At 39.7% G+C, this 71,647-nt stretch overlaps 3 protein-coding genes across 5 annotated transcripts; 1 reads left to right on the top strand and 2 right to left on the bottom strand.

Moving 5' to 3' along the window:
• Positions 1-18,189: 18,189 nt before the first annotated feature.
• On the bottom strand, positions 18,190-22,928 carry CRIPT (CXXC repeat containing interactor of PDZ3 domain). The gene is made up of 5 exons (XM_009091301.4): positions 22,836-22,928; positions 21,926-21,991; positions 21,474-21,528; positions 20,716-20,819; positions 18,190-18,656 (listed from the first exon to the last, which is right to left on the bottom strand). The coding sequence occupies exons 1-5, from the start codon at positions 22,849-22,851 to the stop codon at positions 18,592-18,594; spliced, it is 306 nt and encodes a 101-aa protein (XP_009089549.1). The 5' UTR covers positions 22,852-22,928; the 3' UTR covers positions 18,190-18,591.
• On the top strand, positions 22,911-43,046 carry PIGF (phosphatidylinositol glycan anchor biosynthesis class F). 2 transcript variants are annotated; one of them, XM_050972711.1, is made up of 6 exons: positions 22,911-22,956; positions 23,141-23,387; positions 25,026-25,117; positions 25,980-26,096; positions 30,617-30,725; positions 41,388-41,903. In XM_050972711.1, exons 2-6 carry the CDS (start codon positions 23,160-23,162, stop codon positions 41,499-41,501), a joined length of 660 nt encoding a protein of 219 aa, XP_050828668.1. In that variant the 5' UTR covers positions 22,911-22,956; positions 23,141-23,159; the 3' UTR covers positions 41,502-41,903. The 2 variants fall into 2 exon arrangements, with proteins under 2 accessions (XP_050828668.1, XP_009089530.3); XM_009091282.4 differs by lacking the exon at positions 22,911-22,956 and adding an exon at positions 42,851-43,046 and having other exon boundaries at positions 22,963-23,387; positions 41,388-41,521.
• On the bottom strand, positions 41,583-59,208 carry RHOQ (ras homolog family member Q). Of its 2 annotated transcripts, none has more exons than XM_030235947.2 (5): positions 58,989-59,208; positions 58,774-58,832; positions 43,654-43,818; positions 42,819-42,914; positions 41,583-42,100 (listed from the first exon to the last, which is right to left on the bottom strand). In XM_030235947.2, exons 1-5 carry the CDS (start codon positions 59,128-59,130, stop codon positions 42,068-42,070), a joined length of 495 nt encoding a protein of 164 aa, XP_030091807.1. In that variant the 5' UTR covers positions 59,131-59,208; the 3' UTR covers positions 41,583-42,067. The 2 variants fall into 2 exon arrangements, with proteins under 2 accessions (XP_030091807.1, XP_030091806.1); XM_030235946.2 differs by having other exon boundaries at positions 41,583-42,104; positions 58,989-59,203.
• Positions 59,209-71,647: the final 12,439 nt, after the last annotated feature.

The following is a 71,647-nucleotide window of genomic DNA, read 5'->3' as shown; positions in this document are numbered from 1 at the left end:
CAGATCATTAAAATGGCCCTGGGTGTCAGAACTGTCTTTCCTAACTTTGCTTCCCAACTTAAACTGCTTATGTGATACCATGCCAGAGCTTTCTCTTCCACAAATGTGAGTTTTACACACATGTTCACCTAAGAAACTCTGTTTATGCACCTAATATTAGGAGTTAAGCTCAGGCTAAGAAGCTAAGGAATAAAGAAATACTTAACCAGATCACTGTCCATTTACCAGTTTATAGCCATTAAAAATTTTATATGCTATTCATATCTGAATTTTTCAACTGAAAAACCCAAGTCTTAGTATTTCCACGCTTCACAGTGAAGTCACAAGGTCTAAGCCATGAAACTCCAAAGTGTGATGAGGTCCTCAGCTAGAAGATAGCTAGAAGAACAGTAAGATTTATTTGAAAGTACAGAAAATGATCTGAACAATGAATATGAGGGAAATAGACTCTGTTTCACTCTATTAGGATGAATGGCATTTTGCCTGGAATATGAGTAATGAAAAACATTATATTCTGAGTGTAAGATATGGCTAGGCAAGAAGGAAGGGGGAATAGTAATCTGGAGGATAAATTTCAGGAAGAAATAACCAAGAATACACTGAGATGTATATTAATGCATGAATAACTACTGTAAGATTAAAAGCTCAGCTGCATCTTATCACTTTGAAAGTCATTCAAGTTAAAAGACTCCAGAATTCTGCTGAGAGAATTAATCACATCTCAAAGCCTATCAATACAGCATGTGAGAGCATAGCACAATGCATTCTCAGTCTGGGACACATGCCTCTGGAAAGAATTTTCAGTACAGGTTTGATGAATCGCAGTTAGAGCTTTATTGAGTCATTGCAAAACTTTCATTAACAGTTTCAGACCCTAACTGAAACTCACAGCTCTCCCACAGAACAACAAAGGTTCAGCAGACACAGCCTGGTCCAACACAAAGCTTTGAAGAAAGTGAAATGTGAGAAAAGCTAGAGACTCAAAACTGAAACATAATTCATTGTTTTTACAATGAATCCCCCAGAATTACTGATGGCATATTAATCTTCTTTGGTCACATGTAGACATTTTATTGGTACTTAGACAAGTACTTTAGCAAAATGACAGTAGCAATGCTTGCGCCTACAACCACACTCAGAAGTCTCAGATTATGGTGGCAGCAGTTTCTGTTTTCTCTCTTTTTTTTGTGGACAGGGGTTACTGAACCTTCTCTGGTACCCTAGGGTATTGCTATTGTCAGCAGTGGCTGTTCAAAAGGAAGGACACCAGAAACACAAAAGCATGTCAGGGCTGAGATGGGGAAAGCTGTGGGCATATCTTAGTGACAGTAGGAAAAAGCAGACAAATTTCCAGAGCACAATGACTACATTTTACCTGAACTGCTTGCCAAATGTAGTCCTATGCACTGTCATGAACAAAATCCAGTCTTAATAAATGTCATTTGGGTAGAGTTTTGCAGGCCCTGATTTAATACATCTATTACTGACAACAAACAAGTCCTGCTTTGAGGAATTTTTTGATTAAATGTGTTGATACAGACTGCATCCAAAGCTATTTCCAGAGGACTTCTGGAAAAATATTACTTGCAGCAATAACCTGGACAAAAGATGCATCTAGTCTGTTTTACACATTATATACCTAAAAAATACATTGGATAATTTGGTTTGCTGCTATAGTTGAATCTACTCACTCATGCTATCAGCATAAAAGCAACTCACACACACACTTAGATGCACTCTGCCTAGTTTTTTTGTATTACTGTGCACGTGGCCTCTGAATTTTGGGTTGGCAATGAATGAAGCTTATTGCCTAGAACATATTTTTAAGGCTATCAGTTGTATTTAATTATATTCAGATTTTAAATGTATGGCTTTGATTTTTCTGTCTTGATTCAATGCCCAGTGAAGTCAGTGGAAAGTTCTTATTGAGCTAAAAGGAAGTTGTTTGAGGCACTTTTGTGTGGCTGGTTTGATTTGACATTAAAGTTGTTCTTTAAAAATGTTCCCCATATTTAAAATGGGTTTGGAACTGTCACAAAGTACTGAACTGTTTTCTGAATGCAGAGAAATGACTAAAGAGCACAGCTTGTGAGAGCCTGCCCCATCTCTCACTGAAATCAGCAGGAGCTGTTTCATTTACTGCAGGGGAAGCTGAGCTAGAGCTGAAGATCAGAATGACATTTATTCCAGGATTTCTTCCAGAAAGTGAAAACCTAACATAAAAACCAGATGGTTTTGCCCTTTTTGGGTCTTTATTAAGTTGGAGAGAAGGTAGGATCCCAATGCTGGCCACAATTGAATGAATTAAATTAAATTAAATCCAAAGATTTAAATTTCCAGTGTTCTGTGAAACTCTCCACTTTCATCTTTAAAAAAAAATAAAAAGAAGAAAAGGAAAAAAAGTAAAGTAACTGCTTTTAGAACTACAGAGAAAGGTGGAAAACCATAAATCCTAAGAACTCAGAAATAAGAAGGCCAAGTCCCTCCTCACAGAATGATATGTGGTAAAATGTTCTGACTTTTAAATCAGCTTCATAGTTTGGAGGACTGATTCACTTTGAAAGGCTTAGTGTCATTAATGCCTCTGTCTCACTATGCTGGATAATTACTCTCTGGGCCATGACATTTCTCTCAACAGAATCAGCACTCCAGTAATACCAGAGGCCATCGAGAAAGTCAAATTTCAAAAGGTAAAAGTCATGCAAGCATGTCATCAAAATTAGTTTCATCATGAACCCATATGCAAATGTATTAAATATGGTGTTAAAGCTACAACATTATAGTCTGCCTTGTTCCTTGAATAAAATCAAAGTGGAAGAGAGATTAGAAGACCTTCCTCAAAACCATGTAAGAATGCACCAGATCATGGGTTTTTTCTGGAGGGAAGCCTGTGTCATATACAGGATACCAAAAATCTTTAGGAAACAGATGCTGTTTGGAATTCCAAGGCTCTATCACTGATCCAAGAATGATTACTGACAACCCTAACTCTAGATGTGATCTGCTGCTCATCTGCTGTACCCAGATTTCTTCAACACAGAAACTATTGGGAGAGCAGCTATATCACACACTGCTCATAAAATAACTGAGCACTTTTTCAGCTCTGCACACCTTGTTATGCTACTCTGCTGTTCACATGGAAAATGCTTGCTGTTTTCTCAGCTGTGAACATCTTCAGGATCTTCTCCCCCCACTGTCTCCTGCAGTACACGAAATATGCCCTGCAGACCTGAGCTGTAAGATTTTAACATGCACTTGCTAAGGCTGGGAAAATCAGACATTCCTAATACGAAGGATGCAGCCAGTGCCTGGCTGCTTTCCTCTTTTCTTAAAGCACCATATCACCACTTCTTGAGAAATCATTTTTACTTAAGGAGGGATCCTCTTGCTAAAATGGCCTATTAAACCTCACGAGTCTGCCATATCAGACTTATAAAGAATTTTTAATGGAAAAAAATAATTCTTTTTTAAAAGGCCCTGCTTCTAAAAGCCAAAGGGGTTTTATAATTTTATGAATCACCAAGCTTTTATTTTCTTTTCTCCATTTTTACTAACATGGATGATAAAAAAATCTAAATTTTAATCCCAAAGATTACATTTGTAAACTTTAAAATCTTAATTTTTCTTTGAAAACCCGCTGCACACATTACTTCTATCACTGCCACTGCTGGGCATTTTAAATTCTGGATATTCACATAGCAGCTGGTTAGAAAATTCTCATTTTATTTCTTTTGTTGAAAGTATGTCAAGGATAAGCCTTTTAGTAGGGACCTTTATGAGTCAGTATTTAAAGTCCAATTAAAAAAACTATCCCCATGCAAAGAGAAAAATCAGCAAATAGTTACTAGCACATTGGTCATGAGTGAAATGAAAATAAGATTTTGTTTATCATCTGAGAATCTGTTCCAGAGCCACCTTTTAAGAGGCTTCCCTTTCAATTGTATATAACAATTTGATACCATAAGCAAAGGCCAGATCTTGAAAGTGTTCACATGTAGGTATTACCTCTGTTCTGGAATTTGCCTGGGCTAAGATGATTAAAGTGATGGTGGTCCCGAGGTGTTCACCAAACCAGGTCATACAGCAGGTCAGAAGGAACTCACAGACAGTGACCCTAAGACCAAAAAACATCTAGGAGTAGTCTAAAAGAAATGAACATTTAAAGTGTGATGAGAAGAGAGATTTGCAGAGCTCATCCTTCTTACTTAGTCTGACTGTGCTTTCCCTTCCTTTTGCTAAGGCCTTCTGGGATTCATCTCTATTGTTGCCCTGGCAAGCTGCTCATTTCTTTGGCTAGTTTGAGGCTATGAAAATACTGTTGCTTTGTTAATAATTGGTAAAAGCATTTTTAGGGATTACTGCAGCAACGACTTAAGGACTTGAATGAAGAAAATGGAAGATGGTGCAAGGAAGAAGTATGCACAAAAGAAAGGTACTTTAAGAAAAGTGTGAAAAATGCTTTACTCAAAAAAATCTCCCTCAATAAATTGCATCTTCTGCTGACTTTCTCTAATACTGGAAAATTACCTTCTTTTTTATCACTGCTTTCTGGGCTGAACTCTTTTATTTGTGAAAAGAAAGAATTATTTATCCAATGCTTTTGCTGTGACTCATATTTCATTTGGGGATCACAGCTTCTATGTGTCAACTTGATGTTGCTCCCATTGTAATTCAAATGTTTGTGAAGATGTTCCTCTACTGCTGCAGTGCATGGGAGACCTATTTTCTCATCCCCTCACCACAATCACTACTTCTAAACTTGGGGTTCTAGTTTGATTTTTCAGAGTTTATTTGATTTTTTTTTTCTGCATAATAAATGCATGTAATTTTTTCTTTTTTTTGAAAATATTCTAAGACTTCACATTTAGAAGGGCCTCTCACTCTGCCTTGATTTGCATTCAGTAAAACAGTTAAAAAAATAAAGTTTAACCCTAGAAATTTATCACATTGTGACTGGGACAGAAATTGGCCAGAACTCAAATTTTGTGAACTCTCAGCAACATTCAGATCCAGGTGAAAGGTTGAAGACTGTAAATGTACCTGAGTCACAGATTTGCACCCAGAGGAGAATTCTCACTTTCTTGAATGGAGGGAAAAAGGAAAGAGCAGGTCTGGATGCAAATCCCCAGCTCCTTTTAGCACAACTGTGTTCCTCAGAGTAACTGCACAAATTAACTGCAGGTTTTTTCACTAAAGCTGTTTTCAAAGCCTGGATGGACACCTGTATTTCCCATTTGGGCTCTATGGGTCATTTGCAGCATTACAACCATCAACCCTTTGGAGCAGAGTTTTCTGCTCTAAAGTCAGGTATTTCCTTTCCTGTAAAAGCTCATCTGTGCTTTCATGTTCACTTGGTGATGCTGTCTTGATAAAGGTCTCGATGAGATGATGACCATTAAGGATACTGACAGGCTGTCCCTATGGAAGTACCACTCACTACCCTTCATTATTTACTGTCCAGCTCCTTATGGAAAAATTTGTTTTTCAGAGTCTTGGATGCTGTGTTGAATAAAAGGAAATCAAGAGGGAAATAATAGTGAAGATAATAAAAAGAGGAAAAAATTGTTGTGAGTTCTTACTAACCAGGGAGGTAACCCAGAAAATAAAACACTTATCCATAAAGGCATATGTTAAACTGTAGCTTCTTAAAAAGATGGTTTGGGGAGTGTGAAATGTGAAACTTGTTGTATCTGTGGCATGAAGCAGTCCAGGGCTGGTCAGTGTAGATATCCTTCAAGGAAGAGTTACTAGTTAGAGATTTATTTCTGTAGCTAAATAGCTGAAAGCTGATGGCCTAGGAAGGGGTAAAGCTGCTGCTCTCCTTCATAAGCCCCACTGAAATTAATGACAACAGGGCAAGTATTGCCCATGCAAACACTATGCAAACTACACCAAGGATCTCTATCTGAAGTTAGAAAAGATTAATCCAAATTTTACATTCACTGGCTTGATCTTCAGATCCTTCCACAACTGAAATGCCTTCTGCATTTACTTGCTAGAATGCCATTTAAACTAATTTCTTTTTTTTCCTAACCAGTAGAACTTCCTTTTTCTTCACCTTCAGCCATATACTTTTTCTATGTACACACTGCTAAGCTACATCATGGCTCCAGTATTTATTTCTTATGAATCTTTGGCAGCTTGAATGACCTGGAATATGCAAAAAATATACCTACCTGCCTTAGCAAAAATCCTGCTTCTATCCAGGCTCACATAAACTGTGCCTCAAAATAAATTAATAGTTTGCATCATTGTTTTAATTATAACTTAATACAGCAAATGGAAATTCCTGACTTGGATCATTTATTGTTTTCAATTTCCATGGTTTTTTTACCTCACAGAAAGAGTTGGATTCTCATTGATTAGTAATGTAGTGTCCATTTGCAGCAGAACATAGCCCTCCTATTACATTGGGGCTTCTTTTTGCTAATCAGTAAGACACCTTCTTTTCATACACAATCATTTAACATGGCATGTATTTATTCAGATTTCTAATGCCTGTATTTTATTCTAGAAAAAAGTAGCTGCTATTAAGAGTCAATTTATTTTTGATTCCTGATTAGTGTTAAGCTACGCTTACACGCCAATTGGAATTCAAATTTATTAAAAACATTAAGAATATTAAAGTAGTGCTTTACTAGCTGAATAAAATCAGCTTGAATACCCAGCTATAGGAATAAAAAGGCTTTTCAAAATAAAATTCCCATTTAAAATGTCACCTTATCTTCTTGAGCTGGATGATTGATTGTTCCTGGGCATTCCATCCTTCACAATGTTACGAAGGTAATGTTATTCTGAAACTGGAGGGAATTAAGTTTTTCAGCTCCCTAGCATCTCAGCTGTAAAATACCTCTACATGCGCCCTGTTTACAGCTTCTAGGCTCTGTTTCAGTTGCAGGAGTGAATCTTCTATTGGTATTGCTGGGAAGACATGCAAGCTTCAAGACCACAGTTTAGGAGCTCAGCGTTTGCAGTTTCTGATTTACAGCTATACTGCTGTGGTCAGAGGCCACCCCACAGATTTAGTTGGCACAGAAATCCTGTCTGCTCATTACTTTGTTTAAACATCACCTTTCCTCCTAGGATCACTCCTAGTAGTTATTCAGCACTTAGCCACTTTCTTTTTGCAGGTGCCTCCTTTTGAGTCATGACAAAACTGGCAGATAAAAAGCTCTGCAGTGGCTCCTAACCTGACAAAGAAAGATGACCTTCAGGGAGCAGCTGCAAGGTACACAGGTGAAACTCCACCTCCACCTCAACTTCTGAGAATATTTTCCCCTTCTTATCCCAGGCAAGGTTCTTTCACAGACAATAGGAATGGTGCCAGTGACAGACTGTGATTTGTTTAGACCAGTAACAAAGATTATCTCAGAAATTTTGTTTGTCGGAAATTACAGTTTACATAATAAGATTTTATTAAAATTTATATGGTTAATTGCAGCTTTTTACTGGCAGGGCTGTTTCATGCCACAGAAATGCTATCTTTTGTGACAGCATTTCTCAATCAGACTTCTTGAAAGCTTGCACACAAAACACTTGCCATCATCTACAAGCAGAAAGATTGGCAGGAGGGTGTTCTGTGTGAGAGGTGCTTAATTGAGGAGTTGGCACCTCACCCTGAACTGAAATAGCTTCAAGAGCATGCTGCAAATATTTTCCTATTGCCCAGACCTCTCAGTGGGCAGGGACTTGGCAGGAAGCTGAGGCCTGTATGAAGGGTAGGCTCTGTGGTCTGCCTAGTTAAGATCAAACCACCATATGTACATATTTCACTGGCAGCTGCTGATGGCCCTGCTGGGCATCTGCTAGGTTTGCCAGATGACTTTTGCAAACAAACCAAGGACACCTGTAACCTCCAGACTAGTGCTTTTCTGGGTAGAAAAAAAAGATTTCTCACAATGAAGAAGCTCTGTTTCTGTTGAAGGGACTGATGCTATCAAATAATGAACATACTCCCTGCACTTGAAAAAATGGTCCATGTACCCCAGACCCAAAAGCAGCACTTGCCAGAGACCCTGCTGTCTCTGGCAAGTGCTGCCTTTGGATCTGGGGTACATGGACCATTTTTACTGTAACTGCAATGAATGGACTGTGATATTGGAGATTGCTTTATGACTATGATAGCAAGGCTGATGATGCATTGGAAATAGGTTACACTGGTAAAATAAGATATTTGTCGTGCCCGACAGATGCCTTACAGAAAAAAAGTAAGGTTTTCATATGTTGACATTAGAAGATTGTAAAATTTATTAATGCTTAAAATATGTATTAAAATAAGTGGGTGCTGGTTTAATTCTGGCCGCACAGACTTGGCCAGAGAGGAGTAGCAAATAGTTTTAACCATAGCTGAGCTGCAGAAAGTGAGCCATGTATTTCATTGGCTTATACAAATAGGACTGGGAGCCCCTAATGCCTTCTTTGAATGCACCCCAGAACTGCCACAGCAGTCACATAATCCAAACTCTAACAGCAGCTGAGTATTAAAAAAAAAAAAATATTTTGAGAGATAATTCTACAAAGAATATAGCAATGGTAACTAGTACATAGGACATTATGAATAGGCCCAAATGCCTTTTTTGTCAGATTAGATATGGTGGTGTACAATCATTTATATTCCCAGCCCAGTACTACTCACTAGTACTACACTTACTGGCTTTTCAAAGCATTAAACAAATGCTTTTAGCACAACAGCTCACTTCATTACTTGGTGTTCAATGTGATGGCATGTGCCCAGAGCACAGCAGGACCATCTCCATGCTACTTCACAAACACAAGCTGCCAAAGCTGATCTTGGACCCAGATCCCATGACCATGGTGAAGTCACTTGCAGCAAGCTCCACTGAGGAGACAGAGGTGCTCCAGTGCTTCATTTTAGGCTAATTCACATGCAATAGGATATTCAGCCTTGAGATGGGCACTGCTGCTTACCTGCACAAAAGTGCATTTCAGAGCTGTTCTCAAAAGTTAAAAATGATACTGCTGTGAATATTTAGCCAGACATAATATTCTAGAATATTAAACTCAGATTGAAGATTTAACAAATTACTGTATGGATGCAGATGCATTGTATTGCTCAGTGCTGACAAACAGCAGGACAGTCACCAGCATCATCAAGGGCAAATGGCCTGAAGTTGTGCCAAGGGAAGCTCAGGATGGATATTAAGAATTCTGTCTTCACTGAAAGTATTTTTAAGCATTGTAACAGCCTCTCCAGGGAAGTTATGGAGTCACACTCCCTGGAAGTATTCAAAAAACAAGCAGACCTAGTGCTTTGTTATATGGTTTAGTGGGCAAGGTGTTATTTGGTCAAAGTTTGGACTTGAAGATCTTGAGGATTTTTCCATCCCTAATTGTTCTATGATTATTTTGCATTCTTGAAAGAAGATTCCAAATCCAAGGAAGAAATTTGTCATGCTGATCAAGAATTAAAGGGAAACAGACTCCAACAGTTTGACAGCACCAACAGTAGAAACAATTGCCAGACACTGGAGCTACCATATGTGGTGTTTGTGTTATGTTTGGAGAAACTCTGTCAGAGAAACAGCTACTTCACAGCTTTGTTCTCACTTTCTGTTAGCACCTTGCAGTCTCCTAAAATTCTTGCTAGAGAATAAAAGTATTTAATTCATAGCTCCCCAACAAAAACAGATGAGGTATTCTCTCAATGTTCACAGCATAATGCCACTGTAACATTTTACTGTCAGAATCTAAAACCATCTACTCATTCCCACACAAGAAATCAAAACCAAACCAATTCATCCCACATATTAACAAAGCCTACAGAAGAAAAACTTAACTGCATATTCCCAAAGACACACAGGCATTAACCAGATGTCATGGAGAACTGGATGACCAAACATCCTTGAGGACTTAGAACACTAAGCCCTGCTCTTGAGGATTCAGCCCTACTTCAAAGGGCTCTATGGGTTGTTTGCTAAAAGATGCCTTGATTAAAAAATGTGTTTATGCTGTCCCCAGACAGCATCCTGCCTAGGAACAGCCAGAAAATACAGAATTGATGTAATCTGCTTCTCCACTGTCTTGTATCCTATCTGCCTGGCAGATTTAGGGCACCATCTAAAATTCCCAGCTGACATGCTGGTTAGACAAACATGCCACAAGCTTCAGAAACAGCTGCCTGTTAAACTGCCCTTTGGAATTCATGGCCCACCAGAAAAACAGCAAGGCAATTATGTGCCCATACCTAAAAGTCATTAGCTGGAATTTGGTTAAGTGGACTACAATGAAATATGCATATGTGATTATGGAGAGCTATTCTCCTCCAGAACTGCCCCTTTCCTCCACAGAAATGTTTCTATATCCTGAAAGTAAGACTCTCAAATACATAGAAATGTTATGGGGCCTTCTGCAGAATCCAAAGAAGGGGACAAACATATATTTTTTCAGCCCTCAAAAATTGTTTTTAATCCTTTTCCTTAACCTAAAGCAATTTTCTAGAACAACTTGGAGAAGGGTAGAATGATGCACTGTATCATACAATGAACTACCATGCAATGGAAATAATTACTGCAAATTCAGCCTGTTTTACTTATCAAAAAAGTTCAATCAGGAGTTAACAGGTTGCCTCATTCTTCCAGTGAAGTCAATTTATTTACTACTAGCTAGAAACTGCAGCTCAGAAGCAGTTTCCCACTTTTTGAAGGGAATACAAAACCAACAAGGTAATACAAAAAATCAGCTTCTATTGTATCACTATATACCCACTAATGGCAAACTGAATTTTTATTAAAATTTTTCTGGAAAGGAACCTGCAGTAACAGTAAATCAGATGGTGACAGTATATAAAAAAATACCACTTGTTCTGATATGCCACATTTTGTACCTTACACTGTGCAGTACCTTATTGCACCCATTCTCAATGAAATAAATTTAATGCGAATTAAGTCCCTAATTACCCTTAGATATTTTCACCTCTAAACCAAATGAGGAGCAACACGTGGGAGAAAGAGATACTACATTGCATCAAGAAGTGTGTCAAAATCTGACTGTTAATTTGAATTTAAATCAAAATTTTATCTTCTATAGATTTGGGGTTTTTTTCCCCTATCAGATTATTGATTTATTCAGTATTCCTAGTTTTACCAGTTTTACAACTGGTAAAACTAGGAATACTGAATAAATCAATATTCAGGAATACTGAATAAATTTTTTTCAAATGCAAATGTACTTTCAGATATAGTTGTTCTTCAAAGCACTGTAATCCTCTTGACCCATCTTCTTGACAAATGCCCTACAACAAGCTGGATATGCCTTTATCTTTGGCAGAACTGGGATAACATACCATAGCCCATACATGTTCAAGTAAGAACAAATTGTAAGGGAAAATGAATGCTTACTGAGTGCTCAGTGACAGAAGTGTGCAGTGTTCCACACACTTTTACTGGTCCTCGTCCTACCATTCTCTCCCTCAGTCCAAATGGTGACATTTTCATTATGAATATAAAGGCAGGAATGAAGCCAGAGCATATGGCACTTCATGGAACAGTGTTTATAGAATTGCATTTCACAGCTAGCATATGACAAGAACACCTGCCAAAACCTGGCTAACCTATATATTCACCCCTAATGAATCTTCATGACCTTGCCATATACAGTTTTATACTGGAAAGGATTTGAAACTTTTAATTATTTGCTTAAGTAAGCTTAAACTTTAAAAAGAATGTCCCTGGCCCCCAGATGTTTCTGAAAAAAACTAAACCAAAACACAACACAATCTTCAGAATTATTTCATAGAATAAAAAAGCATGGAGATTGCAAGCTGGTTTATAACCTTAATATTTGCAAGAACATTTGTTTTTAATTCAGCTAAGATAAATAATTTCAAATGTATTCTCTTTTATAATGAATGTGACAGTCTTTAATTTTTTTTTTCTTTTTAATTTATGCGTCATAATACCTGGTCATCTATTTTTGCCTCAGTGCAACTATCTGTACTGCACTTAAAGTTCACCAGCAATAAATGCCTGTCTGTTACCCTGCAAATCTGTATTTAAAAAAAAAAAAAAAAGGATGGGGGGGAGGGTTGTTAATATTAGCAGCAACTTGAGGAATAAATTGCATTTGCTGCTCTCTACAGTTTTCCTAGAAGCTTCAAAGATTCACTCACACAGTTCACTGTAATGTTTTAGAATCTGCCACAGAAATTACATTTGAATACTTTGACTTCTAGAACCTGTATTCTGCTGCCCTCACTGGTTTAGCTACTGCCAGGAGTTTCTCTGCCCAGTGCCTCCACAACAGCACTGCAGGATGCCACATGACTGTGTACATGATGCCCCCTTCTTCATCTCCAGGGCAGCCCTACCAAATTTATGTAAATCCATACTGATCTACTTACCTGGCAACTATTTCTAAGCTAGGCTGGGAAATGTGCCAGTTTGGTGAGTCTCTGAATTTATATTTCACATACTCTGATGATAAGGCAGCAATTACTGTTGCTAATACCTCTCTATTCAAACAAGGATCTATTTTAAAGTAGAATGACTCAGTCACAGCTTCAGGCTCACTTCAAACTCAGGCTGACACCACTGCATAAACAAAATATACCTGATCTTTCAAGGATTTCTTTGGAACTCTAATAACAAACCAAACCAAACCAATCTGAAAATCAGTAGAATAACTTTCCCTTATATCAGTTTGTTGGGTTTTTTTTGTTTTTTTTTTTTTTTTACTTCCCATCCTTTAGGAAACAATGCTTTTGAAAGCCATAAAATGAAGGCTATTCATCACTGAAATGCCATGTCATTACTTTTTCAAAAGCCTCCCACTGTCAGAGTAAAGTCTTTGCTTCATCCAGTTAGCATTTAAATATTTTAATCAATAAAATATGACAATGAGACTGGGCTAGAATCCAGCTCCCTGAGAGCCACACCTTTTGTCACACATAGTATTATTTGCACTTCTGTGTTACTGAACAGTAGTAAACATATCAGAACAGTAAATATCCATGACACAATTTGGGAGCTCTATTAACATAAAATCTTTACCTTCTATGGCAGCAAAAGGAGCAACCAAAAATCAACTGCAAGTAATGATTTCCTGGAGACTGGGCTGGTTATGATATATTTAAGATGCATATGACCCATTAGCCAGTAGAAAATGGCAAATGGGAGTTCTATGTGTTTGCATGTGACCTGAAACAGTTAACAATACTGATATCGAATCATCAGCTCTGTGATGACACAGAAAACAAACCCTCCTCAACATTTGTTTTCCCAATGGCACTTGGCAGATGAGCATACAGCAAGTGCATTTGCTGGAAGTGCTGATGCCTAATGAGTCACTAACATTGCTAAGTTCAGTTTGCATCTTTTAGTGCAAAGAGACACAAAGGAAGGAATAGTTTTGAGAAGTTTTCTACTAGAAGCCAGTCTGAAAATGGCTGCCTAATTAGACAGTCATTTGGTCATTGAGTCACCAGTGCCTGAAAAATCTACTTGCTGTTTATCACAAATGGCATCAAGGCAAAAAATCAAATGTCAGTAGTGCCTTCCTGACCCATGTGACAAAGTAACCTTTGACTAGCAATACCCACATGGAGAATACTTCACCCATCTTTTTCTTCAGTTGCTTGGCAAGATTTCAGATTCTTCCAGGTTCCTTGAACACAGATTTTTCTGTTGCCCTTAAGTGCAAGAAGTAAGCACTCCCTGTCAACAGAGCACTTGCATTTTCTGCATTAGCCAGACACAATGAACACACGTTCTGCAAAGTCAACTATGGCCCCTCCCATAAAGTTGATAAAAAACCAGTTCCTGATGAATTTCAGATGACAACTTCATCCTCCATAAAAGCCCACATCTGGGAGGAAGACAAGCAGTACAAAACGAACTGCTCTTCATATGAGGCAGAGCTATAAACCGCACAAAAAGAAAAAGAAACACTTGGGTCTGTTATTTGTAAGGGCTGCCTGCCATCAGGCTTTCTCATAGTGTCCAACCAGTTGTGCTGACTGGGAGAGCAAAAATACTTTAGGTTAATAGCAAACCTTGCTGTGATGCAGAAAGGTTTTCATTCTCTCATAATATTCATGGAGAGTTTTCCTTTCACCACTATTCCCTTTTGCACCTGACTAAATTTATTTTCTAAACCGGTGATCTAGTGAGAAACTCATAAGCAAAGGAGGTGATGATCATCATCATCATCAGCATGATGTTCCCATGCTGAACCAGTGCTCACTGAATAGACAGTTCTATTAAGCAACTGGTAAGTCAGTGCCAAAAACCACTCTTGGATTCTTCAACAGCCAAAGCAAATGACAGAAAAAGGCACATCTTTAGGCCATATATACTTACATGAAATCAGGAAGCCCAGTTCCCATCCAAGAAAAGCAATGATTTGTCAAGGGGAATTCTAAAGACTTTGGTAGCACCAGAATTTTATTCACAGCATAGAGGCCCTATCATAAACTAAAATTTGTCATTATAAATGTAAAGAGCTTGTCTCTTGGCTATCATCTTCCAATGAATAATGAATCTCTCATGCTGGAGAACCTTGCGTATTTAGGAAACTTACAGCTTTGTATTGGGAAAATAAAGCAACATAGTTCATTGCACCACTTTGAGCTGTGTTTCAACTTTTGCCTATAGCTTTAATGACCACTGATGACACAAAGGCACCAGCCATTCTTGCCCAGGACTGTGGAGAGACTGGCAGAGGGTCACAGCCAAAGCATCACTGGGTGGAGCAGAACTGGAAGATTTGTACAATCTGAGGCACTGCAGAGAGATGGGCTGATGACAGGAGTGATGCCAGAACAAGCAGGTGGAGGTGCAGCAGACTTACCTTTTGAAACCTGAACATCTCTGACTTTGCCAAAAAAACCAGTTTTGCAAGTCTGGGCCATTTTCAAGAAAAAATGAATGCAAAGGGGACAGTGACGTCCTTGTACAGAAGACTAAGTCTTTCTGGTTATTATTCTGCTGATGAAGGAACAGAATGAACCAAAGAGGGAAAAAGCACTTCTACAAGAAAACAATTAAAACAGTCTTAATGCTTTGGAACAGTATTACCAAATGATAATTCTTGGATGGTCCTTTCTCCAGCTTCTGCAGCAGGAAGAACAGGGTTAAAAAAATAAAACAACATGGGAATGAATTGAAGAATACCCTGACACAACAAGAACCCTTCAACAGCTTCTGTTTAATTTTCAGCTGATTGGCTTCTCCAGTCACAGTGACATTATGTAGCTAATCTCTTCTCTTCATACTCTGCACCAAAATGCAGAGTACTTGCATTGCTTACAGTTAGCTCAGTAACAGTTCTGGCCAATGAACACACAAAGGAAGAGCAAGGACAATATATACTAAGAATTCAGCAGTAACAAGGAAAATTCTAATCCTACTAAATTTGGCAGCACAAATCTCTTATGTAACCTGTGATTTAGAGGACAGGCTGATCATCTGGGAATATTACTGTGTTCTTCTCAGTACACTAAACAAAATTGGCAATTTTTCATTACAAATTTTATTTTTCACTGCATAATGTCTCAGGAAAGACACCTCATGCTTACAAAACCTTTTTAGCATCAATATGCTTTTATATATGACAATTCAATTATACAGAGGGTGTATATAAGTTTAATAGTTACCCTTAAGTGCTTCTCTGCCAAGGCTGCCTTGAAGTGTGGTACATCTCTGAGGTTCACGAGATGGATGGCTTGGGATCTACATTTAAAGCAGTGAGACTACAAAATAATGCTTGGAAAATGAGCTTTTCTGAAAGTTGAGTATTTTATCAGCAAAATTTACAGATCTCTGGAACTGATACTCTCATGAAACTGAGGAGCTTTGAGAGCTACAGATGAAAGATCCTGAGCATGTAAAAACCACCAGAAAAACAGAAGTTTATATCCACCATTCAAAAAACCCCACCAAATCAAAACCTGTCCTTTTACAACACAAACAGATCTAACAAGCAAAAGCAGCTGTCCAGTAATAAGACAAATGTAAAAAATAGGACAAATGTAAAAAAGCTCAATTCACAAAAAAAAAAAATGAACCAAGCATCACATCTTTTTAATTCCTGTTGTTCTTCAATCTTCAGTTCATCCATCAAAAGGAGGAATTAATTCAATGCCAATATTTATAGAGTGCAATATACATTCAATTCATGCCAATTCATTCAAGAATTACGATGTCATGTGTTTGAAATACAGATACTGGCCAGTTTTAGGAAGAGAAGTTTTATTCACAGAATAGCAAAAATCAATCAAGCCTACAGCACATATCCATAAAGGGTGAAGAGTTCAAGGATTATTGGAGAACCTGCCACTTGAAATTGTCACACACACTGCTGACAAGATTTGCTGCGAAACTTGAAGCCGATTACAGCCATTTTCTTCTCACCCATATAAAGAATGTGTCATAGAGATATACAGTAATATGGGAATTCCTTGTTGTGCTTGGAAACAAGTGGCCAACACCAAGTTATCACCAGCTACCTAATGCATGTACCCCCATGCAGTTGTTACAGTAGAAGCTTTTGCAACAAAAAGCAGCAGCACTCCTTTCTTTGGGGAGGCCCAGCTCATTCCACTATCCTGACAAATCTTCCCAGCAAACATTAAATGCCAAAAATAATTACCTATTTAGCAACTGTAGGAAGCCAACACATTTGAATGAGAAACTTTGGTGATAAATGCTCAAAAATTGATAGATAAGGATGACAGGAAATGTCAAACAATCCCCTTTAGAGGGCTACTTGTAGCACAACTACTGCATGGCAGGAAGGCAACAAAAAAGAAGATAATAAGCCCAGTGTTCTTCATTTTGCCCTACAGAAAGAACAGCAATTTTTTCAGTTTCCATTAGTCAAGTAGTTTCCTCTGTAATAATATGAGAACAAAAGGAAACCCAAAACAGAATCTATTCATAGGGAAATTCCCATTGATAGTTTTTCTGTTACAGTTGAAAGACAGTTGCAGAAGCATGAAATTGCCAAGAGGAGGTTGCAGGGGAGTAAACACTTAAATAGTTCTAGTAAAAACTTCACCATGCATTAAGAATTAATAATTCTTTGCCCTAAATTAAGAATGAACTAAAAATTAACCATGAATTAAGAATGAATAATTCTTTTTCTTAAAATACATGCAAAGGAGTGATTATTATGCTCCATAATAGAAATTGCTTTAATATACAGAAACTAAGCAAAAGACAAAAGAATTGCAGAGCCACAGTCAGCCTCTCATGTTGAGACTGACTCCTTGTCTCAAACCAGAGCTGAAAAGCAGGCAGCCTGCTTTGATCTTTTAAATTTGACATGTATATAAGCAATTACATCATAGAACTCAAACCCAGTATTTAAAAGACAGACTACCTCAGAATATTATGTGACTGAGATATTTAGAAGCTGATGCTCATTATTTTATTGCATTGGGCCACCTGATACCATATGTAAAGTCTCCTTGGAGGCTAACAAGGGAATAGCTGATCAGTCCTAAAGCCTGTGCTTGTTTTGGATGGGGTGGAGTTCGTTTTCTTCACTGTTAGTGGGTTACTGGGGCTGTGTTCTGGATTTGTGCTGAACACAGAGTTGATAATACAGAGATGTTTTTGTTATTGCTGAGCAGGCTTACACAGAGCCACGGCCTTTTCTGCCTTTTGCACTACCACAATGGGAAGGAAGCTGGGGCTGTATGGGAGGCTGGGAGGAGACACAGCCAGCACAGGTGACCACAAACTGACCAAAGGGATATTCCAGACCATTTGACACCATGCTCAGTATATAAAGTGGGAGGAAGAGGAGAAAGGGGGGACATTCTGAGTGATCAGTTTGTCTTCCCAACAAAACCATAATGGGGTATGGGGCCCTGCTCTCCTGAAGATGGCTGAACACCTGCCTGCCCAGGGGAAGTAGTGAACTAATCCTCTGCTTTGTCTTTATCCCACGTTTTCAGGCTTTTTTTTCCCTTCTAATTATCTCCTCAATCCTGATGGTGTGGGAGTGAGGGGGCAGCAGTGAGGCTTGGTTGCTGGCTGGGGCTAAACCACAACAATGCCAAAGAAAGAACTGGCAGGGCAACACACCAGATTTCACTAGCTTAAAAATTTGTGATTTAACCAACCATACTGTAGGCAGAAACAAAATACAACAGGACAATTGCATTAAAATCTGAAGAGCAAGGTCATAATGGTTTGGAATGAGAATAATTATAAATACTTACAGGCATACAACTGAAGAAGATACTTTAATGAGTTGATGCAGGTTTGTATTTTATACATCTACAAAACATTACCATGAGACAAGCAGAAGACTTGTGATAGGGAAAAAAAAGTATTCATCTCAAAGATCTCTGTTCTGATGGTAATCTAGTTTCAACCCATCCACTTGGATCTTCTCTTTCCCTTTGAACTCTAACAGTTGCTGAAAGCCATTACCTTTAAATACCAGTTAATATTAGTGCTAAAATAACAATTATCAAATATTATGTACATTTTAGGCAAGCAGGCTGTCTTTACCTCTCATTCCAAGTACTATCTTCCAGAAAGTAATATTCACAAATAATTTTAGAGAAAAGTTACTGTACAAAGACACAGAAGGTAAAGTTCATAAAAAGACTAGTCAGCACAATTAGACAGATGTTTGCTTGTAGTTCTTCGTATCCAAGACCTTCTTGCCACACATTGAGCAGATGCCTATAAGCACACAAAGTGTGTAAATTATTTTAAAATTATTAAAATCTTCTCAAAAACACAGTTACTATGTTTTTGTAAGCATCTTTCTAAAGAAATTGTTCAAATGAGCTCTTATTAGCAATCTATCTGTTCTCAATAGATAGTACAAACTTAAAAGTAATACTGTAACTTCTAATACAAATTAATATGTGCAGTGTGTGTGTAATCCTTTCACTGAAAAAAATAAGCTCTATTTTGAGAGCATTATCATTCACAATACTACTGGAAGCCTCTATAATTTGCAGGAATGCCTGAAGAGAGCCAGGAAAAGCTCACTTCTGACAAAAAGGTTAAAATGGTGTATTGTTAACTGGTTTAAGTCCTGTACACAAAAAAGGCCTGAGATGGACAGACAGTAGCAGGACTAAGAAAATACAGTCGCCAACAAACTGACTGCTAAATGAGTCACTCACAGGTGGGGTGCTTCAGAGAACTGAGAAAGTTTAGAACATGTTTTCACAGAATAAAGGTATTCATAAAGCAGGAGTGAAAAACAATGAACAACAAGAATACTTGAGAGTTGAAGTGATGAACACTGATGTCCCAAAGGACTTTGTCCTAAACTGTAAGCGTGTCAAGTCAAAAGATCAGAGTACCAAAATGTACACAAGCTGGACAGAGGGGTGGGTTGTCTCAATCTTTCCCTCTCCTTTCAAAGCAGAAAGGTGCTAAGTCTTTTATCTGGTAGGACCACACCTCAATTTACACAAACATTCACCTGCAGACAAAAAAAAAAAGCATCTGCTGCTGCTTTCTCCAAATTGAGTGCTTTCATATACTGACATCATGACTGGACACGTATCCAGCAGTCCATTAGGGAAGAGAACATCAGGGAACATGGCACATGATTTACTCTAGAGACGAAAATTCAGCCCACTAAATATTGACTTCAGGTCTAAACTAAGGATTAATTAACTTGAGATTGCCTCTCAATTTCAGAGATATGCAAAAGCTGAAGCACTGAGCTGTATGACTGCATTTGCTTCAAAAAGTATGCCCTAATGACATCTTTGATAGTCAGAGCTAGAACCTTAGAAAGTTCTTAATTTTATGAAGAAAACAGGTTCAGCCTGGAAAAATTCACGAACAGACAAAGATCAAATCCTGAAGCCCACCCAAACCAGATATAAATTTAGGAAAGAGGACAAGGTTCTACTGAATGGGGTTCAGGTAGCCCTCTGGGGAGGACCTAGCAGGCAACATTCCTACATCAGGCTGCTAAACCACTGACTCAGTGACACAGCACATATGTATTGAACCAATAATTTCATAAACAAAGCTTACTACTGGTCAGCTGTAGCTCTACACCTAAAACTCAGTTCACCTCATGTGCTGTAAGAGCTCTTCGGCATTAAATCATGTAACTGATGCTTTTTTCCATCCAGGAATTTTAGATTTAGCTATTAAAAAATGGGAGAGAAGAGACCAGCATGGGACTGCAACAAGAAACTGAGTTTTAGAAGACTGGGGTTGCTTGGGATTTTGAGGAAAATCAAACTTGTTAGATGACAGTTCTCTATGCAATTGCCAAGATTAAGTTTCCAAATGTACTGATTCAGACACCAGAAACATTCTAAAAGAAGCAGAATTACAGAATGACAATAGTTTACAAGAATCTCCTTCAGTCTCTAGTCCTGCCCCACTCAAAACAGCCAACTTGGATAAGAAAGAACAGTGCTGGCTCAGGACTGTTCAAGCCATTCCCTGAATAACTGCTTTAAAGATTCCACAGCCCCTGATGCTACCTGCTACCAGAGTATTTGATCACTCCCAGACTGAAAAACTGCTTTCCTTGTATGTAATTAGAACTTTCTACATTCTAACCTATGTACATTATTTCTTATTCCATTACTGTGTACCTTAGAGTCTGACTCCATGTTCCCTGTGCCTGTCTATCAGTACCTGAAGATAGCAATTAAATCTCATCTTAACCTTCTCTTCATAAATACAAATTTAAGTGTTGTACCTCCTCTCTTGTCCCAAGCCAAACTGTGGTATTTTGGCACTCAGTGAAACTCACCTTTTTTATAGGCACATCCTTGACAATAGTGGGACCCTGGCTGGTGGACAGAACTCTTACAAATCCGACATATTGCAAATTTGTTCTTTCCATAAGGATCAAACCTGGGAAAAAGAAAAAGTACTTTATTTATACTCCTTGAAATGAAGTCTTTTTTCTGCCTCATCCTAAAAAGTCTAAGCCAGAGGGTGCAGTCAGAAATGCCAGCAGAAACTGTAATTTAGAAAAGGGACATACAAGAATTATTTCTAAGAGGCTACACAAAGTATCCAGAAAAGCTGCCACTTTCCCCATTAAGAGACATTTCTTCCATCACAGACAACAACTTCACAAAAGCAGAACTTGAAATGTTTATTTATATTAAGATACTACATGACTTTGAGCTTAAACACCTCCCAGCAGCATCTGGGCCCCTTACAAACAGAAAGTCCTGCAGACATTAAGGAAATGCTCAAGAGATTATCCTGGCAATATCAGCACAGAAAATGGGTATTCTTGGCTTCTTTCCTACAAAAGCATGAAATCCTAGCAATTCCAATGAGAACTGCAGTAAAATACTCTACAACTGAGCAGAAAGCACCCACGAAATATGTATGGACATATTTTTACCAACAAATCAAATACCATCATCCCTGCAATTTTAATTTACGAAGTTGTATTTTGGACAAGTTTGGAGCAGTTGCCCAGCTATGCAGAAAACAGGCCTCAGTTAGTTTGCTAACTGATGTTCTTAGCCAAACTCAGTGTAAAGTACTAACCTTGCCTTCTTTGAGGTCAATGCCTTGTTTTCATTTAATTTACGACCACCGCTTTCTACAAAAAAAACCAAAAAACAACAATAACCCCCTTTCAGGCATACTTTAAAAATCATTTACAACTTTTACACATATGCAAATAAAGTCACAAAGAGAGATGAAATATTCAGCACAGCATTAGGGGACAGGGTAACAACACTTTATGCTCCATTTAAATACTCTATGTATTGTCCATGCAAGAAGGAAAAAAACCAGAAAACAAAACCAGACAAATTCAATACCATAGAGTTCTGAACAAATAAATTCCCAATGCATTAAATCAGCGTGGGAGGTTGATTAAGTACATGACTTAATATTTATATTTAATATTTGGACTTAAGATGGTAACATAGCTGAGGTGCCCAGCTGGCTTTTTAACGCCTCTAAACCAAGCTGCTTAACCTTGTTGAGGTTACCTGTAGTGTTTCTTGCACCATCTTTCCATGTATCAGGAGTGATCACCGTTCCAAGCTTCTTCTCGCCTACATAAGGAAACATTACAAAGGAGAAAAACTCAGAAGCAGAGAGTCAATTAGGTGGGAAAAGCCCTCTGAATTCATCGAGTCCAACCTGTGACCGATCACCACCATGTAACTGGACCTTGGCACCGAGTGCCATGTCCAGTGTTTCCTGAAGCACCTTCAGGGACAGTGACTCCACCCCCTTCCCGGACAGACCATTCCCATGTCTCATCTCCATGACTAGGAAGAAATTCTTCTGAATGTCCAACCTAAACATCCCCTGGCCCAGTTTAAGACAATGTCCTCTTGTCCTGTGGCTTGTTGCCCGGCAGAAGAGGCCGATCCCCACCTGGCTACAACCTCCTTCCAGGGAGTTGAAGAGGGCAATAAGGCCATTCCTGAGCCTCCTCCTCTCCAGACGAAACAACCCCAACACCCTCGGCCGCTCCCCATCAAACCTTGTGCTCCAGACCCTTCACCAGCACTGCTGCCCTTCTATGGACCCGCTCCGCCACCTCAGTGTCCTTTTTGTAGTGAGGGGCCCAGAACTGAACACAGCACCCGAGATGCGGCCTCACCAGTGCCGAGTACAGAGGGACAATCACTGCCCTGGTCCTGCTGCTCACGCTATTTCTGATACAGGACAGAATCATTTAAACTATGCACATTAATACGCTCCACAGGCGGAGAATCACAGCTCACACAGGGCCCTACCGGGAGCCGCCCCCCGAGGCCGGCCCTGAGCAGCCCGGGACCTGCGGCTGCTGCTCCGCTCAGGGCAGCCCTAGATCCCCGCGGGCAGGGCAGGGCAGGGCAGGGCAGGGCCCCGCGGGTCGGACACGGCGCCCCGTACCCCCGTACTCACACTTGTCACACACCATGGTGGCCCCTCCACAGCCGCCGCCGCCGCTTCCGGCACCGCCCCGGAAGTGCCGCCGGCCGGGCCCCGCCGCTTTCCGCTGCCGGGCGGCGCCGCGCGCTCCGCGGTAAGAGGCGGGAGCGGCGCCCGCGGCCCGCGCGGGGTTTGGTTTCTTGAACAAACGCTGTTTCCTGCCCCAAAATCCTCCCCTTCGCCCCCAGCCCGGGCCCAGAGCTCTTCCCTGCGCGTCGCGGCCGGGGAAGATGCTGCCGCGGCGTGTCGGTGACGGGGCGGGACTCGGTGTGTTGCAGGTGCGGCTGCCCGGACGCCATGAGGGAGGCGGAGGTCAGGAGGCTCCTGGCTGCCAACCTGCTCTGCGCTCTGGCCATCGTCCTGACCGCCGTGGCCCCAGCTTTCTTCCTGGACGGATTCAGCGTCCTGGGAACGCACCTCACGTGGCTGTGTGTTTGTTCTGTTTGTGTTGCTACCCTTAATATAATCTTGCACTTAGTCCTTAAACCAAATCAGTCTCCTAAGAGACGTTCCTTTGCTCATAAGGTAAGATATTTTTTTTCATTCTTAAGTTGTTACCAGGCAATACAGAGGGGAAGCAAATTGTCTGAAATAATCAAATGAGAAAGAAGACAATTTTTGATGGTGAATTATTCCCATTTTCCATTAGTCAGTTGAGTGTAGCACCTTTTGAAGCAAATTTTTCAGTATTTTCATGATGTTAAACTTTCTCTACCTGCAAATAACCTGTTCAGGTGAGTGAGTCTATGCTTTCCCGTTTCTTGTCAGTGCAACGTTGTTTGTAGTCCCAAGAATTTGCGTGGTGGCAAAACCTGGAAAAATTAAATGGCACAGAACTCATTTTGTAGTCCAGGCCTGGCTTATCTTCTTGATAAGTGGGTATACCAGGAAAAAATGTCATCACACGTGTCTCGTGTGTAGTTGTAAGTTTGTAATAACTTTAAAAGGAAAAAAAAAAAGTCAGCATTTGACGCATGAAAGAGATGCTGTGCTACATTTTAATGACTAAAAAAAATCTATGGAAAAGTATTAAAATGTCTGCATTTCCTTGTATGATGGAGTTATGAAATTTGCATGCAGAAGAATCTAAAGTTGGGAGAAACTTTTTGTAGTTACAGTTTGCAACAGGGAGCATTAAAGATATGAATCCCAATGAAATACTTGGGAACAGAGTGATTTTGGAGCAGCACACGACTTACCCAGCAATGGGGGAATACCCCAGAGTTTTGAAGTCGGGGGGATAGTCTTGTACTCCTGACTTGCTGAGCTAGGCAAGGTGTAGTCCTCTGAGATGGTTTTTAAGCATTGAAGTAATCATCTCTGCCAGCATATCTTTGTGTGCAAAGCTCCTGTCTAGTTTTGCTGACCGAGGAGGATGTGAAATGCACTAAACCATGATGGGAAGCAAGTGTTTTAACCATCTGTGATTTGAAAATGAAGCACACTTCATGTTCTAGGTGAGATTTCATCCCAGGAAATAAATATAGAAAGGAATAAATATAGGAAAATAAGGGTACAAGGAAAGTTACGGATTTTGCATTGCTGACCTGATCAGAACAGACCTTACCAGAACTGTTTACCCAGTGGTTTTGCTTCTACATGAGATAGTGAGTACCCAGAAACTGTTTTTTAAGTTCATAGAAAATGATGTGTTTTGCAGACTTACAGAAAGTTATGGGTATTTCTCAAATATATTCAGAATTTAAGATGCCAAGTTCAAAATGTAGTTTTAGTTAATGTAATTTTGATTCTTTATGTAGCAGACTTCTTTATATTGTATGTTTTCTTGCATTTTTTTTCCACTTTTTGTGAGAGTTGCCTTTTAATGAATGGATATGACAGTCAGATGTAAAACAAAAGTGTAAAAATGTCCAATAAAATTACTTCTGGTTGTCTTGTAATTTCTGGTTGTATTTTTTTGTATGTTTGCCCTGTTTAATAGGATGCACCAAAAACAATTGTAGGTGGAGTGTGATGTTTTTTAATTATTTAACGTATTATTATATGGAAAACTGTTTTGAAATATGCCATGCTATTATATTGTGCTGCAGCTGGAATTAAAGAAGTAATCAGGGTCTAATGCTCTTATTAAGATACAGACTGTGTGTGTTACTTATGTTCTGTTTTGAAGCATTATTCTGATATTTCATTGCTCTTTTTTAGATATCCAGATTTCTAAAATGCTGTATATACTTTTTCATGTCTTGCATACTGTTTCATGCGATTATTGTTCTTTACGGAGCACCTCTCATAGAGTAAGTCAGAAGACCCTCTCTTTCTCTAAATATTCTAAGGGGCAGCTCTCCTTGCAGATGTTGGTATAAGTACTTGTGTATTTTCTGGTACACTGGAAGTTAAGGGATCAGCTCCTAGCTGGGGGAAGAAAGGTGGTTTCAGCTTTCTCTTGGGTTTGGTTTGGGTTGGGTTTTTTTGTTTGTTTCTTTGCTTGTTCAGTTGGTTTTTTTGGAAGCCAGCTCTTAAAAGAGACTTCTGTAAATAAAAATTGTAACACAGTTACAAACAATTCCATTTACTTTAATTTTTATGTTAAGCATATGGGCACAAGCATTTTTTGGAGCTTCATTCAGTCCTTTTCCCTATAAGTTTCTAAACCACACATCTTGCCTGTCTTTCATCCTTTTGATATTAGTGTTTTAACTTATATGAAAGTCTAAGGAAAGAAGTGTGAAGCAACCTGGGTTTTGAGAGATAAACTAAGTAGCTGGCTAACAATAGTTTCGTGTAGTTTGGTTTCATGGTTGCTGTCACACCAGGAAAAATGAATGGAATAATGTAGTAAGTATCCAAACATACTTCAATTTAGAACTAATGATCTATGTGAGGTACACCTGGGGGTTTTTAAAAATGTTACAGGTCTCAGGCATTTCAGAAAATCACTACATCTCACTCTTGAGATAACAGCAGAACTCTTTCCAGCTTCCTTTACCATTCTACAGAGTAAGAAGAAAATATTTAATTCTTTTATATGAGGTTTAAGAAAGCACACATGCTTTCACAAGTTGAGTTAGAGGGGCTTTTTTCTTCCTAAATCTTGGAACTTTTAGAACATTAGCAACCACCTCACTTAATTTTGTAATATTCTTTTTCTTTTTGTAGGTTAGTGACTGAGACATTTTTGTTTGCAGTTCTTCTGTCTACATTTACTACTTTACAATGCTTGTGTTTGCTGGGACCAAACATACAGGCATGGATACGGGTATTCAGTAAAAATGGGTAAGTCCTAATCTAAAGTTTCTGATATTTCTCTGAATAGAAATGGACAGAATTGGTGTAAAAAATATATAATGGAATTTTTGTAAAGAAAAGAAAACTTCCTGGTTGATGGGTGGTTTTTGTATTTGTGACTACAGACATATGGAAGCTTTTCTGACAAAGATTTATTTAAAGACAGTGATTCAGAAAAACAGCTTTTTATTTTTGGTGTTCATATGCTAGATCTCACTCTATATGTGTTTGAAGGAAGTAAAATTTCCAGCACATATTCTACTGAAGTAAAAACATTGTGCAATTCTATATGATGGTTGTCAAATAAAGGGGAGACCTGACACTGACCTGTGCATGATGAATCTTGCACATGATCCAGCAGTGCCTTTGTAAATACAACTTAAAAAGTAGGGATAGGAAGTCAAAACAAGCACTGTTTTAAACTTGAATATAATGTTGAAAATTACACGTGACTTACTGTGTTCTTAATTATATAATATTAACACATACTCTTTTTTCAGTTTCAAAGAAAGCTGGTTTGAGTGTCAGAGTTTTCAAGCATTAATTTTTTCAGGCGTACGTTTAAAGTAAAGCAAGCATTCTAACCACATTTTCACCTCCAGTGGAAGCCATGGCACCAGCATCTATCAAGGATAATGTATTCTTCAGAAGATTTCCATTTCTTCTGCCTTTTGTCATTCCATAAATAATAGCAGGTTGAAAGACTGGGACACTGAAACATAAAGAGGCTTCACATATGCTTGAGATGCAATGAGATTTTAATATTCATTCCCTTTTAATAGTTCGTAATGGTGAAGTCTCAGAAGACAGCAAAAGGTTGTATTACACTGCTGACCTATGGAATTATTTTTGGTTTGCACTCCTATAGAGGAGGAGAGTTTAATACTATTTTCCGGTATTAAATTTTGGTTTATCTCAGTTCTCAACTTACTGAAAAATATCTTGAATCTTTATTCAAGTGATTTACACTTGTTTTTCTCAGTGGAAATGTAAATATACTGTAATTAAAGCAAGGAGTCATTAAGCCAAAATAAATCTTTGCTGATTCACGTGGTCATCTTTGGAGGTTTTGCATCTGGAAATAACAGCTGAATTGAAGTAACAGATGTTTCAGAATATCAGTCTGTCTTTGTGCCAGGTAGATTTTGAATGCCTGTTGATTTCTTTCTTTCCTAGTCTAGATCTTAATGCAATTTCAGCACAGTCATTGCATAGGAAGCAGTTGTCTTGTTTTGACACTTTTGCTGTGAGGATTTGTCAGTACTTCTTACTAGTGAGCCATGTGACATTATGTGAGAAAAATGTTTATTATTAATGATGTTTGTTTGCACTTTGAGTGAATATAGACTACAAAGAAATATTGTAGCAGGTTTCTTCATGAATTGTAGCAAGCTGCTCATTTAAAAATAATCCTGTGTTTTTTCATTTGACCTCTTCCAATGACCCATTGGAACATCTTAGGTTTGGGCATGAGATGAGTGTAGACATGATACATTAGAAGGCTGTCTGTAACTTAACCATATGGAATGAGGGACTGGTTAAATGGAAGAAAAGTATGGTTAGGGGAAATCAACAGAGCTGCTTTCCTTGAAAGCACAGTTTAGGGAATTGAATTGCACTGGAGCAGTAAGCTTGAAAGTCTAATTAGGTGTATAGCTTAGTATGAAAATAAAAAATTGGTTTTAAGTACCTGAGTGCAATTTAGACTTAAGTAACCTTAAGCCTATGTGAACATAGAATGTGTGAGGAAAAGTAAGTCTATGTATTCTACATCACAAACCCTTCCATTCTTAGTTAGCTATAAATAGGGCCCTTTTCACTAATTCTGCATTTGGAAAGGGGTGGGCCCACACCAGCATCTCTGGGCTCCTTGCTCTGACATCTAGAGTTGTGACTGATGTCAGTGTCATGGCACTGATCATATGCTGTCATGTGCTGCTGTGAGTGGTTAGAGGGAAGTAAAAGCTACAGAAAGGGTTATCAGCATTCATGGCAGCATGTGGCTGTTATTTAAATAGTGTTTCAGTAGCTTAGCTGAAATAGCCTTCTGCATAAAAGTCTTTAAGAAACCAGCTTTCAATTGCCTTTTTTTTTCCTCTTTCTCCTTTTGGAGACTGTTTCTTTCAAATCACTGCTCTGAGAAAGTGTGTTGAAATTTCTGGTATAATAGCAATTATAAGGTGTTATCAGGGTAGAAAAGAGATTTTATTTGGATATTGCCAAAAAATAGTAAAAAACCATGACATTAGGGCTCCTTCCTGTTTTCATTATGCCTATTTTATCAGTTTGTTTGTGAACTGCATACTCTTGCAGACTTCAAATGTCCCTTGTAATTGTAGGCATCATCACACACCAAGGGCTGCTTAGTGCTTAGTCCTGCTGCAGCCAAGAATTCCAGATCTTGTCTATGAAGGAGCTGTCTCAGTAGGTTATTTTGTCAGCTAACCTCTTAATTCAAACATTACTTGAAGTGGAACTGAATATATTATGTTATTTAAAGGGGTTAAAGAATTACTTTAGACTTTTAAAGACCTTTCTGCCGCTAGTGTTCATTTATTATCTTAAACACTTCTACTTTTGTCCGCAGGATTATCTTAGTTTAAATGAAAGAAATGTGGAAAATGCAAAGTTTATAAACATTGCTGCAGTTGTTAGTCTTATGCAAATGAGGAGTTTATGTGGTGGTTTAAAGAATACCTTCAAAAATCCCAATAAGTGTGAGTCATTCCAAGAAGAAAAGTGAGTACTTAAATAATTACTTACTTTAGAAAGTAAGTAATTGCTCCTTCAGGATGATGCTGGAGGACAAGTCAGGTTGTCTTTGGGTAGCCAGTTCCTGCTGCAGAGGGGTTCAATTAGCAGCTGAAATAGTTGCCAAATTGCCAATGGCTGTTTTTCACTTGGGCACCGTGCCTTGCTAATTCTGTTGTGTTTTGCATTTGGACTCAATCTGATCTCTCCATATGGTACAGCAGTCTCTGGTGAATCTGCCACACACACAAGATGTCTTGTGAGGTATAACTGTACCTCAGTCAGTCCTTGGTGTATTCTGTTGTCTCTTTCGCTGCTTTAAGGTTGTTGTGAATGTTCTTTTCCTTGTTCTGCCTGATAGCTCTCTGCTCAGTTATTTAGCTTCTGAAAATAATTCAAAAGAATTTCCTGTGTGCAGACTCCTAAACAGTTTTCGAGTTACATCAGGACTTTTCTCTTCAATAAAAAGAATCTCAAACTGGTAGGATTGTGAACTAGAGTATTTTAAGTTAAAGGGGTCGTGTTCTTGTAGAAGAAACAGTTCTACTCAAAATCTCAACCTTACACTGTCAGTACTGTAGTCTGCGAGACCCTTTTTTTCTGCAAACATTGAAAAATGTTTGCTTTAAATTTGTGAGCTGTTTGGTCAACAGCAAGTGCAACAGTGTGTACTCTGAAGTAAAGAAATTTTATTCTCTTCAAAACCAAATGTTATGTCATCCAACCTAAACAGCACATGCAAAGTTCAGAGTTTACTGTACATCTAGTCTTCGAACCATAAAAATCTCTTTTTTATTTCCTTTGTTAGTTGAAGCTAGGTGTACATTTCTAATCTGAGATGTAGCAAGCTTTATACTCAGATCTCCTACTGTAGTGATTTGGAGCAGTGATTCTAGCCTGGTTCTCCTGCCTTGAAACTGTGTCCTACTGCCTTCTGAGCTTCCGTTGCTCATTTCTTAATTGGTACCAAGTACCCAAATGTTCGTGGCCTGAGCAAAGCAGAGTGATCAGTTGGTACATTGATGGTACTAAGTGCTCATCTGTTAAACAGAAATCCAGCTCTTCAAAAACTTTTAAAATCAGTAGTGGCAGAAGGCTGTAAACTGAGGACTGAAGTAATTTAACATCTCTTAACAATGTGTGCCATGACTGGTAGTGTGAGAGTTCTTTAGTATGCAAAAAAGTTATCCTGCAGCCAATGTACTTGAACTTGGATGCACTGCTACCAAAGGGCTCCAATGTGCAGTTACATTTACTTGCAGTGTTTCTTTTCAGTTGATGGAAACTTGATTTGAAATATTCTCATAGAGGACTTCTGTGTTAAATTTTGAATTGTTCTAGTCATCAAATATGTCTACACCACAGAGTCCTTTGTGACTGTGCTTGTGTTTTTCTGTACAGTCCCACAGTATTCTTCCATGTCTGCCTCTCCCTGCAATGCACACAGTTAGTGAGATAGATTTATTTGCTCAGTTTAACAGTGTTTCAATGTTACATAAATTAGTTTTTGCAGTAAACACCTCAAGGAAAAAAAAATCCTGAAAGTGTAGTATAAAAAGATTGTAATTATAGCTAAATTATGCAACTTAGATTTTACTTCCAGTTTATATGTTTTAGGAGAAACCTGCATGCTATTTATCAAATATGTGAATTTTTATGTCTGTTTGTAGCCTCAGAAATTTCGGGAGAAATCTGATCTAATTGTCTGATGTGGTAACTGCTGCTGTTGTTGAAAACTTTTATAACACTTTTTACAGAGCTATGTCCATATGGGAAAGCAGTCTACAGATTACTTCTGTGTGCAGTATACTTGGAGCTTGGTTCGGAGCATTTCCTATTCCTCTTGACTGGGATCGGCCTTGGCAGGTTAGTATCTACACCCTTACCATAAAGGCACAAAATACTAATTTTCTGAAGATGCACACTACACAAAAATTGCTCTGAAGGTGTTCAGGTGTATTGTACTTGGTCATAAACTGCTCCTACAGAGTAATGCCAAACTTTTAACACCTCATTGGAAACAATCTGTGCTTAGGGTGTAAGGAAGTAAAATGCTTTTTACTTCCAGTTTAAATAGGTTCTTTATTACATGCTTGTGAGTGTCTGTTGCATGCAAATTTTAGAATGTAATAGAGCTCTAATGATTTGGATAAGAGTAAGCTAGACAAGCAGGAGGAGAAATGGGAAATGATGAAGATGGTTTCAAGTTGGTCTTCAGTCTAGTAGCTTTTATTTTTCACAGGTAGGGAAAGAAATGCTTTCCTGGCGTTTTAGCTCCCCTCCGTCTTCCATAAAAGCACTTAACAGAAGTTATTTTAAATGGATTTAGATCAGTTTGTGGAAATGGTATAGCCAAAGCACTGTACTAAACACTTGTGATTTCAAAGGAAGGCAAACATTAGCTTTTTAGTTGAACAAGAAAAAAATGTGAAGATGGCATTGCAAGTTCTATCTTTATGAATTCCAATGTTTATGCTAATTTCTTACTATGTTTTCTGGCATGGAGAAGTGATTCAATTAAACATAACTGAAGTCTGCAATTGCCATAAAATGATGGCACTAGTAACAGCTTCTTCCTACATGTGCTCAGTGTTTCATAACTTTGTCTCGTTACCAAACTCATAGGCTCTTGGCTGAGTAGTGTCTACCAGGCCTGTTCTTAAGCAGATGGTTTCAGAGGTTTCTTCCAGAAATCAGTGTAACAGGCAGCTCACTTTCCTCTGTGATATTGTGGAGATGCTGTGGCTTACAGCTGCACTTAAAATGTGTCTTCTGTAAGTAGCTCACAGCCTTTATGCCATTAGTCTTTCATTGCAGTAGTGTAATTAGACATTAGCATTTGTATTTCAAAAACAATAGAGAAGTAGGTTAATATTTTAAGCAAAACATTTTCTTCCCTGAAAACACTTGGTTTATTCTTGCAAGATGTTTCACCATCAATCTGGCATAGGTATGTGTTGGCACTAATTTATTGTTGACAGAGATGAATGTAACCCAAAAATCAAGGGATTCACTGAAATGCAGTTTCCTATCTCTTTTACAAGTCTTTCTCACTTCACTGTCCTGATGAGAGGCAAGCACTTCTTCCTTCCTCAAATGGGATTTTAAAGTAGCATGTCTCATCTGGCAGGTTTTGTTTTATTCCCAAAATCTCAGACTTTGCTAATGGGCTGCGTATAAAACCTTCACCCTTTATGCACCAATGATATGAGGAAGACTTTGGTCAGGGGGCTTTGATCAACAAACCAAAGACACTAAGAGCTGAAGACAGATGTACTAGGTAGAGTTAGTTTTTAGCTTTTGGTCCATTCCCACACGTTCCAATAGTGGGAGACAGAAGTTTGATAATGGTCTGAAAACTTTTGCTGTTTGAAAGTCTTCCAAATTAATAAAAGACAAACATGACTGAAAATCTAGCTCTGTAATCTACACTTCAACATCTAAAATTATACTATATGACTCCTCAGAACAGTAAAGCATCTGCAGAAATTTCAGATACCCAAACTTGTCACTGGATGTTTCTGGGTGTGAATGCTCCCCAGTGCTCCCTGTGTGTCTGCAATTTCCCTTTTCCTTCACCATCTCTCCACCCTCATTTCTGACATACTCCTGATACCAAAGTTAGCAGGGGAGAGTTTATGACTCAAGTTCTATATCAAAGATCTTTTGCCTAGATCAAGAGCATTTGCTGCTGTTCTTTCCCTTCCCCTCATTTTTCCTATCCTCACTTCTCCATCTTACATATTATAGAATTTTAAATAGTGGGATGGAGAAAGAAATTTTTTGTTCCACTTTGACTCTGATCTGCTTGATCTTTAATGATATGGGCAGTTCAAGAGCAGCCATAGAGAGTTTGCTTATCAGTCCTGCAGGCTGCTACTCCAACAGTCTGAAAACTGCAGTTTTAAAGGCTAATTTTTTTAAGATCTGTATTAGGGGAGATAAAAAAAGTTCTTGTTAAAATGTAATGTAGTTTTTACAAGTCCAGTTGTTTCAGCAGAGCAACACAGTGAAGCACCAAAATTGTAACAGGTCTTAAAGGCAGAAATCAACCTCTTTAAAATAATCTAATATTTTTGTGAAGATGATCTCTTAAATACTGGTCACTAAACCATAGAAGTGGGGGCAGTGTCCTGGCCAGGCATTTTCAGTATTTGCCCAGGAAACATTGCTTCCCAGCTTGCCCAGCTCAGGCAAGAGATATATTGAGATACATTGTAAATCAGGTTCTGGGGAAACACAACTTCATGCAACAGCTGATGACTTTTGTCTTTCTCTTCCTGCTGAACAGTATGGATTCAGCAGCCCAGGTATTGCATGTAGTAGCTGCATGGCTGTCTCAGAAATCTGCAGAACCAAGAGACATTTCTGTTCTTCAGAAGTTCACTGGGCACTGGCACAAAGCCCTTTTTTGCAAGAGTATTCCTTTTGCTACCTGATGTCAGGTGATTACAGAAACTCATAGTGAATTCTTTCCCTGTAACAATAAAAGAGAAATGCTTTCTGTGTTGTCTTCAACCTCAGACAGGGAAAAGAAGAATAATCCCCAGAAAAGTCTGCTGTTGTTGCAGATCTGTTTAGTTTATGAAGAAGATCTTAAGTGCTGATTGCCCCTGAGTGACCTATTAGGTCCCAAGCAACATCTGAAAAAAATAATGTAGATCTTAATGTGACTTAAAAGTAATCAGAACCCAGTCAAAACCAGATTACTTTTAGACATCTGCATGAGTAAAGTATTAAGCTGTCATGTTTCTGACATCAGCTGTTTCTCGTATTAGCCTAAAAACAGAGCTTGAGGATTACAGTTTTGGATTTACCCTTTTCCTATCCAAAAATGGACTCAAATGGAACAGCTTAGTCGTTGAACTCAAGACCAGCTTCTCAGATAAAAAGAGGTTTTATTAGTGATTGATTAGTCCTTTTTGTATTTTAGCCTTTGTGCTGTAAACAATTTTTTTTTTGATCTGTAGTGGAAGTGCTTTAAAGCAGAAAATGTGGTTTAAATCTTATTACTTGAGGAGGACTAAAGTGGTATTATTATTTTAGAGAGCAATGTTAAGGCCTTTAAGCTTGTTTACTGCAAAATCTGGTTCTGATGTTTGTATTGATTATAGTTAGTATTTGTGGTGTAACAACATTGCAATAGAAACACAGCTGCATTGTAACTTCAGATGATTCATTATTGGCAGATTGTCACAGAAAAGGTGAAATTGGTGCTACAAGAACTGGATGGATCAGCAATAATTGAGAAATACCATGTGATAAAGCAAACCAAAGGGGTTTTGCTGTTGCCCTTGGGCTCTGTCGGTAGCTCTGGAATGTCAAAAGTTGTCAAAACCACAAAATATCCAGCTGGTACAGAAATGCTGTGAGTTTGGGATGAAAAATGCTATTGATTTAGCTTTGTTAGAACAATATAATATAAAACAAGGTACACAGAAAAAGTCACTGTGTCTTGAATTGGCATATTTTTCCACTTAATTGGGATTTAGCACTTAATCAAATCTGGTGTGTACACTTTAAACTGTGGATAGTTTAGGAGTGTCTACAGTCAACTTTTAAATTGAAAAATCATTCACAAATTGTAGAATGTAAAGCTGCTTCTGTGAAGTCTGGTTTGTTGATAGAAAGGTCTTCAAATGGAAATGGTCTGTAGTCACTCACCTAAAGCAAACAAGAAGTTGGAGGGAGTACTGAGAATGCTGAAATCCCAGCAGAGTATTAAATAAAGCTATCTGAACTATTCTGTAAGATACTTGGCTGAATTGCCACACTCATACCTACCACAGTGCTTCTGCTTTGTGTCCTTCGAAGAAAAAGCAACATTGGATTCATTTTTTGCTACTATTTCCTTGCCCTTGGCAGTCTATTTTGAGTCTATCATATTTTTCCTGCAAACTTAATAGAAGAACTGAAAAATTACCTGGTAGTCATTGCTTTACATTGTGGTTGAGATGTATCAGTAGAAGTTGAGAAGTCTTTTGTACTGTTACCTGGATCTTACCTGTTCAGAGAATCAGATGTCAGCATCCTTTGTGTCTTTAACTAGAATTTGTTTTTACTTCAAAGTACTTCAGGGTTCTGTGGAGTAAACCTGATGATGAATTTCATAACAAGAGTTCTAACTCCTGTGCGAATGACTAAAGCCCAAATGCTACTTCATCCTTGTTTACAAATCAAAGGAAAAGTATTGCTTCTTCATACATACATCTTGTGACATGCAACAAAACTGAGATAAATACAGATGTCTCAGAAAATCTTCACTTTATTTTCCATGTTTGAAAAATATTGCATACAGGGGATATTCAGATTAGTGTGCCTCTCTACCCTTAAAAATAATGTTAATTGCATTTTTCTAAGCATACAACAATTTCTATGCTATGTAAATATTACTTAACAGGAACAGAATATTGTTTCAGAAGTAAACTAATATTCATTTTCTGAATAATATTTGAGAATGGAGATTGAAAAATATATAAAGTATTTCTGTTAGAAGTATAAAATATATTGCTGAAAGTCAGTTTGTATCCTTGATTCAGGTTTTTTTTTTCATTATTCTGTTCCTTTTTTAAAAGCAGTTTTTAAGCATGACATATATGTTACTCCTCTGCTAGCTTTAAGAAAAATTTTGTAACTTCACAAACAGTTGGTCAGGGAGCCCCAGTCTGTTGTTATTCCTGGTTGTAGGTCTAGAATTCAGCCTATCTCAGACAAAGGTTAAGATAATTGCCTTACAGGAATGCAGGCTAGGTGCTACAGTAGTTATGTTTCTGTATTACAAACAAAACAACAAACCTTCCAGGACTCATTCTGCCAGGCATGTTTCAGTTAGACTGGTAGACTAATTTTGCCAGTATTCTGAGATTGTTATCTTATTTTTCAACAATTTTTGAAACAGTTTTCAACACTTAATTGTGATGATTTAAATAAGGCTGTTCTAGACGATTTAGAGTTGTACATCCATCTCAGATGCCTCTAGGCCGCTGAAGCACAATGGGTGTGTAAGGGTTACAGTTAGCTAGGATAGTTCTACAAAGAAATAGAAAATAACTTCCTTTCTTACAGTTGCTTAGTTTTTCCAGATTGCCTGTTTCAAGTTGATGGTGTGCTTTTAATAACCACATGTGCTCAGGATCCTGACTTCATGTGTCACTGAGAACTGGAACCTTAAAACACACTACCACTGAAACAGAAAGGGATGATGTAGGAGTTACTAGGCACATCCTTTCTCTACTCAGCTTGAGGAAACTAGTTGCAGAACAATATGGTATAGTTAAAGACCACAACTTTATCAGCACAATTTATATATGGTGGAACTATTAAGTCAGACACATCATTTGCCACTGACAACAACTGGATTTAGCTCACTGGGGAATTGCTGGGTTTATTGCATGCTTTGATAACAGACTTTTAAATTATGTCTCTTGTGTTTGTTGTGTGCATGCCCTCCCATACATCTGGGGTTTTTTGGAAGTGTAATTTTGATCTGTAGTACCTCTTACTAGTGGTAAAAAGTGACTTTGAAACAATATTCTGCTTACAGTGTTATCATTAGGTAGAAGTAAAATTGCTGTATTCCTACTTCATAGTGGCTACTGCAAGCATAATAGGTAGTGCTGATATAGCTCACCTGAGTTGACTGACTGCTATGTAATTTAGCCAATATGACTGTAAACATTAGCCTTAGATACCTCTCAGACATTTGTAGCCTGAAAAATAATCCAGAGAATCTTGGGTACAGTTCTTGGTGCTTACTCAAGTAAGCTGAAATGGGACTATAAGCTTTCATTCTACTTTGGTTCTTCTTGACACAGCTCAGAGAGTTTCCTTCTTGTATTCCTTTTTGGATCTACTACCTGCTGTGAAAGTTTTGTTATAAGAGAAGTTGCTTAATAGGAGAAGAAGGGATAATACACAGTCAGAGTTGTTTTAAACAGAGGTAGAAGCTTGTTCCACTTTAGTGTGGTTATCATTGTTTATTTAATAATGTGTTTTCTCAATGTAAACCTTAATGGTGAGATCAAAGGCTGTTATGCTTGCTATAACTTTAGAACACAAATCCATGAAATTGACTTCTAGTTACAAATGCCAGCCTGAAAAAAGCCTCACACTTTCTTCTTGGTGTGTGCTTGTCAACACACACATTCTGTACAATGTGATAAGACACTTGTAGTTAACATGTGCATGCAACCAAAATAGATTAAAGGCATGTAGTGAAGTTTTTAAGACAGTACAGACTAAACATTTAGGAATTTAAGGCATGATAGAAACAGGGAGGGAAAATAATTGTGCTCATTTATTCAGTTTTAAAATGAAACAAAAATTATTACATAGCCTTCTAATTGACAGTCAGAAATTAGTCTTTTGAAACAGTAAGCATACAAAAAATTGTGTTTAGGAATATGAGAAAAACACTCTTAAGTTTACTGAAAAGTAAGTACAGTAGATTGCCCCACTGTATTTGCATTTGTATAATGAAAGTTTCAGCAGGCAGCTGCTTACTTCATAATATCTTTAAAAACTTTGTGTTGCTCCTCTGGTCTATAAGAATCTGGCTCTTATGTCCTTATCAATGTCTATGTAATTCCCTTGCATGGGATGCAAGACTCGTAATAGATGACAAAACTGTCATGCAGTCAGAATTCTGGTTTAGCTAGCTACATGCACAGTCCAGCAGAGCTAGGTACCTTGCTGGGATCCTGCAACATGCTCTGCTTTCCATGCAATATGCTAAGCATTCTCACCTCATAGAATCTTAGGTGTTCTAAAGAGTGCTGAGGAAAACTGGCTCATTCGTGTCCTGAAAGGTTGGCAATTCCTATTTTGAGTCATTATTCTTAAAATGAGTTCTAATATATACTAAAAATCTTGCAGTTCTGCAGTGTCCATTAAGCTAGCCTAAAGAAATTCCTGTCAAGTCCTAACACTGCTGCCAGATGAAAAGGCAAAAAGAAAATTTAAATGAATAGCAGAAGTCAGAATTACTTTGCATTAAACACTGCCTCATGCTCTGTCCATTAAAATGCATTTTTTGTTCTTGATAAGATTTGCCAAGCTGCTGTTCAGGTTCTTAGTAATCATCTACAGGTTGCTAAAATTGCCCTTTTCATCATGCATTTGATATGTAAACTGATTCTTCTTGTGTTAGGCTGTGAGAATGGTAGCTGATGCTTCCCAGCTGCTAAGACAAATAAGGCATTTCATGACAGTTTCATGAAAAATGTTCAGTTCTATCTCCTGCACTCCCCACACTTTTATCTCCTTATCAGCCTTTTTTCCCCTCAACAAAAGTGCAGCTAGGCCATGTGGCCTAACATCTTATTCCCCTGCTGCTGACCCAGCCCAGACATGACATCAGTACTGGGGCAGGATATATCAGCTTCCTCAAGGCAGAAGGGAGCATCACGTAGGAGGAACTGAGCTGAAAAGTTCTCAGGGGATGAGAGGGGTGTATAATAAGTTGCATATTTTAAGCAAGCAGAATGCAATCTCTTGAAACAGGCAGACAGATATTTGCTGCTTAGATTTTTATCACTTACAGGCAGTTCATACCAAGTCAAGGACTTTAAACCAAGTTTGAGATAATATAAAAGAGGGGGCAAAAGCAGGCCAATTGAGTAAGTCAAAGTCATTTATAAAAGTCCAGAAGAAAGTGATTGGGTCTCAGAAAAATGAGGCCAGCAGCTAATACAAAATAAAGCAACCCACTTCCACAGAAAGAAGCAACCCATTTTCGTAGACAGTCAAAAGCATGTGAAAGTGGTGTTATTTTAGTGCAGCTGCTGTGCTTAAGAACCATATCTTAATCTGTCTTCCATAACTTGCTGCTTTAGATATACCCCTGGGTGCCTCGGGCTATATGTAGCCTAGAAGCCATCAGTCAAGAATAAAAGGTGCAAAACTGGTATTATTACATGTTTGTTAGGGGGTTTTGCCTGGTCTTGAGCGTTAGAGAAAATAGCAGAAGGACAGCAACACTCTTAAGTCCAGGCTTTTACCTGCTGTGCTTAGGGAATTTTCAAAAGGCCAATCAGACTGCCTTCAGAACTACTTTGGGCTGTCCAAGCAGCACAGTAAGATTAAGTGCCTGGCCTAGTACCCTTCTGTTCCATGCCACTAGAAGGGATGAGGTGGTGTCTCTTTCTGTCTTACTCATAGATGGGGAGATGGCATGTTTTATGTTTTCTTCCTTTTGTTCCCTATCTTTTCCACCTCCTGTTTGTGAGTGTTCAGAGGTCAGAGATTCAACTGTTAAGAGAGAGAGCCTGAAACTTATGTAAGGTAACGCTGACTTTTAAAAACCAAAGCAAAAATTGAATGTTTTAGAAGACAGAGGCGTAATTAATATTAAAAGTTACACAGCTATTGAAAAAACACATCCCAAGTTGCAGTTTAATCAGGTGAAAGAGGCTACAACAATCATCAGATATCTTTTTAATCATACCAATAATCACCCACTCTACACAAAATAGCACAATATCAGGGTCATTGGGTCATCAGGGATATTTGCTCTCTAGTTAGGGGAATATGATCAATTCAGTCCATCATCTACCTATAGTTCTGGAAAGCAAATAGGCAACTACAAATTCACCTAATGTAGGTAAAAATTTAATGAAGGATTGATCATTGATCACTCAGCAAATCTGATGTAAAAGCACCACCGAGTTAAGAAGCCTTTGTCCATAGTTTTGTGGATGTTGGAGTGGTATTTGACTTCATCAGTGGATAAAAAAGTATGACTCGTGTTCCATCTGAACATTACTGAGTAGCAGAAGGTTTTTTATTGTTTTGTCCTTTAGACAAGTGTAATATGCAAAATGCTAGAAATAATTACATTTTGTTTAAAAGTTGAAAAGATCCACCTGAAGTGTAAGTTTAGCCAAGGCCACAAACTTATGTGAGTTTCAAATGCATGTAGTACTTACCATGCCAAAGCCTCTCAAGGCTTTTTATAGATGATCTACTATAGAGAGTAAATGAATGAAAACAAGCAAATCTTTGGCTTGAGAGGCAACTGCTGAAATACTCAGCAACAAAAGCAGCAGAGACAGAATGTGAAAAAATGTGTATGAAAGTGAAAGAATGAAACAAGGTCAATAAAGAGTACCTAAGGCACCTTGTTTAATAATCATCTTTGCTACACTCCTTAAGACCTCCAAATAACATATAAAGCTGTAAATGCTAAGGAATGTGAAGATGAAACAACTGAGGAGATTGAAGATGAAAGAGCAGAGGACAAAATACATTACTCTTATTCGTAGTTAAAATTCCCATGATCAAAGGATGTGAATAAATATATTCTTTTAAGTGATAATGAAGTAAAGGGAAGAATCAGAGCTAGGACAATGAATGAAAGGAGGAACCAGTACCATTAAGAGTAAGTTCATTTGATATTCATGAATTGCAAGTCAAAGTGAAGTAGAAAAGAAGGCTGGAGATTGGGATATTTCCTCTATTGTCTAGTGCATTTCTCAGTCTCAAGTACTATAGGGAGGGGGGAAATATTCCCCTTAATTTAAAAAAACAAAAAATAGGAGAGTCCAGTCCCTACTTGCTTTAGGAATATGCACTGTAGAGCAGGAACTGCAAACCTGTCCTTGCATAAAAAAAAATAAAAAGCAAAGGAGAATTTTAAAGAGGCCTGGGAATTCTGTTTATTCTAAAATAAATAAATTACTGCCTTAGTTGAGACTTTCATCAAATGCAGTATGTAGTGGACTGGTACTATAAGCTACATCTGATGACAAACAGGTTAAGTCTTGGTTTGGCCATTCCTCTCTGCAAATCAATACCAATTAAAAAAAAAAGAGCAGAGAAGAATTCTATTACTACTCTGGCTCAGTACAAGATGGTTTGTTAAAGTGAGTCAGATCTATTGAGTTGGCTTCCTTTTCTTATAGTTGAAAATAGAGCATATAATTAAAGCTCTGTTTGACATAACTGTTTTTCTACAAGTTTGATAATCTGGGTGCAAGATGTTCAGTCAGCTTCCAAATTTGTGTTCCTTCCCTACTGCCAGCCAGAGGGAAATTTATCCTTTCACATGCTTTTCAAGAAAAAAAGCCAAAAAAACCTCTATCTATCTCAGTCTCTGGCCTTATTTGAATACTAATTCCTCTATACACACCTGAAAGTTTCCATGAGAGATTGAAAGGAGAAGTTGCTGAGAAATCTGTAGGTATCCAAATGTGTACAGCAGAGTAGGAAGTCAGGTCAGCTGAATGCTTCCGGAGACAGAGATACTTCTAAGGGGTGGTTTTTTCCACATAGTTTTTGGACTATCAAACTAAAGTCTGCAATAGCCAGAAGCCTGCTTACATTTTAATGCATATTAATTAAAAACTGTACAACAGCATTTAGTGTTCATGACGATGATTGTTACGCTTTTGGCATTTTTAGGAAAGCACATCAAGCTTTAAAGTAGAATAAGACTACTGTCTTTCAGTACCTAGACTTTGTGCTCATGAAGTACAAAAAACCACAGACATTTTCCTCATTGTCTGCTTTTGCCTTGTGTTCTCCCCTCAGGTATGGCCCATTTCCTGTTCCCTCGGAGCTACCTTTGGCTATATGGCTGGTCTGATTATTGCACCTCTGTGGATACACTGGAACCGGAAGCAGCTTACATACAAAAGCAGATAACTGGAGCAAAAAGAGACAAGGTATTTCTTTGTGCAGATTTCATACAGACTGTGCAAAAGTTGGGGTTTTTTTAATATATATATATATATATATATATAGTAAAAGCAGAAGACTGTCCAAATTCAGTTAGAGTATTTCAGGCCAAGCATCTCCACTCAGTAAGATCACATAGATGCCATTTCAGCATGGTGCAATTTTTGCTTCCTCTAGACTGTGTAACCCTGAGAGATTGTACCTTCCAGTCTAAATAAAATATTTGTAACAAATGTGGTGTCTTCTTATTACAAGTCCATTGAGTTTGGTTTTATTCCTCTGGATTTCACTGGTTGTAGAAGGCAGAAACGTAGGTTTAACTTTCAAACCTGGAACAAATTCACTATGTACTTAATGCATTGTATTTAAAATCAGTAGAATTTCACAGTAAGCCTGGCCATTGTCAAATGTCTCTCACGTGATCAAACAGCAGTTTATGCATCTTGAGCCTATTCTCTTCTTCACTGTGTGTTTCTTTGGAGTTAGAATGGCTATAATAGCTTCATCAAAAACAGTCTTCAGTCCTTTCTGTGTTAAAGCTGAACACTCCACGTAACAGTAGGCTCCTATCTGTCAAGAAAATAAGTTAATTCAATAGCAGTATGTCTCAGCTGTTCAGTTCCATCTGGGCATTTCTGCTTCCTCCCCCACCCCAAAGCAACATTACAATGTTTGGCTGCAATCTAAAAAAAGTTATCTGAATGTGCACCCCCCCGTAGGAGAAAATTATGTTTGTCTTCTGTCCAAAGATCTGGAAGGTATTTAAGTTGGTTGGTTTCTGTGGGAAAGAAGTTCTTTAGATTGGCAGTGGAGGCCTAAGATATGGTTGATAGTTAAAGAGCAAGAAATAATTACTCATTTTTGTTTCAAAAATAAAGGCTCTGTAAGTGTCCTGATGAGCCTTATCCACACAGTAGTTACAGTGGTAGTATCACATTCTCAAAATATGTCTAAAAGATGCATCCAACATTTTGCTTGAGCGGGAGAGGTCCCTTCCAACCTCAACCAGTCTGTGGATTTTAATTATCTTTGAGTAATACTTATATAGCTTTTACAATTGTCTACACTGAAAATTAGAACTATTACTGATAAGAAAGTGTAATTACATAGGTCTACTCATTAATGTAAGTAAGTGTTGGTAACTGGTAAGCAGTCACAAGATTTCACATGTGGACTGCTAAAAAATATGCAAAAAGTGGTAAAGGAAGACAAATTCAAGTAGAAATAGGGGTGTTTTGTTGTTATTCTGTGTTATTTGGTTTCATTTAGAAGTATCCAGTTTACCTCTTTTGCTAACTTCTGTCCTTGCTCCACAGATACGGGCTTCTCTTTCATATCATTCAGTCTTGCCAGAGTTTTTGGGTCATCACGGAGATCAATCTAGCAAGAAAGATTGAAGTCATGCTGGAATGCTTTCTCTAAACAAAAGTCAGCAGGCAATATGATAACCTCTTTTTAAAGGAGAATCATTCAATGGAATATTATCTCTATAAAAATGGAATCATGTCATGATTCAGATTGTGGACCCTTCCTGATTCAAGAGCCCTCAATTTAAGTTGTGAACCTTTAATCTAGAAGGAAGAAACATTTATTCTGTAATTCAGCACTTCAATTAGATGTGATCATCTTAGAATACCAAATGCAGTGGCAGAAAGATTAACCCATAGGTAACACCAACATGTGGGTCACTTCATAAATGAAGCCCAGTGCACTGCCCACAAGAAGCAAGAGAAAACTGTCTCATGTCTCCCCTTTTCCTTTGCTTCAGCAAATACTGCATGTGACTAATAGTTGTAAACCCAAGTAATTCCAGTATCATGGGCATGAGCAGACAATTTTATTCAATAAGTCCTGTGACTTTTTAGAAAGTCACGTGGAGACATGCAGCCCATCTTGCCACCGTGTTTACAATGGACATTTTGGTTTTTTAACAAAATGGAGATAGCTCATTGGAGAGCAACACGTATCTGTGTTTTTCTGCCACCTGTAAGGGTTGTTCCTCCAGAGGCAGAAGGAGGTGCTGCTCAGGTCCTGTTGGGCCTCAACTTCCAGCCCAGAGAAAAGGCACCATACAACGATCCTAATTGTTTAAATAAAAGTAGAACAGAACCAAATATACCTGTGTTCCTACTAGTAAAAAGGGAACATTAGGTGCATATTCCTTCAACTCTGGTACCCACTCTTCCTTCACGTTTTGAAATGAAGCAGGGTTTACCACTGAGAAGCAGATAAGGAAGACATCGGTCATAGGGTAAGATAAAGGTCTCAGACGATCATAGTCTTCCTAAGGAAGAAAAATTCTGTTATCTGCAATATTAAATTGTTGCCTGTATTTTAACAGTCATATTCAGAAACTGTATTTGTATTTCATGAAGGCTCTTGAGGCAGACTTTCTGAATGTTTAAAACTATTCCAAGTTAGTTAGTGTCACTGTTGGAGCAAAATTTATATATAAAGATAACTATATGTGAATATAAATATTTTGAAAAATGTGTTAATACTGATAGAAACTTACTTCTCTGTGAGAATATACAGAAGATTACCATTCAAAAAGTTTTCACTTCAGGAAAAAAAACAAAAGGCTTATGGTTCAAACATCCTTGCAGATCAAAGATTAGTATTTGTAGAGAAATGAGCAGGTGTGACTGCTGTAGAGTCATCCAGGTTATACAAAGCTAGACTAGATTAAGGCTGTTCGATGCACTTAAATGTTCTATTTTGGATCATACACAGAGGTGATCTTTAAAGCCCTCCATAAAATTTTGTTTCTTAGAAACCTTACAGTCCTGTTCCTAGTGTTCAGGGCAGTAGGAAGGATCAGAAGGGACCTCTTTTGTCTAGACTGTGCTTTCTACTAGCAAGCCCAGCAAAGGATCAGATAGAACAGAAATTCAGAATCAAGAACACTATGGAATATTAATGCCTTTGTTTATTTATTTGTTGGGAGTGTGGGAGAGGAGTTAGTGTGAAAAAATTATTTAGGACATTTAGAGCCCCAGCATTTAAAATCAGAAGTCCTAGTGCCAGGGTATACAATACTGTGGCAAGACAAGTACCTAGGAGCATTGCCCCTCTAGTAAATCAGAGTTCTCTCTCTAGCAAGGGAGAAAATGGATTTTTGCCCCATATTTTAGCTAACAGTCAGAGGGAACATGCCCCAGCTTCTCTCTGCAAGGCTTCCTTTGGTCTTTGGCAGTGAACCAATGCCTTACCATTCCTGCTATAGAATTTTGGTGGTTTTTGCAACATAGATAACTAAGACTGAGGCCAAGCATTGCAGAGACACTAACAAATGCTGGAGTTATACCTTCCACAGTAAACATCAGTTTATTAGTGCTGCTGCAGCAGTTTCCCTCTTTCCCGTGTAAACTCCCCATCTTAATTAAATCTCACAAATATTGCAATGATTCATTCATTAAACATAGGGACAGAAATGTAATTCAAGTCCATGTTTGAAATGAGACAGAAAATTAAATTTTTGTTTCCTTGGGAACAGCCACATTACCAGATTATTAACCTATAATCACACCCTCAGAAACGTCCTTCATTGATTGGTTAGATTTAAACATGGTCACTAGAATTTCAGAAAAACTGTGAGAACATCCTCAGGACAGTTTCTGCTTAGCTCATTTTTCCATTTGGAAGTCAGCAGCTGTGGGAAGAGAGCTGTTATTCTCATGAACTGGAGGAGAAACAAGCACAGGCAGAAATTCTGCAGTAGCAAGGAGGTGATAATTCCTTGTCATATTCTTGTGCCATTTTGTGTATCCACTCTAGTTTTGTAAACAGGCTTGTCAATTAGCTAGAGCATGCTTAATTGTTGACATGGCTTCCCAATTTCACAGCCACAGAAACTGACACCACTTTGAAGCTACAACATTTCTCAGGCCTTTTCCCTGCCAGTGTCAGGCTCTTTCCCTGATTCAGAAGAAAGAAACAGTGACCATGTCTCTTCCAAATCTGTGGACATTCATCATAGAAAGCAGAAATAACTTCAAAACCCCAACACAGGAAGTTGAAACTCTTTTAACATTCAGTTAGTTTTTTTAGGTATGTATTTTATGTTTCACTTCTACTACTGAATATAGCTAGATCCTGCTCAGGGTTGCACTCTGTTTTCTGGGGTGGAGATTAAAATCCTAAAAGAAGCTTCTCAACTACCAATTACTCTGTTCCCTGGAGTACAAAATCTGCATGAAAGAACACACAGTGGACCCATCAGTTCCTCTGAAATTCAGCTCTAAATCATATGTGGGGTATTAGTGAATAAGTTGTATTTTTAAAAAATCTAAAAGCTGTAATTTGTTCCTACCACCAAAGAGCTGCCATCCCTATACTCTACATTTTCTAAAAATCTGTCTGGATTAGGATAATATCCAGGAATGCTTTCTCCATTCCAGCATTTAGTGCAGGAATACTGCCTGCACTAAATGCTGGAATGGAGAAAGCATTTCACTCTCACCAGAAATTACTGTTAGTCCATTAACCTTAAAATAGTTCTTTAGTTAATCCATTTCAAATTACAGATGGACCTTTTATTCATAGCAAATATGAATCATTTTCTTAAAGCCAGTCTCGGGTCTGAATTCCTTTCCTGCTCCTGCATTTGTTTGTGTGCCTTTTGATTTATACCCTGTCTCACTTGCACTGGGCCAGCTGTGGGCAAGTGTAATGAAGAGTTAAACAGAAGGCAAGTACAATGTGATTGGATATATCATGTACCACAGCCAAAGATGTGTGCGCTATTTGCTGCAGTGGCTTCACTGCATTTAAGCTTCCTTAAATTATCAGAGAATTTGGCTATACCCACCAGCCCTGCTGCTTGAAACATGACAGTGCTCCTAGGCTCTCCTTTAAACCTTGAACATCAGGTGTGCATTGATACTAATAGTGGCAGTAGTCCTAACAAAGCCTCCCACCACATGATTGGGCTGGTCCTGAGTCCTCCTGGGAGAAACCCTGCTTAAATTTTGCCAGCATCTAGTAGGCCATCTGCGTTTAAAGACTTCTTCTGCCTCCCAACAGCCCCCTCAGAAACAGCAATAAAACCTGTAAACCTTCTCTGATGTATGATGGGCTAGTACAACTGCTACAATTGGTAGAAGAGTCTGAAATACCAAATTAATTTAGACTGAATGTTAAAAAAGCCTGGAAAAATCTTCTTGCTTCAACTATAATGTATTTCCTGAATCTAGTGTAAAGGAAATAAATGTGGTTTATTCTAAAATGAATTGCAACAGCAAAATTGATTATACTAGCCAGTCAACATAAATTCCAATTTGAGTGCATGTACATACCACACTATACAGCAATTAGACTAATTTGACAATCTGATTGGGGGAGGCACTGCATATATATTTAGACTTTAAAAATATTTAAGGATATTAGCAAGAATATTTTAAGAATGTGAATAAGATGGGCAAGAAGGCCCCTAAGGATTGAAATAGTCAGTATAAGTCTCAAAAACTTGAGGCTATAATAGTGAAACAGCTCATTCTCCAGCATACCCTAGAGTTTAAAAAAAAATTGTTTGCTGAAGCAGGTGAATACAGAAAAGATGAGGGCTGTAGTAACTTCAAACAAAACTGGACACAAGAATGTTGACTTAATTAATGTTCTGTGGAGCTGTGATCCCTCTAAAAGACATGACACTGCAGCAGGGCTGTTCATAATTTCCCTAGTATCCCTGTGGAATCCCAGGACAGCTGCCAGTACACAACAGACATAAAGAAGAAAATGAGATGAAGAAGCTAAGGACTTGGCTTCTCATGTACAGAAGGGGGTTTTGTTTTTAAAGTGGAGAATGGAAATTCAGGCTTTAAAGTTGCCGTGTCTTCTTATGGTAGGCTGAAGGTATGTCTAGCATTGCCTTTATCATGGTTCCTTAAAATCTATCCTTTAGGTCTCCTTTTCCATGTTATAGTATCTAATAATCTGCCTGAGATTTTCTGCTGCCTTGTATTTGAATACGTTTTTTGGATGGTGAAGAGGATTTGCTCTAACATGTCCAAAATCTGGCTATTTCCAACATTTACCTGTCCAGAAACAGAGGTCTTGAGAAACTTTTTGTATGCAGACTGAAGAATGGTACTGCAGCATTATAATATTCTTCATTTCCTGAGTTTGCTCAGACCAAAAGCAGAACACAATGTCCCATTTGTCCCGTTTCAAGTCATGCACTTGATTTTGAACTGATACTTTTGCCCAGTTCTATGGATATCAGCTGAGACACAGCTAAAGAAAAGAAACTGTATTCTGAATTCTGCCACTGACACAGTATGTAGTCCTGAGCAAATCATTATCCTCTCTCTGTTTGCATCCTCCCATCTGTAGGGGTTTGCTAGCTTAATAATGCATTAGTCTTTGCAAAGCACTCCAAAAGCCTTTGATGTACACAGCTTATGTGCAGTGGGATATTTAAAAAAAAATAATAAACTCAGACAAAGTGGAGTATAAAAATTTCTGGACAACCTTCTTGACCCACAAAAAGCACTTTCCTTATATTTATTAGAACACTGAGGTGTGAGGCACAGACATACAGAGGTTCTGTACTTAGAAACCTTGTAGCTCCCCCAGTTTATGGTATCACGCTCCTCCCAGCTCAGATTGAAGTGATGGACACAGAGACAGAGTCTGTCTGCAGAGATGCCCCTCTGTTAGCAGTGTGAGACCACAGCAGGCCTCCTGCTCATCTGGAATGGTATTAGATGGCTGCTCCGGAGAGATGAAAGGCAATTAGTCCTTTGCAGCCAATACCTTCCCAAGCCTTGACCAAGACCTTTGAGGAAGTCCAGGTCTCTCAGATCTGCCATTGCAAGTCGTGATTACAATGCTAACCTAGATCTGTCTGGTTGGTTTTTATTTCTTTGCTAGTGTTTTTAAGAAAATAGGAGAAAGCAAATTATGGTATATCATTAACACTGACACAAGGGCCTAGGATGTGTCATGTTTTAATCCACACTCAGTGTCTGACAGAAGCAAAGTAATGAATTATTTCATGTCTTTTGCAGTTTAGGAATGAAATTTTTACAATGCATCTTCAGTTGTCATACTGACATATCCTTGATAAACCTATTTCTGTTCCAAGAGGTATAAAGTGGATGAGTGGAAACAAAATAAAGCTTGCACCACTGGAAGAAAAACCGGAGCTCAAAACCTCTGTGTTTGTGATCTCTGTGTTAGCAACCATCTGTTGCTTTCACAGCTTACAACAGCAATCGTAAGGAGAGGTTCTCACTCCCAACCATCTGTTTTTAGAGGGGAAGCCAAAAATAGACATCAGGCAGGGTTGCTAGAGGAATCCAACCTTCATGCAGCAAAGGGTAATCACTACTGCTCAGAGGGTGCAGTGAGGCAGAGTTTTGCAGAGTAAAATCCCTGGTAAAAGTCTGTTTTAACCACTTCACAGTAACAAGAGTGAGAAGTCCTCTCTCATTATGAATTGCCATATTTCAGTTTTTGAAATGCATTTCAAACCTGTCCTTCAAGACTGCATTTTTCAGTTTTCCTCCCTGAAAATAAGTTTCTGTTTCATGTAATATTTTGGAAAGCATAACAAGTAAACCATAATGACTGATGTACATAAATGTGGACTTAGTAACAACGCACAGCTACCTCTGGACATCTCACCATCTCCCCCAAATTATTTGGAATTAAAGGCTGATCTGCAGCTTTGTCATAAGCACCAGGCAAAGCCTCTATGGAAAGGTTTTGAAAGCAACTGCTTACTGCAAAAGTACACCAGGAAACAGACTTCACTGCGCTGAATCACCCTGTGGTTTCTGATTCTACAAGACACTTGGTGGGGGAGGAGAGCGAGGGAAGTGGCCTGTACTGCCCCATGCCAAGCATAAATTGCTTCCCTGGCTAAAAAACGCTCTTCAGAATTTTCAGGCTGGGCTGTGTAGCACTGTAACCCTTTGCAAGGAAGGAGGGTGGAGTGTCCCTCAGGATGCTGGTTTCCTGGCACTGCCGCTCACAAGGCACCACTAGTGCAGGACCATTTGGCATAAAGCTGCAGTTTGGACTGGCAGTGCATTGTTATAAAACGTCTGCTTAGCCAGTTCCACAACCCAAGCTCTGCTGCGCTGATGACTGCATTTGATTTTTCAGTTGCCTACATCTGTAGCCCCAAGCTTTTGAACATGCAAAACAAGAAAGATGCTGTGATTATTCCCTGGCTGCAGGGGAAAAGTGCACTACAGACCCTCTGTCTTTTCACAGGCTTCTGAGGATGCAGCTTGCATTGCTAAAGAAAGAAGAATTGTCCTGTTGTGGTTTGTTAGCACAGGTTTCCCAGAGAGTGCAAAAAGCTGTTGGTTTGGGCCCAGCATCTATTTTTAATTTATAGAAAAGGCTGCAAGTATGCAGAGTAAGTGCTCTTCCATTGTATTCTAAAAATGAAGTAAACTGATCTAAATCCATTTCTGAATTCCTGTGAGGAGGACTGTTCAAAGGACATATGAATTATACATTGAAAAAGCCCAGGGTTTGTGAATTACCTTTTTTTTTAAATTACAAAACTTTCCTCCTGGCATATTTGAGAACTGGGCAGCAGCTTACATCTCTGAAAAGCTTTTCTGGATAGACACAAATAACTAGCTGGAAGAAGGAGCCTAGTTAATATGGATTTTAGATCATTAGAGACAGGAAGGACAGCATATTTCTTTGATTATAAGCAAAATTGCTTTTAAGTGATCAGATTTGATCCTAGCCTTAATATGGGATTCAGTACTGTTCAAATGCTACATCTTGCCATGTGGTGATGCTAAACTACTTTCCTAGATGGTCTCAATAGCACACTCCCTTCTGTCCATCACCATGAGAATTTCAACTTGCTGGTTGGTTTTCTAAAAGTGAAAGTCCCTGAATTTTCTCTATAGGGCTTATTATTTTAGCATCTGTATCAACAGAACAGGTATTCAGCTGACTGCAGGCACAGTTTCACTTGAACACCTTCACTCAAACCTGTTGTCTACCCACTATGAGCTCCTAAAAAATGGCAGAGTAGCTGGCATGGACAAACCCTTTCGCTCCTTGCCCATAAGAAATCTCAGTCCTGCTCTGCATTTCTTTCCCACTGTCAGTGACTTTATGAACAGCATTTTTCCCTCACTGGATTTCCATTTTCCCCAGGAAAGGAATTCACCCCAGTTGTGTCTGCAGCCATGACCAATCAGGATTTTCCATTATTTCAAATAAATAAAGATACAGCAAATAAAGATACAGCAAATAAAGATACAGCAAATAAAGTTAAAAAACAAAATGCACCCTGACACAGGAGATCCGGACAGATCCACAGGAGATCCTCTGCAGAACCTGCTCTTTGGAAAGATAGGTTCTCTGACTTTATTTTCACAGAAGAATATGACATGTTGTCACAAGCAAAACAGCCTACAGAGTAGAGTTGGTTTAATACAGTTATCCATATAGTATCAGATATGTCTTTTAATTTGCTACCTGTATAAAGACTGATCAGACAAACAAGACTGATCAGTTAGGTGTCCCATTCCCTTTCACCTTTTACAAATAAAACCCAAAAGCACATTCTTCAGTCCAGTGTTGAGGAATACATAGAAGATTACAGCTTTGCTGCCTCCTCAAGATTAGCTCCCATCACACAACTCAGGAGAGTGCCAGGGCCATCATGTGCACCTTGAATGAACACATCACAGTGAAAGAGTTTCTGGAATGAAAGGAGTTCCTAAGTCTTCTGCACATTTTTTTATATCAAATTCATTTGCTAGGGCTAACAGCTCCCACTGAAGATGAGAACATCAGCAGATGTCAAGGCAATTGAAAGAAAAACCGCAGGCAGTTTTTCTTAGGTGAGGAGGTTTTAAGCCATCTCACTGCCTGTGGCTGGCCTATCTGCTGATCATAACTAAAGACACATCCCAGGTCACACCTGGCATTCATCCCTTCTTGACTCCAACACTGAATCCCAACTGGAAACCTCACCAACAAGGAAATAGCACTAAGTCCTGATCCTAATGATGATCTTAAAGTGTTCATCTAATTTAGAGCACAAGCTGCCTGAGGTACTCTGAATCTGTGTTTTATTCATGTGGAGCAATATACTCACCTAGGATGCTGACAGATGTTGCTTTGCTCTGGAGAATAATGCTGCCACCTGCATTTTTATGTGCACACCAGCGAGTGCCTGGCATAGCAAAGAATTATTGCACACGTGCCACAGCACAGATGCAGCATGGAGCAGGATTAAAACAGACTGGGGACAGTAACTGTAAAGTGTCAAATGACACAACCTCTTCAGAACTGCTGAAAGTGTCACGTAGCACTCACATTTTTCTTAACACAACTCACCCAATCACCAATTCAAACAAATAGGCTGCTTATGAAACCACAGAACAGAGCAGTAAAAAGACACAGTTCTTCTCCTCTGTGTCCTTATTTTGCATTTTTTCTCATTAAGGGAGGAGCAATTTTGTTAGAAATGCGAGTGCTCATTTGGAGGCTTAAAAAAAAGTCCTGAAGTTCTGCCCCAAAGCATCCATTTATGAGATGCTGAAGTTTATAATTCACAATAGAACTGCAGGATTTTGAATCAGTGTGCTTTATATTATTTCTTAATTACCAGGTTCCTAGAGTCTCTATAAAGAAAAAGCACATCCTTTTCACCTTTAAATGAACAATTAATTTCTAGTACCCCACATATACAGATAAAGGTTGATACATGAAGATAGATGAAAGCCAAAGATTTAAAGAAAATCCACATGCAGCAAAGGGCAAAACCATTTTAATTTCCTAGATTTTTGGGTAGTGCTGTATGTGGGTAGGAAGAGCTGGCTCATCATTTTGAATGCCCAGGGCTAACAAATCCTTGCTGAAGCAGGTTTTACATCCACTTTGTCCATGTGTTCTTAATAAAGGAACTGAAATCAGCAGTAGGGTGCCAGCTAACACAGAGCTTTGGATTAGACCCTATCACACCCTTTTACATTGCAGGTCCGTGCTATGGAGACAGTACTGCATCTAATTGTGTTTACTTTCTTTTAAGATGTAGTTTGGAGGCTGAATCAGGAGTTAGGCTGTAAATGAAAACTGCGTTTTTTTATACTTCTCCTATTTACCAAAATATGGCGAGTTCTTTGTAAAGAAAACAGATTTCAATGGAGAAGTCTTGAGTATGGACCTGACAAAAATTCCCAGGGTCTCATATGTTCTCCATGAGAAAAACTCCACGAGTCATGCTACCTTACCCAGTTGTCCCATTCCATCACTCCTGCCTCCTGCAGCACAGCTGTAGATTATATGATACTCAGCTGAGTCCAGGTGCACACACCATCTTAAAATGAACTTGGGAAGTAAGAGGATATTCAATAACATTGTGCTGGAAGAGCAGTAACTATTTGTATTTAGTGTTGCCTTTTTAGCTGGTCATGTTTAGAAAGCATTGTAAGATGTCACTGTGCCTCAAAGAAATTAAAAATTAGTAAAATTCAGGCAGCTCTCTGTCAAAAACTAAAGGATATCTACTGACTCTTAACCTGGGAAAAAAGGGCTTTTTACTTGACCATGTAATCAGTGTTTAGCAAGGGTCCATCCTAGGTCAGTAGTCTTCATAAAAATGTGCTTTTAATATATCAAAAGCTGAAGTTTCAGAGAACCTGTCAAACTTGGTTTGCTTTCTGTTCTTTATTTTGGTCTGCCATTAACTTGCTGTTAAAGTGGCAAAGATATTCTGGATCTACATTTTCAAATGCATCCCTTAGATTTGGTTTGAACCTAACTCAGTGTCACAATTCAGAAGTACTGCAGGGCTTTGGCACTCTGAAAATGAAATGTAACTGTCTTGAGTTTCCAACATCTATCTAGTGGATGCTTCTGGGAACCCAGAACACCATCTCCCATTCTGCAACTCCCCATCTGCTGATAACAGTGCTTACCTATCCTTCTAGGAAAGCTGCCGTGCTTTCAAAGCATGAGTCACAGCTCACGAAGAGGCATTTAGATGCAGGCTTTGCACTGAGAGTATTATTGTTGCAAGGCCATTTTTAATAACCAATCTGAAGGTATAAGTCCTTTTCCTTTTAAAGAGAAAGCCTGTCTTTGCTTAAACCCTTATCTAGAGAGCTCTAAACACAGAGATTGTTAGCTCAGGCACTTCACCTCCTCTTACACTGAAAAACTTAAATTCCAAAGGGAGAAACTAGGCATGTTTTTATTTTATCTGCATACATCCAGTTGTTAAATCTACGTGGCTGGCAACATCCTGAGGCACAGAGCAGCTTCAGCGGAGGCTGAGCTATTCATAGGCCAGCACGCTGGGCTGGGAGTGAGCTCATGAGCTCACAGCTCCCTCCCCAGTGCCAGCTGCCAGCTCGGCTGGGACATGTAAAGGGAGCGAGGCAAAATGCATGTGGGAGGAGGGAGGCACAGAGGGGGCAGAAAGAGGACAGGATGTTAGTTGCTAACATTTCACGTTTAGATCTGCCAAAATCATGTTGGAGGTCTCGGTGTTTACACCTCTGCAGTAAAGGGTGGCAGGCTTTGCATTGTGTGAGACTGCTTCACTCCAGGCTGACATTTGCAGCTACGGCTGCCTGGTAGGGGCAACTCAGAAGGAGCAGTGTGCTCTGAGGAGGGACATTTCTATGTCACAACAGACCAGCAGCTGCCTCTCTTCTCAGTAAGATACTGGCGTGGCACCTAGGGCTAGACCAGGGCTTACTTACCAAAGCCAAGACAAAGAGCCAGCAAGGAGTATAAAGATTACTGCTATTTATTTATAGCAACTACCACAGGTTTGGGAACTATCCATTTTAAAACCCACCTCACATGCAGACACCTTCACATTTATAACCATCTGTTTTTACACCTCTCCTTAATGCAGACACTCATCTCCCTAATAACTGAGTTAGCTTTATACACTTCAGCAGTCTGACCAACTGAAATATAAAATTCCTTTAGCGTCAGAGATTCTGTTACAACCAAAAAATCAGTTTATATGAATTAAGGTGGCTGTGGCTGTAACCAGTGTGACCATCTGAGCTGAGATGTGCAAAGAAGTGGCTTGTTCTGTGCTTGTGAATACCATGTTTTCTGGTACTGTTGTGGGGACAGGTGAGAAAGCACCAAGAGCTTCATTTTATCAGACTCTCACTTAGGGTGTTTAAGGCAGAGATATAAAAGCAGAGAGCCAAGGAACACAGTTCACTCAGCTTTGTCTGACCAGGCCCCTCTAGTATCAACAGTAAGTGATGCTGAGGGATATAAATGTTATTATGAGGCACTGCAGTGTAGTGCCTCATAATTCACCATAGCCTGCTCTGCCCAGCTGCTGGCTTGGTGCCAAGTCTGTACCAAACACTCATGCCATGCCTCAGCATCTCTTCCCAGAGCAACACAAGCAGTACAGGCTCTGCTACTGCAGCCTCCCCCATACTTCCTCTAGATCCCAACCATCCTTTACAGCAAAGACACAGGAGCAGAGCAGGGCTTCCCCCTGTATGTGGTCAACACACACTGGAAGAAAGGGACACTATGAATTAAAATCCTACAGCAAAAGGAACCAGCAGAAGGATAGACTCCAACTGTAATTTTAAACAACAGCCTTGAATATAGAACAAAATCCCCAACTCCTGTGTGTCCTACCACTTATTCTGACCACCTGGGACATGGCAAAGGGACATGTGGCACCTCTTTGTTAGTGCTTAGGACATTCCTCCAAAAATGTTAACATCTTGAGAGCTGGCAGTATTACTTCTGATATCTTGGAAGAGCAAAATGATAATCACTTGCCAGTAGTTCAAAACCTCTCCAACATGGTGATCTTAATAGACCCCTGATGAAGCCATGGTTCTCTTCCCAAACTGATTTTGCTATGCACCCCTGTTCAATGAAGAGCAGGATTGACACACAGTCTCCCAGAAGAGGCTGCTGCAAAGCCAGAGGCCTCCAAACATCAGCATCACAAGCACCTCATGTTTAAACTTCAGTGTTTTGATGTGTCTTCAGTGTAGGTAGGTCCCACAGCTCTCATCTTCTGGGGAAACCAAGACCTGCTCTAAACCCACCCAGTGCATGCTAAAAGGAGCTGCTAGCTCCACTTCTGGGAGGAATGGCACTGAATTCCCACCCACCTCCCTCATATGGGAGGCTGCCTCCACAGCTGCAAACCCAAATGGGTCTCTGTGCCTCCACAGCCCAGCAGCTGTACTGGCTATTTTCTGCTGAGCCAGGGCCTCAGTATTTTCAGACAGAGAAAAGCCTTCTTGAACTCACAAACACTCAAAGGCCTGTGTGTAAACTGAACTTTGTGAACCACTAGTGGCATTTTTCCTTGCTATATATATTACCAGAGGAAAAATGGGATTTTAATAGGTTTGTTTTCAATCTACTTTAAACTCATGAAGATATGAGGCCTTATGTCATCCTTATAGTTACTACATGTGATCCTGTGCATGTTGTGAAGAAGCAAGCTAGAAAGGAGTACTGGATGAACTCAAAAGCTTGCAACTCCTCTGCCAAAGCAAAGTCTGTCACAAGTTGCTAAATACATAACCACGCAAGTTAAAGAGACCCACACACTGATAAGTCAGTATTTCAGGGTGATGAGCCTGTTGTGTACCAGCTATGAATCAAAATCTTGTCTTTAATCTTTCTTCTGCTAACAGCTTTCTGCATGGATTTGGAGTAACTTTCATTAACCCCTTTCACTCCTCTTCCCCCTGAATTGAGATCTGTAGATTGGACCGACTTACTTTGTCCAGGGCTGGAAGTATAAACCTGCTGATGATTGTGAACTGCTTAGATACCACAGTGATCACATACAGTCAAGTTTCATAAAACTATACTATCAGGCCAGTATTTTACAGTAAAATTATTTGGGAGTGACAGAATTAGAGACAAAAGCACAGATGTATGCTGGCATAGAAATCCCAGCTTTGGGCAGCAATGTACTCAATCCATACAGAAATCTGGAAGCAGGCATGGTACCAGGTACAGCATGCTGTTTCCCCAACACAGAGAAGACATCATCAACTCATGTATTTTCTGCTCTTTACTATATAAATTTAAGTTTTAATGTAAGCTTTCTATTATTGTGTACCTTTGGGAAGACAGGCTTGTCAGCTGCTCTGACAAAGCAGCTTTTAACTGAATGAAGTGGCTGGACTGGCATCTTGATACAGACTCCCTTCTTTAGTTGTACTGGAGGCTGGGATGGGGCTCCTGTGGGCAGTCTCTGACATACACCTGTTCCCCAAATGTGCTGAAGTGGAATGGGGATAGTGGTAAAGACTTTATTAGTACCACAGGTCTGACTAAAAGAGGAGTTTTGCCAAGACCAGATATATCTGTAAAGGTAGCCTCATTAAAACACCCAGTGTCAACTGAGGGTCCTTTGAATCAGGCCAACAAGATCTATTTCTAGGTGCCTCAAAAACTGCCCTGGAATTCAAAATGAAGATTTCAGCTTTTCAAAAATTGGGGAAAAAACCTTACCTCAACTTTCTCTATATACAGTTTCACACTGAAAAGTTTTTCTTAGTGTAACAACACCCTAATTTGCTGTTTGTTGTAAACTGGCCAGTTTACCCTACTGACTTTTGAGGAGACCAAAGGTCACCTGTGTTGGCAGTCAGCACATTCAGGCAGAGTGGGATACCACAAAGCCATCTTAGTTGAGGTTACACAGAGCTAACACATACTCACATTTATAGCAACAAGCCCAGAACAAGCACCCCCAAATTAACCGTGCATATGTACAGAAGTGCTAGGCTCACTTTCACACTTTCCAATGCTCACTATAAAAAAAAAAAAAAAGTTGCACACTAACCAAATGCTTTGTCTGAGCACTAGATCCTCACTTTGCAACCTACTTAAGCAACATTTTAAAGCCGTATTCTGAACTAATTATTATTCAAAACCAGGACTATGATAGTAGTAAGAAATGCACTTAGCTGGTATAAATTTGACTAGCTTGTGTTTATATCAGGGAGATGACAAGCATGAAGTCAGTCTTTGTGGGAAGAGTCTCATCCTTCAGGGTATCAGCTTTCTGGAAATGGCGCTGTTTCCTACAATTCTCATGGAATTAATTTTTTTACTGATTTCAGGCCTAACAAAGATATAAAACTGGTTAAATGTTGATTCCCTAGCTCAAGGCTATATACAGATCTAAAAAGGTACACTAATTCAGGCAGCAGTTGTTCAATTAAGTATAGGAACAACATGGTTAAAAATTACAGCTTCAGTCTATGCGACTTCAGTGAGATTGTCTTACGAGTTGCTCTTTACAACAAGGAAGCATGTCTGAGGTCATGTGAGACCAAAGCACATGCTCACACTGCAAGAAGAAGTTTAATATAGGGAATACACAACTTTAGAGAAACCCATGCTGCGTTTCTGTATATGCCCTGCACCTCCTGGGGTCAGGCTCTTCACAAACAGTTTCAAATAAGCCAGAAAGTACTCTAACCCTAGAGACCGTCCTTGGCTCGTGGCTGGTGCCATGCAAGTTAAGCTAAGGAAGAGCTGATTTGAATCATGAAGCCCTTTCGAAACCACTTGACCAGTGACCCTTCCAAACAGCCAGTATTTTATCCATCATTAAAGTTACTTAAGAGCCATGCTGACATCACAGCATCTTTCATTACAACTGGCTGTAATGATCTTCACCAAATCAATCACTTGAGTTGACTGGGACAGCAAAAGAAACCCAGGTTATCTCAAAGGAAGTGGCTGAGAATTACATGTTGTTATTTTCCACCTTTAGTTCGAGCAACTCTTTGTAGCTATTTGAGTGCTGTAAAACCACAACCAAAGCAAGCTGCGGCAGCCTAGCTCTCCATCCGACCCGAGGCGGCTGAGGCAGTGTGTGCCTTCTGCGCTGAACGGGGCACATTTCCCACGCCGAAAGCCGGCGGGAGGGTCGGCACCCCGAGGAAGGGGGTCTGGCCGGCGGCGATACCCGGCCCGGAGCGCTGCCCTGCAGGCGCCGGGCATCCCCCCACCCCAGCGCCGGGCGATGCCGTGGCGCCTCGGCCTCAGCACCGCTAAAAATAAAGCCCATCTCCGCCTGCCCGCCCTCGGGAATCGAGGTTGGATCGATGGCTTTCTTTCAAAGCTGGATTTTATCAATCGCCCCCCACCCCCGCCAACCCTCCTCTGAACCGCCCAGCCCGGACCACAGCCCTGCGAATAACTTCAGCGCCGGGATCGCCGGCGGACGGGGGGACGGGGCCGGGATCCGCGGGCAGCGCTCGGCACTCACCTGGCCGGCGGTGTCGTACAGCCCCAGCAGGTACTGCTTGCCCCCGACGGTAACGCTGACTGCGAGGGGGGAAAAACACAGCGGGTGAGGGGGGGCAAGCCCGGCCGACCCCTCTGTCGGCCCCCCCGGCAGGGCAAGGCCAGGGGATGGAGGGAGAAGGGACGGGAGAGAGCGGCTGCCGCCCCCGGCAGTAGCGGGACCCCCCGCCCGCTCACCTGCGTAGTGGTCGAAGACGGTGGGCACGTACTCCTCGGGGAAGGCGTCGTTGGCGTAGCTCATCAGCAGGCACGTCTTGCCCACGGCGCCGTCCCCCACCACCACGCACTTCAGCATGACCGCCGCGCTGCCATGGGCCATGGCCGGAGCCCGCCCTCATGGCCCCGCGGGCGCGCCCCGCCGAGCCGGGCCCCTCGGCATCGCCGCCGCCGCCGCCGCTCAGCGGGCGCCCCCGCCGGCCCCCGCCGGGCGCGGCCCCCCCGCCATCCGCCGCCGCGCTGGGCCCGGCGGGAGCCGCCTTCCCCCGGCCGCGCCGCGCCGCGCACGGAGCGCCCGCCTGGGCGCGGGGCCGGGCAGGCGGGAGGGGCGCTCCGCGCGGGGGCGGCCGGGCGGCCGGGCTGCAGGGCCGGGGCCGCTGTGCGAGAGCGGCCCTCGCCCCGGCCCCGCTGCCCGCACACGCATGCACGGCAGCAGCCGGCGCTTCCCCGCCCCGCAAGTTACTTGGGCGCTGCGGGCACCCCCTGCCCCGCGCAAGCAGCGGGGCCGCGGTCATTCTGTGGCGATCCCCCACCGTCGCCCTGAGTGTACAAAGGAAACTCGGGTAGCATCCTCTGGTATTAGCCCCTAACTGTGCCGGAAATTGGGAAAATAATCAACGTGATGAGAAACGATTTTGTTCTGCACTGAGTTTGTTGTCTTTGGATCTAAATTCAGTAGTGGGAACAGATTTAAGAACACCAACGTGTGTCATTTGGACAGGCTTGAGTACCCGTTTGCAAGGCTAAAGGACCAGAGGACAAGACCTAGAAAGAGATGTTGCATGAAAAATGAGTGAAATCATGCTCCCACTAGTGTCAGTGGTAAAAGTCCCACTGTTCAGTGGCACTAGGCTGTCACCTTAGCAAGCTGTTTCCAACTTCACATTTTCAAATGGTGTGAAATACATCTACAGTCAGACAGAAACCATTGCCTTTTTTAGTTTACAATTTTTTCCAGATTTATTCTATAAGCCCTATCCAATTACAACAAAAACGGCACACAACAGTGCAAGCCACGAGGAGACCTCTGTGTTGTGTAGTTTGTGTTTCTATTTGATCTGACCTGCTTCAGGGAGAAAATAAATGCAAATCCCACATTGCACAAAGCTAATCTGAATATTCAATGAAACACATTTCCAAACCAGGACAAAATACAAAAGTTATTTGTATAACTTTTGCAAAAAGTTATACAAATAACTTGCAAAACTTTGCAAGTTTTTCAGCTTAGTCAATCAAGCTTTCATGCCTTCAGACCACAGAGGGTGTGAGCAGGACATCCAAGACTTCTTGCTCCGGTGCAATCTCATCACAATTCATCCAAAGAGCATCAAACCCATGAAGAGACAGAAGCTGTCCCAGGAGGTATTTCCTCAGCCCTTGGAAAATGCCAGCTATAAAAGAAAGCTGGATTTACTGAGTAGTCAGTCAACTGGCAGCCAGCACAGGACTCAGTACACAGGTCTCCCACACAACAACTTTTCCTAGTGAGCAGATATGTCCTGCAGGAGCAGCTGTTTCAGGATGGGTTATGGCACCACATCCAGGAAAACTGCTTTAGGGGTTTCCAGGTATCCATGAGGGACTTGAAATCATGCAGATACTCAGTGGCCCAGGTGACATCCACTTCCCCTTTGCTTGCCAATTAATACATTTAGGAGTACCCAACACTTACATTCTTGAGCAAGAGTAGCCCAGGCTGCAGTCTGCACAATCAATGGGAAGTATACTTCCTCCATTCTGCTGCTTGCTTAATTGCTAGTGTTGCTTCCCAAATCCTGTAAACATAATTTTGAACTTGCACAATCTCAGCCAAATGATTTTCACCCAGTCCTCCATCTTGCTCAGACAATGCATAGCCAATTACTCTGCACGAAATATTTAGAGAAGATGAAGATACAGAACTGGCAAACTGAAACATTCACCTTGGCTCTCTCCTCACTTGTTTGGCTGGTTGTACAGCCAGGAAATCACATAGCTGAAGGATTGGGACCTTGAAAAACCTAACAAGATATCTAACAAGAGTGAAATGGCTCTATGGAATCACCCATAGAGGTGCAGGACTGTTGGTTTCATCCACAGCATAATTACTTGGTTAGTTTTTCACCCTTTGCAGATGTCATTTTCCAGCCAGCACCCACAGCAGTGGGATAAGGAGGGTGCTGCTCTAAGGAGAATACACATTTCAAAAGTTCCTGGGAATTTGTTTATTGTCTTGAACTTCTCTGGCTTTCAGCAGCTCCTCAAGAATGTGTTAGAATCTGCTCAGTGTCAACCAACTGCCTCAGTGGAGGTTTTCAATTCAGCTGTATCGGCACAACAGATACCTTATCACATCCTTCTTCCACATAGATTAACAATCTGTTCTGGCTAATATGCTTTCATTTTTCAGCAGTACAAATACAGTGTTAAAATAATTGCCTATAACAAATATTATTGTAAATATCTCTATTATAAAGACAATCTAGCTCTATTTTCCCCTAACTTCTTTCATAAGGTAAAATAAACCAGTATGAAATGTTGAAAAGAAATTCTTATCATCTTAGTGATACTTAAAATGCATTTTTATTCCTCATTGTTTGCTATAAAGTTGATAGGAAATGAGAAAACAGTTCCATCTAATTTTTCACAAAAGAGTCACGTTCTGACTAGTTCTAGGCTATGTGCTGAATGGTTACTTAAGTATCACATATGAGTACTAAACAGCCCATTTTATCATTTAAGGAATTAAAATTTTGCTTTGTAGGATTTCTGTAAGATCTCTATATGCACATGAGGCTGAGCACTCATTGGGAGGAAGAAATGTAACTAGATTACTTTTAAAAAGAGGTTCTGTTCCAAATTATTCAGGTCAGTAATGGGGGAAAGTGTGTAGAGGAGAAGGTCTAATAAATGATGGGAAGTCTATGAGGACACAAGTCTAGTGAAACTTTATAACGATTGTACAGCTGAACATTTCTGGGAAGAAATTTCTGGGGAACACAGACTTTTCAAGAGAGAACATGGCACAGGACAATGAAGCAGGATCAAAAAAATCCTTCATCTCTTTGTTACCAGCAGCAGGGATCATAGAAGAGAAAGGAATGGAGCCAAGCCTTAGTACAAGCAGCAAAAGACCTGTTTGGTCTATGGAACCAGGGAATAAGTGGTATTAATCAGGTAATCAAGACACTTTGAAAATATGGATGTGTCTATGTCCATGATTAGCATGTCTATGAATTTAACCTAGAAATTTACTTTACACCATATTGTTACTTTCATCAGCTGTGCTGCCAACAAGTCTCTGTCCCAAGTCCCCTGTTCAGCTGCCAGATAAACTGCAGTGCCTTGCTTTGTCACAGGGGTGTTGTGCATCACTAGCACATGGCCATGCATCTCATCACAGAGGTGTACATCTTTCCATGCTGGGTGAAATGACTTCATGGAAACAGCCATATTTGAGGAAGGACTCCTAAGAATGCCAAGTCCCAATCAAAGCTCAAAGCGATGTATGAAAAACACCCAAATTACTCCCACAAAGTCCATCAGTGGATTAATTTCTTTCTAGGCATCCCTGCCTGTGAAGATTGGAGCCATGGTTCTCTAGATCTCTAAAAAGCCTTCTAGACTTACAAGGAGTGTTAAGTCTTTAGGAAAGTCAGTGGAAAGGGCGATGCCATCTGAACGCCCCGTTTGCACCATATTGTCTTTCAGACCAATCAATCTCTCATCCTCAAGCAGAGATGTCCCTAAGCAGAAGGTTATACCTGAGTTAATATAACAGAAGCCTGGTTTTTAGTCAGAATAATTTACTCTTTTTATAAGTGGTGAGAACACCACTTTTACAGTTTATGAATCATTACAGTTTTTTCAGCCCAAGATTAGGTAGGTAATGCTGAGAATGTATCTGTATCTCAGCTAATACAGAGGAAACAAATCACATATTTCTAATGTGCCAAAAAAGGATAGGCAATTTGATAGTTGCAGATCTAATTCCTTCTGAATGTCAGTTTCCACTCTAATTTCCTCTCAATTTAAAGGGTCACAGCTGCGAGTTTGCCTTCCTCATGTTTTTCAAGAACATGGTGATATCTCCAAGCAAGGGCAAGCACTAAGTGAGAGCAGAATGACAGGATGACACATTTTAGGTCATCTGCTAGAGCACACTGGCTCTTTACTGTTCCTGTAGTGGTCCCCTTCTCTGAATGGGGGTGAAGGTTGCAAACAGGGGAAACACCACTTGTTCTCTTCAGGGAGCACCCTAGCTCACTCCCCTACCTGGAAAGCTCAAGCACAGGACTGGTCTGATTCTGCTATTCTGCTGCAGCTTGTGATTCTTTATTAACATTTCCTTTCTTTTTTTTTTTTTTTTTGCATGGATGCAACTGAGATGGGAGTTCTCACAAAAGCAACATAGTAGCAAAATATCAAACATGAAATAGTAGCACCGAGACCAAAACTAGAATGCATTGCTGGGAATGAGATACAATGTTTCAAAAATAGATTTGCACTTCCCACTGCAAAGTGTCACAATCATTTTTTTCTTAATATCTCTAGTACAGGAGCTTAAAAGTGGTCAAAGAAAACACATCAGTGGAAATATCTTCTCTGAAAAATCAGATCCTTTGAGAAGAATACCTTTTGAAGTCATGTCAATTCCATGAAAATGTTTTAAGGAAGCCATACAAATGTTCTGACAGCCTCAAAGCATTCAATTTTTATTTTTTCAGTGTTAAACATTTTAATTTCTAAATCACTGTGTTTCAATTTAAGTTGGCATTCTGTTAACATATGGTGTAACATAAATAAAAAGGTGCCATCATTATACACTTCCATCAGCTTCATTTTTCTTGCAGAAGTTTTGGGGTTTTTTTTAAGGACTGCAAAATTTTTAGATTGCATTGCTAATAGAACAAAGACAAATCTCAAAAATATTCATAAAAGTGAACTTTAATCCTCTGAACAGCTTATGTCCTCCTCATACTACTGGCAGGGTTAAAAAAGATATTAAGAAAAAGAAGAAAGAAACAGCCAACCAAACAAAGAAACAAAAGTGTCTGGTTCAGATAGCTTCTGAGAGGGTACAAAATTTCAAATATGAGAAGTCCACAGATCCAGGGCCATGCCTTAAGTTAATCTTGTGTTTTATTCAGGCCAACATAAAATTCCATTTTCTACACAAGGATTTAAAGCACCAGAGAGAATAAATCTGTTGGAAACTTGGTGATATTAGGGCACCTGCCTCCCACAGGTCTCTTGACAAATCTTGCATTTCAAGATAGACTATTAAAATAAAAAATAAATTATGCCAGAGCTTTCTAGGTGCTGTTTCATATTCAGTGAAGGAACCTGAGCAGAATTAAATTTCTACTCAGCTACTTAGCACTGGGCTAAGTGTCAAGAAGCAGCAATTCTTTTCCTCAGGCCAACCTGATAACAATGCCTTGCAGTTCACCAGACATTTTGTTGGAAATAAAATCTGCATCATGATGGGGCTTTTTGCACAAGTCACCACAATTTCCAGGCACAGAAGAGAGCACTAAGCATTTAACCTCCTCAGCTGATGCCACCTCTATGGCTCCGTACACCCCCACAGCATCAGAGCATCCCTTTCCCAGGTGCTACGAAATAGCCACCTCTGATTCATCCCTGACTCATCCCAGCACTCAAGACTATATAGTCTGGCATGGCTATGATGTACCCTGGTGTAGAATGAAATAAAGGAGAATGAAATAAAATCTTAAACCTTGGTTCACTGCCAGAGACCAGAAGAGGTATTGTTACATGAATGGGACAGGATTTGAGAAAGGAATATTGACTCCTTCCTGTGTTTTGAAACAAAACTAATGCCCAGAATATCTGGATCTGGAAAGTTAAAATTGATTCCTACACGGCATTGGTAAGTTCCCTGGGAGAATCATGCTGTTGCTCCACTCAAAACTACCCCAAAGAATGTTCTAGGGATGTCACAGTCCTGGCAACTGAGCCTTAACATTTGATAATATACTTTGACTTTGTTCAATTTACTAGGATAAATGTCATCATTGCAAGGCATTGCAAGGCCTATGTGTTCCAAATTTCATTTTTATTGAGCTGCACTAATCCAAAAATAAATTATTTCCCTTGATTCTTACCAGTAATTATTATTTATTAATTCTGGTAAATCTGCTAAGATTCTCCTTTGTGCAAAAAACAACTAAGCAACCAACAAATCTTCCAGCTCTAGGTATATGTGCATTAAAAAATATCTTTTAAATTCCACTTGTTATAAATGAATCTGACCCTAAAACTGACATCTGGATTTTCCCCAACTTTTGATAAAGTCTGGATTCAAGTTTGAATTTTCGTGAAGTTTGGACTTCTTCCAACAGGTTCTCTGAATCTGATTCTAGATCTGCTTGACAGACAGAAGCAAGTCCCTAAATGAGTTAATCTTCTGTATCAGTAAGATTCAATTGTAAAGCCAAATGGTGATACAAACACCTTTGGTATGGTAGTAGATAGGATACTGGGAAATGGGGGTGGAGAACAAGAGAAAAAAGTGGAAAGGCAGGCAACCCCACAGTACCCCCACTCCTGCTTTAGGACCCAGATGCGCCTTGCACTGGTAGGGAAAGATAGGTCCTTCTTTGGCTGTCCTCTTTAACAACTTGTCATGTAATCTGGCATGTGGAAAAAGCTGGAGGGCATTAAAAACAGACCTGAGAACACAATCTAGCATATGCAGGGGAGCTTGGGCTGTAAGCAGCTCACTGTGAAGCATTTAGAAACACCTTAGGTGCTAATAGCTTCTAGAAATCTAATGGTTTAATAGGACTGGAAGAAAAGAATATACTGGAAATTTTCTCAGGCAGAGTTTTATATATCCTGATGGGAAATGGAGGGGAGGGAGAAGAGACTCATAATTTTCTTTTTAGGTATGTATTGGAATAAAAGAACCATAATTTCTGAGGATTCTCTCATTATGGTGTTGATAAATTCACATACTAAGATTCAGTGGTGGCAACCTCCTTCCTCTCTAATGACAGAGAGAACAGGGCTTCAGAGTCACATGTTTATTTGATTTCATTAGTGCTGTTTCTGCAATATTAACAACAAGCACCTAAAGAACTTCCAAGATCTAAAAAAAAAAAAAGTCTTTACTAAAAACATTACTTTGCTGGAAAATTTTGCTGACATATGGTTAAAGCTTCTCAGTTGCTTCCATGAAGTCAATATCAGCATAATTTGAACTTCTGAGAAACCAGAAAATACAGTGGGTAATAAAGCAATATTCAATTCAAACTTTATACACCTGTAATGGAAATAATTCACCTTTTCAGTGAGTGATTTTCAGAGAACATAGTATATAACTACTATAGCTCAGGCACCTCTTGTCTTTGGAAAAGTGGACTGTATTCAAAGTGACACTTCTTTTACATGCATGCTCTGACCCAATTTCCTAGATAAAAATTCCATGACAATTAAATTTTGTCTTTTCCCCCGACTCACCATTTAGTCACACATGTATTATTTAGCCCACTGAATATTTTTCCTACTTTACTTTACACTTTTGGTCCCATCCACAGGAGTGATGAACACTGTGGGGCTGAGGCCCCATCTGAAGGCATGGACTCCCATTTCCCCTGCTATCATAGTTTACTAAGTTTTCTACCCTTCCACACAGCATTAATCAGCTCAGCAAATACTGCCAGTTCCCTGTTCCCATTGCCAGCTCCCAGGAGGGAAAAATAAAGGTTGCTTGAATGTTGACCTAAACTCTGTATATCCTGGCTTCAAAAAGTCTGAATTTTGCTGAAGCTGATATTTTATAAGAGCTCCAACTACTGCCAAGAAATCCTAACTCGGCATTAATTAAGGGGTTTTGTCAGTCAGTAAAAAGGAAAGATGCTTTAAAAATCTGATATTCACTATTTCCTTGATTCTTAAAATATATTTAGAGAGCATCTTTGCAATGTGTCAATCTGTGATTCAGGATGAGAAAAAAATTCTGAAGAGTTCTAAAGTTTCTGGTAAGGACTAGATGCATTGGTAGACTAGGTTGGGTTTTTTTCTCTGTGGGGGATGGTAATTTGGTTTGAACACTTTTCTGATGACTGACTCTTATACCAGGTGAATGCTGTTCACCACCATTTTGCTATTTTATTTACTGATCTCATGGAGTCTGTTTTTAATGAGAGTCAGAAGCACTGAGCTAAGGATGAGCTGCCTCCTTTTACAGGTATATACAGAGAAACCAGCTTTTACAAATGTATGTATAACTGTTTGAAGCATAAAACACTGCACCAGTTTTTAACTGAGCTCAGCTTCTATCTCTTCAGTAAAAAAAAAATAAAGGATACTTATCACAAAATACTTGGTAGATCTCTCTGGCACATTTCACAGCTGGGTTTTTAGAAGTATATGAGTGAGCTCTTTGTGAGGTACATGAACACCCTTTAAAACAGATCCAAGCTGTGTATAGATAGAGCAAAGCTTAATAGTCTTGACCTAGGACTCCAGATAATCTAACCCTTTAGTTCAAGTTCTGTCAAAACTCAGCCACAAACTTATTACTGAATTTTTCAGTTCCAGAGCTCTGTGAAAGGATGGAAATGCTGTGGCAAAAGAGTCATGCAGACAGAAGAGTAGAGAGGAAGGACCAGCGGTGTCAGTGGAAACAGGGGATGCACACCTCTGACCCCTTCAGTCCTCTGATGTAAACTTGTACACCACAGCTGTCTTTCAAGGGTAACTGAAACCTTCTTGACCTTTCATTTCCACAACCGGAAAACTCTTCTTCCAGGATGGCTGCAAAACACTGTGGTGGAAAGGGCAAAGAAAAAAATCTTTTGAAGTCAATTCAAGCATTTGAAATTTTCAAAAAATAACATGAAGAAATGTTTTCCATGGGAAAACTGGCATTATCATGCCAACTTAAGAATGGTGAAATACCTCAGGAGATGTTCATGAATATTTAGGAATGTGCAGGAGCACACCTGCCACCAAACTCACCACTCCTTCCAGGCATGAAACCGTCATCAAAAAGTGGTGGTTTATGTTGGGCAATATCAAGAGCTCAAGGAGATAAAAGCTGATGTAGACTTCAGCTTATAGTAATAGATTTTGAAAAGAATTCAGCAGTGGCATGAGTCAGCCCAGTTGCATCAGCTCCTGTGATATCTGAATTTGGACAGTGGATTAATCCAAACAAAGCAAATCTTGCTTTAGAAATAAATTTTACATAGTCTTTGTGCAGTTGAGCAGTGCAGGAGAGGAAAAAAAGGTATTCAAGCACAAAGAACTCCAACACTCTCCCTGAGGAAGATTTCTGTGGCAACCAGTGATTAGGTGTGATTAAAGCCATGCAAAATATATTCAGAGAGCTGTTTCTTCCAAGATCAAAACAGGCTTGCTTTTGAATTCACAAATTCCTAAAGGAAACTGGCCACCTCCTCACATGTTACAATGTGTGCCCCCTTCCTTTCCCAGAAATAAGTAATATGATCATCTGTTCACTAGAATGGCTGCCAAAATCCTGGGAGTAATGGCTGTAAATATTTTTAATTTCAAGCTGGTTGAGTTGTTCTAGAATTGTCTGTTGGCACCAGACAAATCCCAGTTCCCTTACTCACCATCCAGCTTCATGTTATCCTAAAAGCCAGCAGAAAATTTTCCTTCTTGTTTTCAGACATGGAACTGCACTTTGAGTTATCCTCTGGCTGGAAGAGATAAAGATGCTGCCACTTCCTGTGTGTGGGTCTCTAGAATGTGTCTTACTGACCACAAGAAATCCAAAGAGACAGACATAGGGACATAAGCATTTGCAGAAATAACTGCACATTATAAAGTCATCAGAGGAAACTTATACAGGCCACCTTCCTTCTTAGACAGTAACACTGCTGTGTTTATGAACACCCTTAATTTTGAACAACCTGTACTCTGAAATAAGAGATAACATCACCACCTCAGGTCCTTTCCTGGCAGTGAGCTGGATGTAGCATAGTTATGTGGAAGTCAGCTTTGTGGTTTGCATGCAAAGGTGCTGCCATCTCCATAATTACACAAAGACTTCTCTCTCCATGAATTTACTTCTCTTGCAGCGAGAGAGTCCTGTTCCTGAGGTCATGCCTTTCTCACACAGGAATCTGCAGTAACCAAAACACCTTCCATCTCCTTTGCATCACCTCCACAAACACTCATCCCCCAGAGGGTTCCCAGCTTTGGGGCTTGATACACCCATCCTTTCCAAGGAGCACGGAGAAGGGCTAAGTGCTAAAAGCAGAACCAGCTAGGGAGTGCTTATGCTAATGGCAGCTTTTATGCAAGTGCCCTGCTACCTGTCTGACTGACTGCAGGATGCCAGCCTTTGCTCTGCTAGGGTGTGCCCAGGAACATTTTAATGGGAACTGGACTGGTTTTTAAAAATCAATAATTAGAGGGGAAAATTTTGTTTTAAAAAATGGAGCCTTGTTACAGAATAGCCATGCAACTGAACAAAAGTGTTTCCAAACATGATTCAGTCTGTATCTGTGTGTTTTTCCTACACATGCACAGCAAGCACTTCTTTTGCAAGAATCATATTTTTCTGTTTTTATTAGAAGGGTTTTTTTCCTCAAAATAGATGCTCTGAAGTAATATTATCCAAACTTAGTTTGGTTTCATTAAAAATTTTGCCCTCTTAATTTTGAAAAGGAGGTGGAAAACTGAACTGTAAAGTTTAAAATACTAGAGAATTTTTCAGCAGGTCCAGGGAGGGAAGTTTGGGGCTGATGCTCAGTTTCTGATTGTTGGAGTCAGCAGTGCTATTAGTCTCAAGGCCAGGCAGCTTAAAAACATTGGCTTAATGCTCACAGAAGGATTTGAGCAAGACGTTTTCTCTTATTCTTCCTTCCCCACCCCTATGCTAGTACCAAATTACATACATTGCTTCAGATTTTCAACATTTCCCAATCTGGATTAATTTACATTTGGAGAGAGGGTGTGAATTAAACTGTTATAAAAGGCTTAGATGCTGTGCCAACTTGTTACTATGCTCTTTCAAGCATCAAATGCTTTTTCTATTAAGGAAGCTCTCAGAGAATTTCTTGCATCTGGAAATCTTTCCCATTGCAGAACTTATTTATCAAATGCAAAATATGATGTATACAAACAAAGACACTCATAGTAAGACATCTCCTGCTGCAGTTAGAGGCTCTGTCATACTATGGCCTACAGTAAGAAATTGCTGTCTTCAAGGAGATTTCAGTCTGAGAAAAGCCCAACTCCTGCAGTGATGCCAAATGCAAGAGTCAGAAGCTACCAGCAGACAAGGAGAGTGCAGAGTGCACACCAAACTGCTACAGCTGACAGTCAGAACTTGCAGCCTTTGGCTTGTCTGGGCCTGACAGCACTTCTTAACTCATTACATACCTAGGAGTGAAAGAGAAGCCTGCCCTTATCTTCTACTGGTGTCTTCCCTTGAATTTTCTCATGTGTCAATGTCAGACCTACAATTCCATTTTCTGTTAAGGGGTGTGATAAAAGTCTCGTTCCTACTTGGTTGCAAACATCATGCTCATAGCACAGCTGTTAATTTTAACACTAAGGCATGGGATAAGGCCAGTTCAAATTTGGATATGTCTAAAGGATGGTTTCACTCTTGCTGTTATTGATACTTGTGTCAGAGCTGGGTTAGTCACTAAGGATTCTGCTAGCAAATTGCATTCAAGGTCCATGTAACTTCTCCATTGCCAGCATTAGCCTCTGCCAATTTTTGTAAGCTCTGTAAAACTTATTCATGGATCACAAATTTCCCAGAGATTGTGATTTTCAATTTGAAGCATTATTGGCCAACACATCCTCAGGATGCTTTAGAATCCATCTAAATCCATCTTTAGAATTCATCTACTTGTCATCTTAAGGCTGCCTTAGCCTCACACTCACTGTCACCTGGGTAAGCATCTTCTTCAACTGAGGGAATATGGGCAGGAGCATAGAGCTGAGTGCCTGGTTTCTTTCTGCAGCAGCAGAAGGGACTCAAAGCTTTGAGAGGAATTGTTAGTGATTTTTTTTTCTCCTTTGTTCACCTTTTCCAATGAACAGCTACAAGAGCCTTAGAGGTTCTGCATTCCCCTTTCACCAGATTTCTTCTGGGGTATGTGATGGCTTTTGTAGGGTAGCTACAGCTCTTCTCCCACATCACCTCTAGCTGTCAGAGACAGCCCAAATGCTGCCAGCAAGGATCACAGTCCTTCTTCCCACCACTTCAATAGCTTGCTTACTTTTCTCTCTGATTCTCTACTGAGCGTGGAGAGAATAATTAATCAGCTTATAACTCATCAAATGTGACCAGTGGTTTTATGGTGCTTAACAGATGAGATAAATGTGAACTGAAAAGTAAGGAAATTACCAGGCAGCAGGTTTTAAACAATCAGAAAACAATTGCTTTAACATGGTGCTTAATGCTGCTGTGACTCATAACCACCAGTTGTAGCCACAAAAATGGGTAAGCGTGCTTTAAAAAGATTGGAAAGATTTGTGAAGGATGATTCCGCCCTTGGCTATTAAATATGATGATCCAAATGCCACATCTGACTCAGGAAACTGTTCAACTTTGCCAAAACGAGCTACAATGTTCTGGGAGAAAAAACACTCTTCTGAGATAAATGTTCCCTAAGCATTGA

The sequence above is a fragment of the Serinus canaria genome, chromosome 3 (genome assembly GCF_022539315.1).
Source record: "Serinus canaria isolate serCan28SL12 chromosome 3, serCan2020, whole genome shotgun sequence".
Classification (NCBI taxonomy): Eukaryota; Metazoa; Chordata; class Aves; order Passeriformes; family Fringillidae; genus Serinus; species Serinus canaria.
This window is presented reverse-complemented; position numbering and strand designations above follow the sequence as displayed.

Bases quoted from the DNA above. Each gene is read 5' to 3' on its own strand.
- CRIPT (XM_009091301.4), bottom strand. The intron at 21,529-21,925 runs GTAACCTCAACA...TTTTTTTTGTAG, and splicing joins TGGTGCAAGAAACACTACAG to AAAGCGGTGGTCGTAAATTA. The intron at 18,657-20,715 runs GTGAGTTTCACT...GTGTGCTTATAG, and splicing joins AGGATGTGCCTATAAAAAAG to GCATCTGCTCAATGTGTGGC.
- PIGF (XM_009091282.4), top strand. From the start codon at position 23,160: ATGAGGGAGGCGGAGGTCAGGAGGCTCCTGGCTGCCAACCTGCTCTGC. The intron at 25,118-25,979 runs GTAAGTCAGAAG...TTCTTTTTGTAG, and splicing joins TACGGAGCACCTCTCATAGA to GTTAGTGACTGAGACATTTT. The intron at 30,726-41,387 runs GTTAGTATCTAC...TTCTCCCCTCAG, and splicing joins ACTGGGATCGGCCTTGGCAG to GTATGGCCCATTTCCTGTTC.
- RHOQ (XM_030235946.2), bottom strand. From the start codon at position 59,130: ATGGCCCATGGCAGCGCGGCGGTCATGCTGAAGTGCGTGGTGGTGGGG. The intron at 58,833-58,988 runs GTGAGCGGGCGG...CCCCCCTCGCAG, and splicing joins CGTCTTCGACCACTACGCAG to TCAGCGTTACCGTCGGGGGC. The intron at 42,105-42,818 runs GTAAACTGGATA...TTTTCTTGACAG, and splicing joins GACAGAAGTTAGCAAAAGAG to ATAGGAGCCTACTGTTACGT.